A 72,089-nucleotide genomic window follows, 5' to 3' on the forward strand; every position below is an offset into this window, starting at 1 on the left:
TGTCAAAAAATTCGGCTCTTACTTTTGCATTCCGGATTTTCCCTATCCTAGTAAACAAATTTGGGTACAACTTACAGAAGTATGTATGCAATTCGTCATATTTCTCCTCCTCTTGACTGATCCCTTCCCCTGTGATTCCCATCACTTTCTTCCGTTGAACTAACTCGAGACCCAGGGTGCCCATAAGATCCCGCCCCAGGATGGACTGCTGGTTCCCGGATATAACCGACACTTGTGCTGGTGCCGCCCAGCCGTTTAATGACATCATCACTGTTATCTTCCCCAGTATGTTTATTCGATTGTTGTTATAATCCAGGAATTCGTCTTGTGACGGTTTTAGTTGGATATTTGCCTTACCCAACGTTGCTTTTAGGTCGTTAATGCTAAAAATGGTCACTGGGGATCCACTATCGATCCACAACCACATTTTCTTCCCTGCTACTTCAACTTGCACGCGGGCCCCAGGGAGCTTTAGTTCGGATTCATTCCTCTTCCTGTGTATTGACATTACCATGTAATCGTCCGATCCCGACGTCATGGATTCGTTTTCCCCGCACCCCTGCTGATTGACCCACGACACTGGATCTTCGTTCAAGTCAGTTACGTTTTGTGTACTTTGGTGATGCTCACTTTCCTCCCTAACCAGTCCGACTCGTCCTCGTCCCCTCCAATGGTTAGTACCTCTTCTAACTCCTCGGCATGTTCGTTCAAAGTGACCTAATTTTCGGCATGAATTACATGTTGCTCCTCTTGCAGGACAGCTCGCAATATGCTCCAGGGTAAAATTTGGTGCGTCGCAATTGTAACACCTACGATTATTTCCGCTTCCTCCACTACTACTCGGTCCTTGGGTGTATCCTCCACGTCCCCCGCGTCCGCGACTTCGAAAAAATCCTTGTCCCCTCCTTATGTTACTCACCGGTTCTTGTTTTATTGTAATAGCCGGAGCTGTTGAAGCTGGTCGTCCCGTATACGATTTGTATGCGCGCTCCCCGCGTTCGTATGACAATGCGATCCTGTAGACTTCTTCAGGTAATTTTGTTGATCGTGATAATTTTCGTTGGCAATCAGACTCCCGCATGTTCATAATGAAAATGTCACGAACGTTTTCGGCCGCATTTGCAAAATCACATCTACCTGCTAGGGCGCTTAGTTCCGCATGGAACTTTTCGAACGTTTCGTTCTCACGCTGTTTCCTTCCGTAGAAAAGACCCCGTTCATGTGTTACATTCCTCTCTCTTTGAAACACGTTTTGCATCTCATCTAGAACCCGTGGGTACCGTGCAGTTTTGATGTTAACCGTCGGTTTCCGAGCTTTGAAAATTCTTTGCGCCTCGTCTCCGATACATAGATATAGATTAGACTTTAACTTCTTTTCTGAATCGAGACGGTTTTTCCCATTTACTTCTTCAGGCAACGCCCCGACGGCCGCCGCATTTAGAGTGTCCGCAAAATAGAAGTCATCGGGATCAATATCGTACTTTGCGATCATCCCCCAGTGAAACTTGACTATCCACTCTTCCCAATAGACTGGAGGTTCTGGTGTTCGTACTTCCCAAAAGGCTACAATGTTCAATGGATTTTTCCCCCCTCCTTTTTTCTCTGCTGGCTGCGCCATGTTAAAGTCGAATGTTTGTAATATGAAAAGATAATAAATAAGTTGTATTTTTTAGTCCAACTGTAAAGCATTAAATCGAAATCTTACTGCGCTGTTGTATTTCAGATCGGAACAGACGTTAGAAATCACAAGGTCAAAGGAGCAGGTCTCTAGACAGAAAGAGAACAATTGATGGCATTTACATAAACTTAAAACTGGTCCCTATCTCAGTTTGCTACCAAGTGGCTAAATTAAAGAAACAGTATTTGCACATTAATGGGTCAAAAACAGACGATAGCAATAGTTCGGGATTCGGAGAAGTGTGAAACTAAGTTCCTCTCTAAGTCTGTTAATTAGTTCATCTCCTTTATTCGAACGCAAAGTATTGTATAGTATGGTTTAAATTTGGTAAATGAAATTTATTGCTGAAAGTTGATTGGTGCTAAAATATGGTGATGCTCATCAAATACTAGAAATTTTATAATATAACTTGTTCTGTACTCTTGTTTTAATGTCGAAGAATTGATGAGGTGTGTTTTAGCCCAGTCTAGTCATTTTATGCAAAGTGCAAGATAATGTACTTAATCTTTTTTCAAGGTCCTAACGTAAAAGTTGAGCCAATGAAAAATGCATGTTCAGTACTAAAAAGTTCCGATGTCGACAAGACTGGTTAACATTTATGCTGTTTCAATACCAAAGAGCCTCAAAATCATCACTTTCTGAGAAAATCATTATTTGAACGTTTTAAGTTAGAAAATGAAACAATGTTGTGCAAGTAAGTATTTCGAAGAGTTTATTTTTATAGACGAACAGTTTTTGGTTACCTTTGCTGCGTATCACCACCTGTACCATTTGACTTCAAATTAAATTTTTAGGGCAAAAATTAAGCTAATGAAAAAGTTGAACCAAGTTTGCTGTGTATTAAATGGACCCGAGTCAAGTTGCAGATAATTTGATCCAGGTTAGTTGACTTTTTACATCAGGTTTTAGAGCAGCAGCAGTAAGGCTGTTTCCTTTCTTGATGGTAAAAAAATAATTAGGAAAACACGAACCACACTTGCTTCGCTTCTGCGACGAGGCAAAAATATATAACAGTGCATCGGTTTAATAGGAAACTGACTATAGCATAATAGTTTTCCTTGTGGAACAGTTGCAAACTTGCCTTTACAATCATCAATCTATCGCGGTACCGTAAGACTGAAATAACCAGAAGAAAATTCATATTTCAATTGGGAGGTTAGCCTCTCATGAGTTTTCGTTTACTTTAGTCTGAAAAATGAAAAAATTCAGACCAGTTTTTCTCAAAACTGACTGAGTTTTTTTGAATTGAATAAGAAAACAAATAACAACTAAAAAAGCTGCAATACCACATTTGACCCCCTACAAGTTTCACTTCAAGTGGTCAAATTTAGCTGGAAAAGATAAGAAACAGAACCGGATCTAAAGTTTTTTCCACTCTTGCATCGAGTGGTCGCAACAGAAACTCTAAACAGTTATTCAAAAAAATGATACTTAGGAAATGTTTAGACGAGACTGAGTTTTACAAGCACAGCATTGAATATTCAAACTGCCATTTAAGGTCGATTGAAAAGTATTTTGATTGACAAAATGACGACAATCGTAAAAAAGAGAACAAGACTTTGTTTGTCTTCAATGTAACGCCCAGACGCTAATGTTAACTATAAAGGGATCTATTTAGCGTTTTGTGTGCAAATAATGCGACTAAGTGATTTGCCTCAATTCAATTTGGAACGCCTTAATATGCTTTTGACGCGTGTTATAAGAATTGTCCCAAATTGGCCAATAAGTATAAAACTTATCGTGTAACTTTCAAATAAAAAAATTTTTTCATTGAGATCAGGACATCAATATCTTTCAGATGGTAGAGAAAAACTATCAAAAATTAAATAATTAAGAAGTCGAAAATTGACTGAAAAAATTCCGCACCTATTTTGGTACACAGTTTGTTCAAGTATGAAATTTGAAGTTGAATTATCCATTTATGGAGAATAGATTGAGGCTCTAGTGCATTATCAACAGCGTTTTTTATCAACGAGTTATCACAGTTCTCCTAAATCAGTCCAAATGCCGCGACAGAAACATCAAACAGACACGGATATGCAAAATGGCAATATTTAAACCCCCGTAACTTTACGAATAATGATCACAGGTGAGATATCTTTTCAAATTTGAGCTCAAGACAACAATACCTTTCGAATGATATAAAAAAATTCCGTCAGAAATGGCTAGTTAAAAAGTCGAAATTTGTAAGAAGAAAAAAAAACCCACCCGAGCAGAAATATTCCTTTACTTTCGTATCGAAAGTCGGAACAACAAGACTGCTCGTATCAGGGCGAAGCCCTGATTGTTCCGACTGCTTTTTAAGGTTTATGGAGCAGTAATAACATTAAAAAAAATTGAAATGAAATAAAATAAAATGAACATTTTTTTTTCTAAAACTTGAATTTTTTTAAATGAAAATCATCCCCCCACACGCCATATAAAGCACAAAAGGATAAATTTTGTTCCTTGTTACAAATCAATTATGGCAAATAAGCTTCGTTCAACCAATTTGGAACGATTTCTAAGAAGGATTAAATCTCCGCTTACGCGTTAATAGCTCGAACTATATCGCGCGTTAATTGTCCCAAATTGGTCAAAATGGCAATCTTTAAAGCCTCATAACTTTACAAAAAATGATCACAGGTGAAATATTTTTTGAAATTTAAGCTCAGGACAACAATACCTTTTGAATGATATAAGAAATCCCGTCAAAAATGGCTAGTTAAAAAGTCGAAATTTGTCTGAAGAAAAAACAAAACCAACCCCGAGCAGAAATATTCCGTTACTTTCGTATCGAAAGTCGGAACAATAAACCACAAAAATAACAAATGACAAAATTAAAATGTAACAAAAACTTCACATTGTTTGTAAAAGATGTCGAAAGTGAAAAAAAAATATGAAAAACGAGTTTACAAAACACTGTAGAAAACTAACAACAAATATTATTGCAAAACAAATCGAAAGGATTTGTAATCAATTTGCACGTTTGGCTGTCATCATGTTACAAAAAATTGAAAGAGTGCTGAGGAAAATTTATGACACAAGATGCAAGATGCGTATAGATTAAAGCAGGAAAAATTTTTATAAATGAATCAAATTTTACTGAATATTTTCATAAGCCTAAAGAAATCAATGATATTGGTCTTGTTTATATTCGTTTTTTGCTGTGACCGCTGTAGTTACTGCAGTTATTGATTTATAAAAAAAATCTAAAATTATATCGAAACAAAGTTGAACATATAAGGACAAATACTGCAAGTATAAGGTCAAAGTTGCCCGTATAGGGTCTTAAAAAGCATAAACCTAAAATGTATGAATCATTATCTTAAGAAAAGACTAAATTGTTTACAGCGCAACAAACCAGTATTCAAAATTTTTTAACAATCGTTAGCGGGTCTTATGAAAAAAAATCCAAGTGAAAATTAGCATAAGGGACGGGAAAGTACCAAATTTACTTTTGATTTTACCAACTGATTAAGTTTTTTAAAAGGATACATTTTTTGTTTTTTTTTTCAAAGATATTTTGAAACTATGTATAATTGATGCAATTGTCATCTAGTAGCGCATTGAAAAAGCGAATAGCTTGTTTCAATTTATTTGGTAACGATTAATGAGTTGAACTGAACAGTCAGTAACACTTGAAGAGACAAAAATATGTCACTCGTTAAATACATGTGATTGGTCAAGTTAGCAATTATCAAATCGCAATAAAAAAACAAAAAACTGTGATTGAAAAAATGTTATTTTAGTTATAAAACTCGATAGCTCAGATGGTAAAAACTAAAATATTTTACTAGAAACGACTGGTTAAAAAACTGAATGTGTCTGAAGATAAGTGCAACCAAAAACAGAAATTGTTTGAAAAAGAAACGCTTTTTGTGACAACTTATACAGAATTTTTGTTCCGACTTTCGATACGAAAGTAATGGAATATTTGTGCTCGGGGTGGCGTTTTTTTTTCTTCAGACAAATTTCGACTTTTTAACTAGCCATTTTTGACGGAATTTTTTTTATATCATTCAAAAGGTATTGTTGTCCTGAGCTTAAATTTGAAAAGATATTTCACCTGTGATGATTTTTTGTAAAGTTATGAGGGTTTAAAGATTGCCATTTTGGCCATTTTGACCAATTTGGGACAATTAACGCGCAATATAATTCGCGCTATTAACGCGTAAGCGGAGATTTAATCCGTCTTAGAAATCGTTCCAAATTGGTTGAACGAAGCTCATACGTCATAATTGAGTTGTTACAAGATGCAAAATCTATGGTTTTGTACTTTATATGGAGTGTGGGGGGATGATTTTCATCGAAAAATTTCAAATTCAAAAAAAAAATTTCATTTTATTTTACTTCATTGAATTTTTGAATGTTATTACGGCTCCATAAACCTTAAAAGGCAGTTGGAACACTCAGGGCTTCGCCCTGATACGAGCAGTCTTGTTTAATTTTGTATCTCACTTCCACTTGGCGTAACTGTAAGCCAGAGTATTTCATAGCTGAAAATAAGGCATAGATATCAGTCCTTTCCTGAAATCACGGAAACAAAACTCAAAGCCACTTCACTAGTAGGGTGGACAAATATTAATTTTATAATTTTAACGTAGAAAATCTAGCTAGAAAAGACGGGGGCGTTCAACAGTGCCGAAGTACAACAGTGCCGAAAAAGGCGGGAAATTTTCAGAATAATTTACACGCATTTTCTAAAGAGCGGGAAATTACTGACGCTAATTATCAAAGAAAATCATTCCAATTTTGGCGCCAATATTTCTGCAACTGCAAATTAAACAATTATTTTGGCGCCAAAACGTCTAAATTGCAAATTTTCTCGCTCAAAATCCTAAAGTTTTACTTAAGATTGTAAACAATCGCTGTTTAATTTTTGATTGCCGCACTTAATATATTGAAATTTATTCAAATTTTCGGCACTGTTGAACAAAGTTTTCATTTTCGGCACTGTTAAACAAAGTTTTCATATTCGTTACTGTTGTACTTCGGCACTGTTGTACTGCCCCGAAAAGACACGTGTTTAACTGATTTAATTTATTGAATTTCATCTTGAAAACCAATCCCTGCATCTTATTATTACTTAAAAAGTTCCAGCTCTATAGTCAAGTTCAAACCTATTATTTCTCCAAGTCACTTTGCATCAAACGCTAATTCCTGTAACAAGGTCAAATGGTAGAAATTTGCATATTTCTTTTGACTTAATGTTACACAACAAGATTTTTCTTTCAATTTCAAACTTCGATAGTTCCAAAATTATTATCAGCGATTCGATTTACTCTTTTTATTTGGAGCTTTGACTCCAATTTTCTACACTGGATTGTTCTTTATATTATTCATCACTCATTGTTCCGACTTTCGATACGAAAGTAACGGAATATTTGTGCTCGGGGTGGGTTTTTTTTCTTCAGACAAATTTCGACTTTTTAACTAGCCATTTTTGACAGAAAATTTTTATATCATTCAAAAAGTATTGTTGTCCTGAGCTCAAATTTGAAAAGATATTTCACCTGTGATCATTTTTGGTAAAGTTACCGGGGTTTAAAGATTGCCATTTTGGCTAATTTGGGACAATTACCGCGCGATATATTTCGCGCTATTAACGCGTAAGCGGAGAGTTAATCCGTCTTAGAAATCGCTCCAAATTGGTTGAATGAAGCTTATTTGCCATAATTGATTTGTTACAAGGAGCGAAATCTATCCAATTGTACTTTGTATGGCGTGTGGGGGGATGATTTTCATAAAAAATTTCAAATTTTAGAAAAATTTTGTTTTCGTTTTGTTTTATTTCATTTAATTTTTTTGGTTATTACTGCTCCATAAACCTTAAAAAGCAGTCGGAACATTCAGGGCTTCGCCCTGATACGAGCAGGCTTGTTTTTTTTTCTTTTCTTTTTATCTGTACCTTCAATTTTTTTCTCCATTGGAGTGTAATATTTTGAACAGTGTAAATATAACTAGCAAAAAGTAATTCCCCTTGTTCTTCGGTATATCACTTTCTTCGCTGAAGAGAGTATGTCGCCTCAGCATTCTGCCCTAGCGAAGAAATACCGCGAGTCAAAAAAGTTACCAGAAAGACTTCTGGATGTTAACAGTTTTTCCATCAACAAATTTGTAGCAAACAATTTATGCGCTCGCAAAAACATGTTCCTCAATTCCGGAGCTCTACTTAAAAGACAGGAAGAAACAGAATTTATCTACAGAAAGTTTAAATCCCTTTTTCAGTTTTTGGCAAAATCAAAAATCAAATATAAATCACGCTTCTGCACGAGCAATTAAAACACTTTCCTTGACAAATGGGCGAATACACTTCTTTTATCACCGTCAGTAAATCAAGAACTCGGCAGACTAATCTCCAGAGAAACAGTCAAAGAGCTAAATACAAAACTGCAACGAAGATGGATTTATGGAGCAACTCAATAAGCATTGGACTCAAAGTTAATTAACTTAAAGATATTCAAAAGTAAAATCAGATTCAAATGTCCATCAGTTTGTATAGATAACCTAGAGTCTAAAGTTTCCTTTCTATGCAGCAAAGAAATCTGATATAGAAGTTTTTGATTAACAAAATGCATATAGTCTCGTACATGTGGATAATTTTACGAGCAATTTCATCAGTTTTAGTAAAATACGATGTAACAATACTGGCACATATCAATTGTGAACCCAATTTAATGCCAAAGAAGTTTCCACCAAGAGGTGAAGTGGAGTGTCACATCACTTGGATAAAACGGAAACGTGGCAATGCCAGCTAGTGATTGGAAAAAAAGACGGAAACAACTAAGTCAAAACAGGTTTAGGAAACTGAACATTTTGTTGGAATTGACAAACGCGTCAATTTAAAAAAAATCACTGAGCGGTCACAAAGCCAACAAAGATTTGGTAGACGCCTTTTGAGCCAATTCTTTAGAAAAGCATGAGAAATTGTTGTCATATAAACTCTTTAAGACTTTGATTTTTTACACCACAACCGACGTTTCCAAAATTCAATAAAAAACAAAAACCGATTGACAAAAAGTGCATCAAAAAACAGCGCAGAAAAATCCGTGATTTGGTAATTAGACCGGAAACAATATGAGTAGAGAAGCTTTCAGCCCAAATTGCACCTTTTCCCGGAAAATTTTTCAATTCCATACATACTAAAAGAAAAAGGAACGGCCGGGACTTCAATAACTGACATTACACTGCAAAGGTAATCAGCTTTCGCTCTAAGCTAAAGAGAAAAGAGAGTGGAAGCTGTTAAGGTTCAATGAAAAACTATGGTTTTTTGTAAACTAAGTTGAATAACCTATTTAAAAAAATTGAAAAAGTTAACCTTACGAAATTTTCAAACTTGTATCAAATGAAGTTAATAAACAGCAGTAAAAGTATTAGGAATTATTTACCAAGCGACCAATGAAGCGAAAAAAAAATTGGATTGACCAAGGTCGAAGGAAAGTTTCATTATTTTTCACGGCCCTCCGTTCTGAAACACGAAGAAGATCAAAATTTTTTCGAAATTAAGAAGCGAAAATACGCATTATGAAACGATTAAACCAATTTAGCATCAATCAAAATTGCTTGGTAAAAACAACAGAGAGAAAAAGTTTTTCTATATCAGTCTTGATAAGCTTACAGACTTATGAATTTTTGTTTAGCAAAAATGTTCAAATCTTTTTTTTGGAAAATACTCGGATAAAAGCTGTGTCAGATAAAAAATTTTAACAAACTAAATATGAATCGACGGAAACCAGCACTAAAATCAAAAATCCGAAAAAAACGATATTCACTAGATTCACCAATTGTTTAATTTTTCAAAAAATTTGAGCATGTTTGCAAAAGAGGGTGAAATTGACCATTCCTACTAATTGGACAATTCTGTGAACAAAACTATTTGCGGCAAAAAATTTTGGTTGTCGGTTGCAGCATTCTTGCTGACCGCAAAGATGAAGAGTAATTAAGTCAGTTACTGCAAGTATCCAACGGAGAAACCTGTTCTACAAGTCTTGATTTAAAAAAGCATGTATTCTAACCAGTTTTTGGGATTAGGTGATCTGCCAAATGGATATCAGCCAAGAAGCAAAGTGAAGTTTTGCATCTCTTGCGACAAAACGGAAGAGTAGCAATGCCAGCTAGTGAATAGAAAAAAGGGGCGGAAACCACCTAGTCGCAAAAAGTTTCTTACAGACTCAATCAACAAGTATTTTACTAATTATTGAAATATTATGTTCACTAACGTTTACTTAGAACGAAACTTTAAACGCATCCAAAGAAATTTGTAGTATCTTTCAAACTTGACAAAAAGTTTGTACGAATCTTCGATAGTCATAACATCCATGTTCTAAACTTATAATACTTCAAGGAAGAAACATAATTTTTTTGGTTCCAAATTTCCAAATCCTGAATAACTTTGTTGGAAGACAAACTAGCAATGAAAAATATCCCTATCTTCCGGAATCTTACAAAAGTCTGTAAAATTTTTCTGATCGATAGTTTTGTATCCACAAATCACCTACCGAATCTAGCATCCCTTGGAAGTCCTTAAGGGCATTCAAATTGAAGCAGAAATTTTGGCTTAAATTACATATATATTTCGACTAAAAACGAGAGTTATGAGTGAAAACCGTTGCTTTTTATGGCGGTCTGGGCGCGTCCTTCAAAAAATTCCATGGAAGTGATTGAAAAACATTTGCTTGTTACTTTAGCTTGCAGCTTTTTCAGCCAACTTGAAGCTAAGTACTCTACTAAGTAGTCACAAATTGTGAGCGTTGCTTGGGCTGTGTAATTTTATGGAGTTCTTTTATACCAATCACTTTTTGAAATGATAACGGACAAAAAGCCTTATTGTTAGCCCTTCATTCAACAACGGAAGCAAAATTTATGATAGCAGACTAACAATCGAATAAACTGTGGCAAACGCTAATTCGATAATTGAAATAAGATGTAGAGAAAGAGACAACTGTTCATAATATAGATCAAACGAGACAAATATTTTAGGTGAAATCCAAAGGTGTCAAACAATCCGAAGGCCAACCACCTGCCAAAGATGTCAATCGAAAAGATGAAATGAAATGATTGACCAGAGGAACTATCAAGAACTAAATGGACTTAGATAACTAATTTAGCACCATGACATACCTCTTGTAAAAAGTAAATAAACTGCACTGGTATTGATTTGTTAAATTTAAAGTACTAGAAGAAAAGTTTTTAAACCCAAATGATTAGCTCGGTCCAGCCGATTCTAGCACTAAGGTTAAGGCACTGATTGTTTATCGTACTAAGTTTTCCGATAGGTATAGCTGCGTTCATCTTCTAAAAGTTTTATATGTTCATCTGCTCCGTTTACTCATTTCCTTTGTCCTGAACTCCGCCTCGACATATATGGTCAATCATGACCCCACCCATTTTCGTCACCACCGTTCTCTTCCTGCTAGAATTTTTTGACCCCATATCACTTCCCTAATCTTGGCTCGAATAAGAAACTAGCCGTTGTTTCGTCGCTCGCTTTTTCTTTCCGCACTCCGTCGGTACTGTTTCCGGATTCGCCTCCGGTATGTCGTCTTCTTCGCCGACTATTGCTTCCATCCCGATCGCTTTTCCGCTCTTCTTCCTCGTCGCCGACGTACTCGCCTCCTCTTTCTGTTCCACCGCATTTTGCTCTAAAGTCGCTCGCCCCGTATCGTTGATTCTGCCTGTGTGTCAGGTAACGATACCAATGGCAGTTAGCTGCGGATTCTCCTTGTAGCCAGCGGTTGGCTATCGCTGTCAGACTATGACTCCTGTAGTGCTTGCTCGCTTATGGATCTTGCTCCGCCTCGTTTCGCTGTGATGCTCGATTTCTCCCGCTTTTTAGATTCCGCAATCGCTATTTTCTTGCGTAGTTCCGCCGGCGTTGGTGGCTTCGCAAGCCCTGAAGTTCTGCGACTCCGGATTTCCCAAGCAAGGTACCATTATTCATTTTATCGCCCCGTAAACACCTCGTAAGTTTCATTTCGTTCTTTTTTGAATTCTCCCTCCATTGCATTGAGTACCCTCGGCTAACGTGACTCTCCCAAATCCAAATGTGGTCTCCGTTTGTGAAACTCCTCCTGTCCCGTCTCCCCAAGGCAAAGGTATAAGTTCAAAATTAAGGTTCGTTCCGATGCTAACCTGTTCTGTTCCGTCTAATTCTTCCGGCAGCGCCGCGATCTGTGTAGCGTCCAGCGTATCCGCGAAATAATAATTTTTAGGATTTATTGAGTGCTTCGCAACCATTCCGTACTGGAAGCAATTTAACCAGAATTCCCATAAAATGGGGGTTCTGCATTTTTCGCCGGCGAAAATGATACTATTCTAAGTGGATTTTCACCCCACTTGGGCCTGCCGACTGCGCCATGTGGGAAACGCTGATTCGATAAAGTTAAGTTGTAAAGAAAGAGACAACTGTTTATAATACAGATCAAACGAGAGATGTTTTAGGTGAAATCCGAAGGTGTCAAACAATCCGAAGGCCAACCACCTGCCAAAGATGTCTATCGATAAGATGAAATGAAATGGTTCACAAGAGGAAATATCAAAAATTAAATGGACTTAGATAACTGATTTAGCACTATGACAAAACAGTCTTTTTTAATTTATCGTAAATTATCTAGTTGGGAAAAAAAACATTGGGTTGACTGATTTTGCTTCCTTAAATTTGAAAAGCCAAACCCCTTGATGAAATTTGACCCAGAAATTGCAGTGGTTACGAATTAAAAGAATATATCTAGTTTTTTTCTTTGAAATCTACATCAAACGTTCATTCTTGTAACCATTTGATTGGTCAAACTTTAAAAATTATCAATGACGTAAAATTACGCAAAAAGGTTTTTTGCTTCTATTTCAAACTTAGTTAGTTGCAGATTGAAAATCTGCGAACCTAATTGTAACCATTCTGAATGTTTTGTTCCAAAAAGTTTCCTTTATAATACTCTTCAATAAATCAATTCTTTGCTTATTTCTATTTCAAGTTTTATTTTTTTTCTATTTTTTATATGTAACTTCAACATTAGTAAAATTTCTAATGAAATCTGGCATTGTTTAAATATTAAATCTAGACAGCCTAATAAAACTCTTGACTAAACTGCCCGAGCGAAGAAAAACTGTGAGTCAAAAATGTTTTTCAGGCGTACAATTAAAAACCAACACCTCAAAAACTGCCCGAGCGAAGAAAAACTGTGAGTCAAAAATGTTTTTCAGGCATACAATTAAAAACCAACACCTCAACACCTTAAAAACCAACACAGTAATAAAAGGTTAGTTTTTCCTACTGAAAAAGGCAACATGTTAAAACCTCTTGTTAGGGCGCGAGAAAAAAGGTGTGCATTGCAAATTACCAAATGCGGCTTTAAATTTCATCAATTTTTTTAATAAAAACCTTTATTTTTTAAAAAGTTTTTATCTATGGAAAACAGATTGGGTCTCCTCTACATGCTGAGAGCAGCCGCATTGAACATGTAACATATTCGGGACATTTTGGTATGAAATTCTTTTCGGAAGGTTTTTTATGCTCGTGGAGTTATGCTCGTGGAGAAAATAGCTCAGATTGTCTCAAAGCAGATAAAAACCTTACCACCTTACTTTTCCCACCCAGTGATTTCATAATTTACTGAAATTGAAAATTGATGGTTAAAATTGATCTGATTTTTGCGGGGCAATTGAATTCAAGCTGAAGATCCTCAAAGTAAACTCATTTTTGTATTTAACAATTTTTCATGTTTCCTTTGGCTAAATTAACACGTCCACACGTAGAATTGTCAATTTGCTAATGATTACTTTAACTTGCATGTGAAATTCTATTAGAATGAATCACGCTTCATGTTTCAATGAAGCGAATATAAATTTTTTTGCACAATTAAGCTCAATTAAATTGAAAATTACTTTGAAAATTGAGAAATAAATCAAAAATTACTTTCATAAAGAGCTTAATACCCTTTGAACAAATTATGTCTGTCAAACAAAAAAAATATTTTTGACACCGGTAAATCAATCAAGTCCCAAGCAACGGCACACAATTGGGCCACAGATATCAGGATAGAAGACAGTCTTCTATGCCTTCCTATGGATAACCAAAATCAACAACCGGGAAAGAAAGAAAGAAAACGACTCCGAAGCCAATCCAGCATCTTCGGACAAACCCTCAGCATGAAAAAAGCTAAAAACAGCTGAGAATTTCTCAGGAACTAGCTTGATCCAGACTTACTAAATGAAAGGCAAGCGATCACAAACCTTTGAGAGAGAAATTCATTCTATCTTCCTAATTGACTATTAAACTATTCAATGGAAAAACTTTACGAAAAACCAATATGTGCAATCCTTTATATTACAAACAAGAAGACAAAGTTGTTATAGACAATGCTACCATTCCCGGTTTTAAAGTCAAACCTGAAGTACGGAATCGACAAACCCTGAAAAAACAAACCCTGGAATCAAGTTGGAAGTGACCATAGTTCCGTCGGAGAACTTGAAGAAAGTTAGATCCTCTGCAAAGACATCTAGGCCGGTGAAGCACAAAGGAGTAAAGACCAGACATCAACCGAAGAGATTGAAGTGACGAAAACTTACCCAGGTTCATTAAATTTCTTGAGATTAAGACGAAATGTTGGTCCGCCTAAGTTCTACGGTTCTCGTATTTGTATTTTGGGTGTTGTAGGTTGCACAGTCTTCACAGGTTTGGGAGGCGCCGGCAGACAACTCAATACTCTTGAGCAGCAAAGACACCACTGGAGACTCAATTAAGGAAAAGAATAGAGCGTGGTTACAATTTCTTGTGGAACAGACAACCAGTACAGCCTCAGAAAACATTATTCGGTCTCCAATCTTTTGGGGATATCCAGGAAAAAAAAAACAATTTTCATCCAATTAGAAGTCCTGGTTCTACTAACAATAACTCTACCATCTTCAGACACCAAAGCTAATGCAAGTTTCGAAATCGATTCGAATATCGATAATATTTCGTTAGGGTAAGTGGATGGATTCTCAAATGAACATTTACCCTTAACCCAAAGTTTAACTGAGCCGTCTTTCTTCTAAAGTCACTCGCTTCGTGGCATAAACTGCAGTCTGTCAGTTAACAGCAGTTATTCAATTATTTAAATAAACTGCTCCTAAATAATTAGAAAAAAAATCATGAATTCTTTCTTTGTAAGTTAATTTCTTGTTAATATACATTGTTGTGTTTCATACAATTTGTTTCGATTCTTAAACCTCCCTCTGGAAAAGAAAAGGTATAACTGTGTAGTTTTAGCCTAGAAATTGATCAAAATTTTTCCTGGTAAGAAAAAATGTTGTGATTGTGATATTATATTGCTTTTAAATATAATTAAAAGCAATAGAATATCGCAATATTTACTTTAACTGGTAATGTCTGACCATCAGCTTAATTTAACGAACTCCGTTAGAGCGAGAAGCTGCAGTTGTACTCAATTGTTAGATTTAACTTACGTTTAATTCAGTTTTTGTCTTGCCTCTTACTCATTTTAACACTAGTTTAGATAAGTCAGCAGAAAATTTTATTAGGTTGTGCCCCCCCCCCCCTCCCTCTTAATACTTTCCTGATAGCACACTTTAATTATTTTTATCGTTCCAATAATTCAATCACTTCTCAACATACAATTTTAGACCAAGTAAGTGAATCATCGTCTTTTTTTGAAAGTATAAACTACCACACATGCAGATAACTTCAGTTACCATACATGCTATTCAGACTTCGAACACACATAATAAAACACCTGCTTAGACTAACAATAATAACTTTTCATATCACATTAATGTGAATTCGTTTTAGAGATGTGACGTTTTACACAAAAAGTTACTGATGCAAAAAAAGCACACCTAACCTTTCGATATGCTACACCACCGCACCACAAACGTAAACGACTATTAAGGTCTAATTTCGATCAGTTAAATTGATCAAAATTTTAAATTTCCACTAAGATTTGTTATCAGAAAAGTCTAAAAAGGAAATTATTTTGACATCTCAACATGGAAGAGCTGAAGCTTCGGGCGGTGGAGTTGGAAAACAAATTGACAGCAATTGAGTACTCAGTAATTCATTTCCAACTGGGAAATTCGAACACTGCGAACCAGAATCAAAGTCAAGTCGAACAACGCGATCTACAGGTCATTGCCAAATTCAAGGTGAGTTCATTGGTTTCCTGACTTTTGTGAGCTAAAAACTTTCATTTAGATTCGCAAGACGTCTAATTAAAACCATCGTGTCATATAATCTTGTTTGGACCAAACAAATCATCATAGCCAGTCTCACAGAAGGAAGTTTCGGCCCCTGCCGCTCCTCCTACGTTTGGTATTTGGCCCCCTTCCCCCACCCTGCCTGACCATTCAAGGATTCCTCCTTTAACCTAATTTTATGACATGAAATTTTTTGAAAAGCAAACCTTACACCTGCCCGCGCAAATGCAGTTTTAGGATATAAACTTACTGTAACAGAAACTTTCTCTATAGGCGAGTCTCGGAAGTAAAGCCTGACAGTCGTAAAGATAGTGGGTTATGTATCAACTCACTACATTTTAGACTGAATTTTTTGATGCGTCACGCTCATTTTTTTTGTTAATGAGCGCCAATTTGGAGTCTAAAACTTGCACATGGCACCAGGGGCGGATCTAGGATTTTCTCGAGGGGGTGGGGGCGGATTTTCAAAAAAAATTTCGAAAATTTTGTCGAGCTTTTTTTTAGGCCAACCGAATTGATTTTTCGAGCTCTCCCTGAGCACAGTTTAGTCCCTGTTTTGGGCAAATTTTCTGTGCCGCAGCCAAAATTTTGTAAAAAAAAAACAGTCCAAAAATGCGTTTTGAGGCACTTTTTAGAAAATTTTGACCAAAAAACCGCGTTTTTGGCGCGCACTCCCCCATTAAAATAAGTATATTTTGGCGCCCAAGGCGCCATTAGAAAATTTTTAGGGCTGGTCGGCCAAAAATGGGTTTCTTAAAAAGTACCAAAGGGGGGAACCTTTGGGTCGGCTGGGGGTCGAATCCTTGAGGTGGGGCGTCCGCCCCGCCCCCCTAAATCCGCCCCTGCATGGCACCACTGTTGAAGCAACCGAAATTATTTAAGCTGTAGCAGACTAGAAGCTAATCTTCAAATGAGCGCATTTTTTTGTTGAGACTTGTACATTTGAATAAAGTGAAGAATATATACGCTCAGGGTGTTTTTTAGACCAATTTTCAAAATAATTATTCTCTCAGAGATCGATCCCTGAATCTTCGTAAGTCCTGCTGGGATCGCACAGCACTGCATTAATTTGACATCGGTCCAGCTAAACTGCTCGTTTTATTGTTTGGTGCTCCAAGTGTAACGCACAATCTTTACGCATGGTGAATCATTCCGCTCTACTCATTGTTCCAAAATGAATTGACGAAAGCTAATTAGTTTTATTAACTCTATAGGCGACTCAAATTGTAAAAAATTAAAATTTGTTGTTATCAGCCTGAATTTCATAGTTTGTCAATATTTCACACGGAGGTGGAGCGGGACCGAAACACTTGGTTACAACAAAAGGGTAGCACTGCAAGCTACCAAACAGAAAGTGAGATGAAAATATTAGGGGCGAAAAAAAAATGGAAAAAATCAAGGTTTCTTGGAAAAACGAAATATTCAATTTCAGAAAAGCAGACAGGCCATTAGCATTAAACAAGCTTTTAGTGTTTTCAGAGCGTTAACTGAGCCAAAAAATAAACGTATATAGATGCCTATTAATCCAAGAACAAAAATTACAGAACAAAGTATTGTCACAAAAAGTTTTTGTGCAATTAATTTTTTGAATTTCAATTTTTCTACTTCAACTGACCTGTTTTATTCAAATTATTTAAACTAACTTGATTCCGTTGAGCCGATGCAAAATAATTTTTTTAAACAAAAAAACATAAGCCGAAATCTTCTAGCCCGATTAAAATTTCGAAGCGATAAAAAATACAAAAAAAAAACGGAAAATATATCAGTCAGGGTTAGTTAACTTAAAAACTACAGGAGGTAATAAACGACATTCGAAACTTCAATGAAAGTTGCTTAAAGCGCAGTAATAATCCGTGGTGTGGTGTGGCAACTAAGCTGACAAAAAAGCCGAAAAACTATAGTCAGACTATTCAATTTTTCCCGGAAAAAAATCACTTTCAGACACTGAAAATATAACAAAGTCCGACTGGGACTCAAGCTCAGACCATAGAGTGCAAAGCAACCGCATTACCTCCATACCAAAGAGGAAGGGGCCTGGAAGTTACTAAGATTTGATAATATAGGAACATCAATTTCTTAAATTTGTAAAAATGTTGTTTAAAGGCAAAAAAGTTTAGTTCCTGATTACAAGACATTTGCTGTAACAAGTAGATCTTACCAAAAATATTCGAATTTAGTAATTGGGCAGTCAGAATGTTCAGGGTCTTAGTATTTAGGAATTTTTTAGGCATCAACTTGTAAACTTCAAAGTTTGAATATCAATTATTTACAGGAAACTGTATAGTAAGCATGAATAGATTTCTTTATTCAAGCTTATAATTTTGTTTGCTTCGAAACCAATAACTCTGAAAAAAATCAACCTTTTGACAGAGTTTTTGCATTTTAAGTGTTGCCAATAGCTACAAGCCAGCTATAAAATGAACTAAATTTGCAAAAATATGAAAATTTTAACCATTTTTTTCCTAATAATCCTACCCTCATTTTAACTGTCATTTTTAAAGATAATTTTAGCGTATATTATTGCAAAAAAAAACGTGTATAAAGTCAAAATGAAATGGTTTTTGAGAGGTGTTAATTTGCCCCTTACACGTTCAAATAACAAAGATAATGCGTGTTAACTATCCAAGTTGATCAAAATAGCAAACTTAAGACATTTTTCCAATACAAAACAATCATAGATAATTTTTTTTCTAATTTTGAGTTAATGCGTCAAAAACCTTCAGTTTGTTTAAAAATCCATCAAAAAATTCCATTTGAAATGTCGAAAATTGTCCGCAGTAAAAAACCAACCCGAGCACAAACTGTATGTCACTTTTTTCGGATTTTAAAACTTTTTTGATTTTGAAATAAAAAAACATTAAAAACATTAAAAACATTTTTTCAGAAAGAGTTTCCAATCTTGAGTTAAACAAATTTCTTATGCGTGCTTTTATCAATATAGTCATCCATACAATTCCAATGGTAAAAAAATTGCGCAACTTGTATTTTCCACAAAATTTGTATTTGAAACAATAGTCTGGCAAATCAGCTATAAATTTGCAACTCTACCAAGGTCTTTAAAACTTGTAGTAATTAAGTATTAGACTTCTTTAAGTGGAAAAATTTAAAACGAAACGTTGCTTCAATTGTTGTTTGATGAGTAGTGTATTAACTGCCTTCTATCAGAAATAACAGAACTTTTATAATAGCACCATCGTTGAATGAAGACTTAAGAGTTAATAAAAAGTCAAACACAACGTCAAACTAGTCAGCAATGTTTTTTATCGAAATTTTTTATACAATTTTTCGAATACGTTTCTATAGTATATTTGTAAAAGAGTTTAAATAGCCCCATCAGTAACCAACAAAAATTGACAAGATAAAAGAACAAAAAAAAGATGAAAGCTTTGGACAGCCAAACTCATAAGCTGAATTTTGTTTTGAAAGAATCAAAAATGATCAAAAAATGTTTTCAGTCCCTTCAAAGCCATGTCATGTCTCTACGTGTGCAGTACACCAATTTCACCCGCACATCAACTTCATTGCAGCACTTTCAAAGTGCGGATAGTAAGTGGAATGATGTGATTGGTGGGATGCGGACGAAGGCGGAGCAGAGGTGGAATCGACTGATGGATCTGGTGGTGTCTTTGGAGGACTCTCTTTGGGACAGAATTGCATATTACGGAAAGGTAAGTGGTTAAGGTCGCCGCCTCACAATCGAAAGGTCGCTGGTTCGAGACCCACCATGATCAACTTTCACTTTGAGAGCCAGGAGTGATTGAAAAATTTTTGGGCCTTTGTCTATTACCTCTGGAATAAATTTGGTCTCATCAAATCTGTACTTATTCCAATTTTCCTCAAAGCAGCAGTTTTATCAAATTTTTTCGGGTTGTCCACCTCTTTTGGACTACTTTTTGTTTTAAAACACGTACTACATAGAGTTCGTTTATTGTCGAATATTTACTTCCAATTTTTGTTGGTAGTTGTTTCAATTTTACAGAAAGAAGGGTCCAGCGTCAAGCGTCTCTCATTTCTGGTTCACTTCTGGCGAAAAGAGGACGAGGCATCTAATCAACTCGATATTTCTTCCATCTCACATTGTTCGACTTCTAAAAATAGCAACCAAATGGGGGTGCGACTGGATTTCGCAAAAGAGTTCGAACTGGCTTTGGAACAGGAGAAAGAAAAAGAGGAGAAAATCAAACAAGCTGACAGGGAACAATCAGAATTGATTAAGATCAAAGAAACAAGGGTAAACATTTTTTTTTATTATTGTTCATTAGGTGGGGAAAATTTAAACCTACTCCAACTTATTTTTGCCATTTTACCCTAAAATCAGGAGCTGGGGCAATCTTTTCCACAGCAATTCGATCCCGCTCCGATACACCATTTTAGTACATCCCTTTTCTACAAATCGCGCAAAAAGTAATTTCTAAAGTTACTTTTGGATCCAATTTTGACTTTTTGAGAGGGGGGTTTGAGTGTGCGACAAAAATGGAGAATGTTTGACAGGTTTTCCATTGAAAAAATCACATTTTTTGTCGCACACTCAAACCCCCCCCCTCTCAAAAAGTCAAAATTGGATCCAAAAGTAACTATAGAAATGGAAAGCTTGTCAAACATTCTCCAAAATTAGCGAAAAATTATTAAGAAATTCGAAATTACTCTATGCAGGCTACGCCAAATGAGCCTATATAGGATAGATACTTTCTGCTGATGTATGTCTAGCATTGTTGATTTCAGATCTACACATCCCAAATTGTGCCAAACCTTCCCAACCCCACAACACAGTCAAAACCAATAGACCAAAACAATAGCTACCCTGCCTCCAATACCACTGCCAATTCCCACCAATGGAACAATAGTCATTTTGAACATGATAGAAACGTCAGTCAACGTTCAAATTACAAAGAAAAGGGAGGAGAAATTGACCTTTTGACCCCTCCAAAGATTGACAAATGTCTACAAGTGAACTTCACAGTGCCTGCACATTCTGCATACCTGTCCCAATCAGGATGTGTTAATATTACTTGCAGTCATTGCAAATGTGTGACCGAGTTACCCGAAGAGTTTATTGTAAATTTAGAGCACGCCAGAAATGCAACTAAGATTACGAATCCGAAAGGTGAAAACCGACCAAACTTCACAACCGAAAGCAAGTTGAACGAATCAAATATTTCAAGAGTTTCAACTGCCCATCAAAATCAATTAAAAAACGCGACGTTTACAAAGCTCTATGACTCATATTCGGTTTCGGGAGAAAACGTAGTCGAACAATCAAATTCTAAACTGCCAGTTAAATACGAGAAAACTTTAGACGAAGTGAAAGAAAAAAGTCAAAACGAATCAATTCCATCAAACAACACCTTAAATGATAGTACCAACACAACAAAGAGCCAAAATTTAGACGTGTCTGAAGCCTCAAATAGCCAGGAAAAACAGCGCACTAAGTTGTATAAGGATTACTTGAAGCAAATTAAAGGTCGCGAGTACAAAAGCATCCATGAAATCATGAAAGAAATTGATTCGAAGGTCAAGGAAGAGCAACACAATATGTCAGTTTTGTCAACTAGACGCAACAAGTCAACAAAAACTGAGGACGCTCAAAATCAAACTGCACCAAAACTGGACCTGAATAAAAATCAAACCCAGGCTATTGATTCTGAAGTACAGAAAGCAGAGAACCTAAAATCTGGAATGGATCGCGGTGCCGGAAATTTTAATGAACAAAATGAAAATTTTGGCGAAAATAAGACTATTTCACATAGCAACTCATTGCAAAAACAATCTCTTGTGTTCACCCATAGTCATGTATTGAACAATTTTCCAATTCCAAAAACTGTGCCGAGCATGGAAAATTGCGAGAACAAAGAAAACTCGGCACAAAAAACGTCCAACACAGAAAACCAGACGCAAAAATTGGAGCCAGAAAAGTGGAATGCATCTGATTACGTCAATGTTAACAAAGTTAAGAATTCGTCAGATATCATCTGTGCGCCAACTGTCAATTCGGAGGTCAATTTAACGCGGAAAAAATTAGATGAAGACTATATCTATTCTAATGACGTGACGGCACCGCCCATTGAAGTAAATAAAAGTCAATTCCATCAAAGTGAAACCCAAATTCCAAGAATTAAGCAAAACGGTCCTTATGTAGAAAATGCAGCGCACTTAGAAATCGATAATCAGAATCAGGAAAATTGGAATAAAAAATATCGGAATCATGAAAAACGAAATCAGGAAAATGGAACACAAGGAAACCAAAATTTCAATCCAGATAATCAGAATCAAGGCTATCAAATTTATGAAAATTGTAATCAGGAAAATCGGAATCATGAAAATCGGGATCAGGAAAATCAGAATCAGGAAAATCAGAATCAGGAAAATCGGAAACAAGAAATTTCGGTTGAGGACTCTGAAACTACTCAACCAATAGACTGCTTGAATGATGAAGAAGTCACAAGACTGACCATCAACGGTTTCATAACTTCCACGCCCAGATTAGGAAACAACGACAATCAAAATGACGACACACTCGTGAAAACAAATGACTGCAATCCTCAAACTGCACAGAATGGAAATGTGTCAATTTTGGAATTGGAGAAGCTAGCCCCCCAAGAAGTGTACGTCTCCAGTTTTCGACTGAAGATGCAGCAAACTAATCGAAAACCACTGCCAGAAAACTCTCAACACATAAATGAATCTAACGATTGAGGCACATAGCACGAATTAGGACAGTTAAAATACAAGTGTTACTAAACTCGGATAAAAGTAAAAAGCTTACTAATTTTCTGAAAGGTGCTCTGAACAATAATCTGCTTAGCCGGAATAAGTGTCACAAACCTAGTCAGTAACACTTAGTAATAAAGTTAATACTCCTGCCAAAATACTTGTTTCCTAATAAAATTATAATTATAATTTGAACTGCCAAAATTTAGTGTTTTCATCAAACTTAGTTTTAAAAGCAAAGCTAACAAAATGAAGGCAAACTACACACAGAGGCGAAGCTCATTCTAGGCTAACATCCGGAAAAAAAAATTTTTTTTCCAAAAATTATTTGAAAACAAACTAACAAAGAAAATGGAATACACCTATTTACTACCTAAATGAAGGTAGTTTTAATTAAATTTTCAAGACATCGAGCATGTCTGAAATTTACCATTCCTACAGATTTGACTATTCTACAATAGTACCCTGCGGAAATTGAGGTCTACGCTTTTTATTGCTAAACGCCCTTTTTGAGTTTAAGACTTTTCGTAAAATCACTTGTGCAGCCGAAAGCGGTCAGGCTGCGGTAGACTTGAAGCTAGAAGTCAATTCAGTGATCGTTTTCACACCATATGGCGAGGAAAGTGTTCTCTAGCTGTAGGTCTACCACATCCTGACCAATTTCGGCTGCAATAGTGGCACCACGTGAAATGCTACACCCAAAAAAAGCTTGTGCGAAAAAAAGCGTTGGCTCTAACTCCCTCGGATATATTGTTGATCACATTTTAGATTATCGAATGAGTAAGGTAATTTTCTTAAGTTTATAAGCTTTGCTTTCAACAGAAATTTGACTGAAACAACCCGAGAAAATTCTAGACGCAAAAATGGCTTCGAGTCACAGGATAGCTTCACTCAACAAAAAAAACTCAGTCCCAAATGAGGAGAAAACGGACTAGCTTAGACAGTTCTGGTAACATTTTTAGATCCTCGGCGAATCCCAGAAGTCAAAAAATAATTGTATATATTGTTCCGAATCAATAGCATTATAGCAACACGAGTATTCAAATATTTTTTTTTCAAACTATTTTTACAACTAATTTATGAAAAATTGTTTATAAAAAACGGTACATATTTAAAAACTGAGCAACTTTCATTTTTTCTAAAATCAGTTTGAACAAAAAATTTTAAAATCCCAGCTTTGAAAATGAACCGCTTTAAAAGCTTATTAGAAAATTTAATTTGAATCGAAAAAAAAAATCGGAAAACCATCCGACAGAAATTAAGATGGCGGAAAAACGACAAAATCAAAAGAAAACATTCATTCAAAAAATATGTTTCAAAAGCTCTTTACTTCCTTGCATGAACAGTAAAGTAGTTTTATTTGATTTTTAAAGAAATTGATCAAGTCAGCCTTCCATTATGTCAGATTGAGCAGTTCGGCAGTTCACAGGGAAAATACTAGTTCCCGATAAGAAGAAATAAATTTGCACTTGCAAGTGAAATAAAAAACAATAGAGAAAAGTCAAATTCAATGAGTAATCTTTGAAGAGTAGAAAAAAAACAAAGTTTTTTAAATATAATGATACCCAAAAAATTTTTTTATCTTGATTAGTATTGAGATGTTTGTTTAACATAGTTATTTCAATTCATTATCACTAACGAGTATCGTTTGCTGCTTTTTGTCATGCATTTCAGTTTACAAAGACCACTTTTACAAAAACAACATTTTTCTCTTCATCATTTCTCCTCATCATTTGAGAACATTGAAAAAACTTCATGCCTCGCAAACTCAGAGGATTCGTACGAAAACTTCTAGAGGCTAGATTCATGAATCCCTGGAAAAATCATGGGAGCGTCTCAGCATATGGTTGAGAGTTTCTCTTATAAGTGAGACGAAAAACTAACGTAGAAATTTATTTTTAAGTCAAAAATTCCTAGTGTACAAGTGTTTCTGAACTTATGTAGAAATACCTTTGGGATAACTAACGCGCCATATAATTTAGCCTTTTGAAGCCTAAATCTTTTAGGCGAATTAAATGTCGCCAAGCTGAAAATGGGCAAGCAATTTAGTGTTATCTTTATGTTACCAGACACAAAAAAAATTTATTTTTTTTTCGCATAGCGTAATAAAGTAAAGAAACCATTGGGATTTTTTATCGTTTTTGAAAAAAAATATTAACATTTAAATCTTAGCATTGATATTGGTTGACTTGCTCATGTTACTGCTTGATAGCTACCTAGTCCCAAACCGCTGAAAAACTGTCAGATGTTCTATGCCGTTTTTGCGAATAAAAATTTAAAAAAAAATTGAAACCTAACGGAAATACTAAACATAAATCTACAACTTCGATATTTACTTATAGACGAATCAAGCAAAAGAAAAACGAGACAAATCTAATTAATCTGGCAAAAAGTTTTAAAAAATTTTTAACAATAAATTTAAAAAACAGAAGCAAAGCAGAGCTTCGAACTACTTGCGACACAGCACAAACCAAACAAAAAAAGAGAAATCGAAAAACGCAAAACTATTGAGCATATCTAGAACTACCTAAACTTTCTCATATTTCAAAATAAGTTTGTTAAAAAAAACATGCCAAACAAGACAATTGGATAAAAATTAGCAGCGAAATTAAACCGACAACTTAAGAGCAGGCACAAGTTGAGCCAAAAAATCCGTTTTTAAAAAAACTGTTAGGAAATTTCAAACCGATTTTGAAACTACAAAATACGAACATAAACAACGATAATGAATTTAGCTTATGGCACAAAAAAGACCGTTAAATGGCAACTAAGCCAACAAAACATAAGCAAAAAAGCGAAAATTTGACGTTTTTAACAATTTACCGGACAAAAAATCAGTTTCATACATGCTTAAAAGCAAGGCCAGACCAGGCCTCGAATTCTAGACGGTAAGATGTTGACTGCTTTACCTCTAGGTTAAGTGAGATGGAACCTGGAAATTCGTATGGCTCCAAAATTAAGCAAATTCATTTTAAGACAAGTTGTATACGGTAAAAATTCTGGTACTTTTCAGTACTTTTGCTCCCGCATGAGTAAAAAGAAAATTCAAACTGTCGAGAAACGCAACAAATTTAAATCTGCTATCTTTTGCTGAGCGGCTGCTAATATGACAATAACTGTATACGCTATTGCAGAAGCTCGCCACGAGAGGGCGCAGTTAATTTATGCACAAAATTGGACCAATCGAACAATCGTTATCAGAGACGCTCGCCGCGAGGGGGCGTGATTAATTTATGCACAGATTTGAACCAATCAGAACCAAGGAATCTATATAAAACAAAATCTCCCCCGAGAGGGCGCAAATAAAATATGCACAATCAGCGACCAATCAGATATCGTATTCATTGCTCCGGCAAAAGTCTCAACCATTCTATCACGTCCTGTAACACAACCCAGTCTCCTCCTGTATCTATCTGTAAAATATCAAAACAGTCTGTGCAAATTTGTAAATTTATTCCGGTCACTAGTGGATCACCGAGTCGCAAAAATCTTTCAATTTTAGATATGTCGAAAGCTATAGATGATCCCATCATGGAAGAAAGTTTCCGAAGGTTACTGAACGAATTCGTACAGCCAGGCAGATTCCCTTTTGGTCGCTCAAGGCCGGTTCGCAGACAACAAGCGAAGAAACCGAGAAGAATGTCGTCGGCGGAGGCAGGTGACCGCCGGAAAAACAAATATGCTACCATAATCGCGAACTTTAGAAAACAGAGGATGATGGAAACTAAGCCGCTAAGTTTTAAGCCGACAAATATTAAGAAGCGGTTACACAACGACACAGCTTCTTACGAGCATAAGTTTTACATGCGGAATAGTTTAGTGCACATTGAACGGCGAGGCAAAAAATTTGAAAATTTTTGAAATGCAAAAAGTTTGACGCAAAGAATAAAAATCAATTAATGCCTCTAGTAGCAGTCAAAATGTTGCTGAGTCTTACAAAAAAAACGCAGAAAGTGCCTAATCCAAAAAGAAACAAGTTCCGAACAAGCTCAAAATCCAAGCCTTTGTCGTCTCAAGCATGTGGTACACCTAAGCCATATGCACTGGATAATTGATTGACATTGAGTTTATTATGAGGCAAGTTGAAACACGCGTAAAATTTTCATATTCGAAAACTTGTGAACAGCTTTCTGTACCGAAAAAAAATCTAGTACCCTGTTTTAACACCCCTGCTCATCGCACGGTTAACAATACTAGTTGCTGCAAAAAGTAACAGTTCAAAACACTTTGGGTCTAAAAACTCAAACTCAGAAGCGAAAGATTCGTTGACAACTTTGATATTCGTGAGGTCCATACGACGCCTTGCCTTTTCATGAGAACCCGCAAGTTTTCTATGATGTCAGATATAAACTAAATGGGGGCCTTTCGATAGTTTTGATTTCGACACTCTTCTCAGCCAAGTATGTTTAATGAGCTGCGGGACTATGCAAAAAAACTTTTTTAGTGAGCTGCTAAATATCTGAATGAGCTGCGGAGCCATTCAAAAATCTATTACTCTGAAAAATACGCCTTTTGGTCATCACTGAGATAGTTTTGGTTCTATGAGAACTGTTTTTTTTCATCCTGTGATCTGACTGCTTTCTTCTAATCTCCCTTCTTCATGTTTCTGAGCAGCAGTTTTTTCTTTTTTTTATATATCGTTTTTGACTTCATTCGCATTTTGATAACCCACCGTTTGTGATAACTTTCAAGTGAGCCTGATAACCGCTGGAGAGAGATTGTATGTTTGTTCGCTCCCAGCTTTTTGCCAATTTTTCCGAAAACTAAACCTTGGCTTTGATAAAAAAAAAGTTTTGAATTTTGTTTCTACTTGTTACGTTTACTTTTTCTGCAAACAGTATAAAGAAAAACTGAAAATGTGACTACAATAGAGGCAAAAACATCTAAATTTCCATTGAACAAACTTTTAAGTGCCGCCTAAGTAAAAGAAACGTTTTTCGGAAAGCAACATTGATTTAAGAAACTTTTAATTTGAAATCTTGAAAAATTCAATCTCTCAAACTTGAAATTTTGAAAAATTCAATCTCTTTAACTTGAAATTTTGAAAAATTCAATCTCTCAAACGTTCTGGCCAAATAGTGTATCATAAACTTTTTGAACGATTGAGTCTTAAGCACTCCGCCCCTCGGAAAAACTCAATTGATGTTTAAAATTTGCAAAATAAAATGAAAGTCAATAAACATTGATTGGAATCATTTATTTGAAAAACACTATTTAACACACAGGCAAAGCTGCACTTGGCTAACACTAGCTAGAACACAAAAAAGCAGCTCTGTAAAGTGCAATGAGAAAAGTTGAAATAAGCTGCGAATTATTCGACGTCTCGGCTTCGATCTGTGACCTAGAGATTATGAGTCTCTAACCACAAAACCCGGCTCAACAATCATTCAACATATAATTGAGGCGCACTACTCAATCTAAATAAAATGTCCTTGGATATTAATTGCCTCACTCTATGAATTTACATTAGGCAATATTAATTTTTTTTTGAAATTTTATCAATATTTGGAAAAGTTACCTGAAAGTTAAAACTGATAATTCAGCAGTTTGCTCTAATACAAGGAGTCTTATTTCGACTTTAGAACAATTGAAATGTTCATGAAGCTCAGAGATAGACATATTAGTCCATTCTAAGCTTCTTTCTAAATAAATTTGAGCTAAGCTTCTACTAACAACTGTTTATTAAACTGTTTATTAACAACAAGGCATGCAGGTTGAGCAATATAAAAACTTTTTCATTTCATGAAAAAAGTTTCATTTATTCAAAAAAAAACATTTTTTTTCCGCAGCAGAACCACAATTGTTCTTGTAAAAAGCACTGACCCCACTCAAACTCAGCCGTCAGTAAGCCCAAAACTATAAAAGACGGTTGAAAAACCCTATGATGCAAATGACTTTGAACAAAGAAAAAATTGAAAAAGGAGCTAAAATTTTTTTGAATCAAATCATAATAATTATTTACTTCTTTAAAAGAGGTCCTTGAGAAGTTGATTTTGGCCATTCAGAAACGTGGTGCCAATCGTAAAAAAGCAGACAGAAATTAAGTAGAAACGCGGACAGAAATAAAACTGACAGCCAATCAGCAGAAAATAATGTATGTAGAGAATGCGAGGTGGTATAGCCGATTCGGAAACTAAACCGGCAAAGTTTTAGCCGACAAACAAAAAAGTAGAAAACTGTGCACGACAACTAGCAGACAGAAAAAGCGACGGAAGCCATTATATCGAAAAAAATTGTAAAAAAATGAGTGCCAAAAAAACTGAATTCTGAGAAAATTGAATCTGTGTCACTTTTCTATCCCGCTGGTAATTCTTAATAATAACTCCACTCTCGAAGCTAGAAAAAACCACGTTTTTTGCAACATTTTTACTTTGTTAGAAAATAGCGTTTAAGTTTCTTTCAAAACTGGAAATGCACTGAACTTTAAAAAAAATCGCCAGTCAAACAGCGAAAAATCGAGACTAAGCGTGAAAAAGTTTAAATTTTGCTAAAAACGCCAAGTCTTATATAAGCGTATTCACTACTTTCATAACTTAAAAATTCCAAGCTATAAAAAGACACCAAATTGTTACGTCTCCGGAAGCACAAGAGTTCATCTTAACACATTTTCGCCTTTAAACGACCTTCTGTGAGGCGACTAACACACTTTTTTGAGCTACTCACGTAACTTAAAATTATTTTTTTTATCGTGAAAACCTGCTTCGAAATTTAAGCGAGCAAGTGCGGTGAAAAATTTGTTGGCACTGATATTGGTGTGCTGGTACTGATATGGCCTTTACAAATCAGGCTTCGCACTGATACTGTGGCCACCCCGTAAGTCCACTTCGTTTTAAACCACTTAGAAACCTATTAACACTTTTTCATTAATTCTGAAGGCGGAATAGCAGTTTGAAATGAATTTGGAAAGCTATCTTCCAATCCTTGGTTCAAGATCTTTTTGCTACTCGTATATCCAATTAGTAACCTTGCAAGCAATTAATCTGCTGGCAAGCACTACAAAACTCGGGTTTTACAACAGATCAATTCAGCTTTCAACAATAGTAACGAAATTATCAAACCGAATTTATCATGATCCAAAAAATAACTCTGAGCCAACTGTACTGCATTTTTACACCCGTAAAGCACGCCATAAATCAATCAAAGTAGTACTGAAGCTTCTACGCTTTCATAACATGTAAAGTATAAAGAAAAAATCGCCTGAATGAAAACACGAAAATCAAGCAAAAGCGTAACATCAAAAATCACTACAATAAATGAGTTTCCTCAGTCTTTTCTTGCATGAATTGATCTTTCTGGCGTTTTTAAGATACACTTGTAAAAGTTGTTCAGAAGTTGGAAAACGATCATCACGAGCTATCAGAAGATCAGCAGTAGACGTGACAACTATAAGAGTTATGAGGTGGTTTCGGCAGCAGCGGGGGTCGCGTCGCCGGTGGCTTCTTCCGCAGCGGGCTTCGGAGTCTCTTCCGTTTTGGGTGCTCCTCCGGATGTGGCGTCCTCGAGGTCTGGCATGTCGTCTTCATCGTCGGAGTCCGGCTCCTCGTCATCATCCATACCCATGCCCATCCCGTCCATTCCCATTCCTCCCATTCCACCCATTCCATCCCCCATGCCTGCCATCATGCTCGACATCTAATCACAACACAACAAAATCGTAAACAACAACTCATCTAAGACATTTCGTAAAAAAACTTGCAAATCCTCATTTCGTACAAAACATGGCAATATTTTTAGTCTCCTTCGACACTGTGAGGTCCAACAATCATTTTGAAAGTAAGAATTCCTAAACTTTGTTGGATTGCACATAGCGAACTCCATACTTTCGTTTGTTTAAAGAAAGCTCGAAAAAGGTGTAGAAAATAGCGGGAAAAATACCCTGGTATATATCAGTTATGTTAACAATAATAAATAAAAAGCTTACGTCATTGTCAAAATTGAAGTCGTCTCCGTATTCGTCATCGCTTTCGTCCTTCCATCGCCCAAAGTCCACTTTGATGGTGCTGTCCTGTAATTTAGAGAGAAATAAAATACTAATAGCTCTTTTGTTTTAGTGGCAGAAAAAGGTTTTCATCAAAATGAGCATTTATAGAAAGAGAAGACTCGACGTTCGTTTAACGGAACCGATTACCTAATTTCGGTCAAGTCAGCATTTTATAACTACATTGCGACAGAGGCGCAGCAGCGCTTCATAAACAAGCAAAAAAACGGCCAATTAGCACTAAAGACAGACAAATAAAAGAAAATTAAAAAATCTCGGTGAATTGGCAGACTCAAAACAAAACTGCTCCTATCAAGGCTTTCACATATTTTTCCAATTTTATTGAAAAACCTTCCCCCACACGCTATGTAGAACAGCCTGAGATATTTCGCCTCTAGAAACGAATTAATCAGACTAAACAGCTTATTTGAACTCAATTTGGCATGGTTTCTGGGGCGATCAAATTGCTGCACAAAGCACAAAATATATCGCACGGTAATTGCCCTATATTAGCCAAATTGGCTTTTTTTCAAACAGCTATAACTAAACTTCGGTTTTTGCACGTTTATTGTTGGAGAGCGTAATATTTTTTTGATAAATAAATCAATTTAAATTAGGAAAACAGAAGCCAAGGAAAAAAATGAGCGTGAACAAATCTGAAACTTAGGACGTGTCAAATAGCTGGAAATTCACGAGTAACTCATTGCAGCTGATCATCGTCAGCACAAGCAAAAACATCACTGATCTTCACAAAAAAAATCATAAGACGGTAAGTATAAGGCCCATGAACTTCAGTAGATCGTCAAATACAGTCGACAGAAAGTTGGTTAAGTGTCAATGAGCACAAGAAAGCTGACAGAGGACGACTTTTCTGAAACTTTCGAATATCGAAGAAAAAAGATTTCACGTTACATCTCTTCAATCTTCAAACGTCGAGAACTTTTTGTGATTAAATGCTTTTTTCATACACCTACCCTAATTAGAGAAACTGGATCTAAGTTGATTTTTATATTCCGCTAGGAATTTTTTTTCTAATGTAGTGAAATCTAAATGAAAAAGATTTCCTAGCGGAATATAAAACTCAACATAGATCCAGTTTCTCTAATTCAACATTAACTTGCAGTGAAATCTTAAGTTCTTCATACTGCATTCCTGGTAGATCAACTACCAATGCCGCTTTTCTTATTTAGACAATTGAGGAAACTATTTGCAGAAAATAAAAACCTTGAATATATTTGTTGAGCTCGAAAAAGCTTTCGACCGTTCCCAGGAAACTGATCCCATGGGCTCTGAGACAAAAAAGAGTTCCCAAAAATCTGGTACGACTGATAATGTGTTTGTACACCGAGTAAAAACCAGAGTTAGCCGGCCCCAGGGATACAGTGATTACTTCGAAATTAAAGTAGGCGTGCATCAAGGATCGGCACTTAGCCCATTGTTTTTTATAATGAGACACGGTATATGCAGATGACCTAAAGATATCAGCTGAAACGGAATCCCAGTGTACTGATAAGTTTAATACTCGGAATAAGGCTTTACAAAAACGAGGTATATATGCTAACTTGGATAAGACAAAGCAATTGGTTTCAGGCCAAAACTGCAATCCTGGAAAAATCACGAAACTTCCATGCGCTTGTTGTTTGAAGGGAGTCGGTGCCAATTTAATACGCTGAAATTATTGAAATCAAGGGTTGCATAAATATGCAGTGGTCTGGGGGAAATACCTCAACATAATTTAAATAAGTTTGTCCAATAACATCCAATAATCCTTCCAATTGTCGCTCAAATCAGAATGTTGCTCTACGGACCAATCAATCTGAAACTATGAAAACTGTCAAAGAGTTGTTCTATCTTGATGACATGACTTCCGGTCAAAGCAACGCAATACTTGCGGTATCGGTCAGAATAGCAGCTTTCTGGACGAAATGGCGGCAAGTTTCGCCTCTGCTGCTGAACAAAAAAATTGACATGATAACAAAGTGTCATATCTACGGAGCTTGTCTCCAGCTAAGTCTGATATACTGCTCCAAAACTTGGCCGCAGAACATATCGATTTCCAGCTCTCTTATGAGTGCTGATATGGAGCTCTGCAGAGGATTACAGGAACCTTTTATAAAGACAGAGTTACCAAACGAAGCTGTAATTAAAATGACAGGTCTTCTTGATCCGGACAAGCTACAACTGCAGTAACTGTTACGATAAGTTTGCCATGTTCACCGAAAAGAAAATAACCATGCGCTAAAATCAACAGACCGTATTTCAGTCCCAGGTATAGACCAGCAGGAACACCCAAAAACGCTGGATTGATTCTGTTAAAGAAGACCTGAAAACTATTAGCCTCAAACCAACAGCATAACTTAATCAATGGCTTTTAAAAACGTATCAATTCCGTTAAATAGCTTGAATTCTATTCAGAAAGCCCTCATCTGAATACTGCAACTTGTTATCTAGATATATTATTGCGTACGCAATTTCCGAATGTCCAACCCCGCCACAATCGGAAATGGACAAAAAACGCAGAAGTAGTAGTAGGGTAGCGAAATCTGAAATTGAAACATTTTTTGTGTTATTTGCAACTTAGTCATAAGAGAGTGGAATTCTCTCATAAAGAAATAGATTTGAACTTGAAAAAAATCTTGAATCAAACTGCCCATATTCATATTTGAGCGCCATCAAATAAATCACAAAACGACTAATAATGTGTTCGTACACCGAGTGGAAAGCCAGAGTTCGCCGACCCCAGCGATGACTTCAAAATTAGAGTAGGCGTGCATCAAGAATCGGCACTAAGCCCATTGTTATTTATACTGGGATATGCTATATGCAGATGACCTTGTGATATCAGCTGAAACGGAATCCCAGTATACTGATATAATTAATACTTAGAATAAGGCTTTATAAAACGAAGTATGTAAGTTAACTGGGATAAGACAAAGCAATTGGTTTCAGGCCAAAACTGCAATCCTGAAAAAAATCACGAAACATCCATGCGCTTGTTGTTTGAAGGGAGTCGGTGCCAATTTAATATGCCGAAATTATTGAAAACAAGAGTTGCATAAAAATGTAGTGGTCTGAGGGAAATACCTCGACATAAATTAAATAACTTTGTCCAATAACATCTAACAATCCTTCCAATTATCGCTGAAATCAGAATGTTGCTCTACGGATCAATCAATCTGAAACTTTGGACACTGTCAAAGAGTTCTGCTATCTTGGTGACAAGATTTCCGGTGAAAACAACGCAGTACTTGCAGCATCGGTCAGAATAGCAGCTTTCTGGAAGAAATGGCCGCGAACTTCGCTTCTGCTGCTGGATATATTTATTGACTTCATTGCAAGGTGTCATATCTACGGACCTTGTCTCCAGCTAGTTCTGACATACTGCTCCAAAACTTGGGAGACCATAGCGACAATCAGCTCTCTTAAGTGTGCTGATAAGAAAGCACTGCGTAGGATTACAGGAGTCACTTATAAAGACAGAGTTACCAACGAAGCAGTAATTAAAATGACAGGTCTTCCTGATCTGAACAAGCTACAACTGCGGTCACTGTTACGATATTTTTGCCATGTTCGCCGATAAAAAAATATAACCATGCGCTTAAATCAACAGTCCGTATTTCAGTCTCAAGGAAAAGACCAGCAGGAAGACGTAAAAAAAGTTGGATCGATTCTGTTTAATAGGACTTGAACACTATAAGCCTCAAACCAACAGACTGCCTTAATCGAATGGCCTGGAAAAGCGTATCATATTCCATATAAAGCTTGAATGCTACTCAGAATGCCCTCATATGCTATTGCTTACGCACTTTCCGAATGTCCAACCCCGCCACAATGGGAAAATGGACAATAAAAGATTTAGTAGTAGTGTAGCGAAATCTGAAATTAGAATTCAATGTCAAAACAAAAATGACAAACGTTTTTTGTGTTATTTGCAGTTTTGTAATAAGAGTGGAATTATCTCCGAAAGAACTAGATTTGAACTTGATTAAAAATCTTAAATCAAACTGCTTAACTTCAGATTTGAGCGTGATCAAATAAATCTTTTTTTTTCTGGGACAGAAATGCATTGAAAAAATCAACGCATCTATCCAAAGCGGATTAAAATTATCCGGACAAAACCATTCAAGCTTAAAACTTAGAACAAAATGAGTTCAATTAAGAAAAAATATGAAGATTAAACTAAGATTAATAATAGGGCGCAAATTATTTTGCGAAATTCGGTCCAAAAATCCTAGCCCAAAAAAGGAGTGAATGTTGGATTTTGTAATAAATCCAGAATTACGCTTCGACTACCGCTGACAAAAGTATATCAAAAAAGGCTTCTGTTGACAATTTTAGTGTAGCCAATTAATTCCAATTTTCGAGCTTTAAACACTTTTCGCTGAACAACGATCTGCCATACAATTTTTTCGAGTAGAAAAAAGCATAAAACACCGTCAAAAAGGCAATCGCATAACTATTTTGAATTAGTTTCAGCTTTTAGGCCAGATTTCTTCATAGCTTTAAAACGTTGTCCAATAAATTTGTTGAAAACTATAAACATTTTTTAGAAGGCTTGAAAAAACTCACAAAAGAGTCACTTAAAAAGTGAACATGCAAAAAAAAAGACTTTAAAGGACGGTTTCCTTGGAAGGGACTAAGTGGCCATCCTCCCCCACATAACCGAAGTGGCATTGAACGGAAGCGGTCATCTAATTGCTAATGCCGCCCGCAGCGTTTCAAATATTGATCGGTACGCATTATAACCGCTACGCCCCCAAAAGGATGAAACAATTTTTACTATGAAAAATCATGACCTTCCATGACTCATCTAACTATAATCCATTTAGATGGCCATGATCTTTAGCAACCCTTTCCGATATAACAGTTTCTGTCTGAAATTTCGAAATAGCAGCTGCACAGAGAAAACAAAGTGTACATGAATTTGGTTGGTAAACAGTGACCTTGGCGAACATTCTTAAACAGTGAACATAAAACACAATTTTCGACTGTGTATTGATAATCATAAGCGGGGCAGTACAACAGTACCGAAAATAAAAAAGTGTTCAACAGTGCCGAAAACTGATGATTTTCGGCACTGTTGAACAATTTTTATTTTCGGCACTGTTGTACTCCGGCACTGTTGAAGGCCCCCGTATAAGCAAACACGTATGTACTGCTGTGCCTTCCTGTCCTTTCAGTACTCACTTTGACTTTGTGTTTGGTGAGTCTGGGCCAGAAGGAGTGGTCGTCAGAGGAGGCTTTCTTCAAAGTACACAGAATGTCTCTGTCCGAGTGTCTCACTTTCACATCCTACACAACAAGAACAACATAAACAAATCTAATATCCTTATCAAACCAACAAGTCAATCAATAATTGCAAATAAATCTATCTATTAATCAGTTAAATAATTACAGATCACTATCATTCAACTGATAGTAGCCAAATTAAATTAATTGCTGCAATTAACTCCCAATCGATCGAACTCTAACATCGCTCTTTTTGAACCCTATTCCTATTGCAAATAAATTACCAAACTATTGGCCAAAATGTCCTTTTTTTCGGATACTTTCCATTAAATCATACAGCTATTTCATCAAACCTAAACCCAAACGACTATTAGCTATTTTGAGGGTCTAAATTTGGTACTTTCAGGCCGAAAATTTACTGGAGGGTCTAAAATGAGAAATATTTTCTTATTGTTACGAGTTATTTAACAAATTATATCGAAGTAAATTCACATCACTAATGTATAATCACGCTACTTATATCAGCGAAACACCACCCATATCTTCAAAAAAAAAAGCCCAAAAGAGTTCTAAAGCAAATATGCAGATCAAACATCAACTGCTGTGGTCACTTACACTTTTTACTTCTTTGAACAGTTCGATTTCTTTAACTAGCTCAGTCCCTCCCTTCTTCGTGCAGCTAAAACAATAAAAAAAAACATTACCATTTGGAGCAAAAAAATTTCACTTGATTGCGAGCAGACGTAGCTTTGATTCAATAGCACTTTGTTCGTTAAAATCACAAAATTCAATTTGAGTAGCACGATTGCCTGCTCTCTACGATGGCCCAAAAACTGTAATCTCGCCGTGTAAATGTCTTCAAATGATGCATCCAGTAATAATTTAAGAAGCCAGTTGAATAACCGAGAAAGTCAACAACCCACTCTACCCTAACAAACTCAGGACGCAGACCATTTTTGCAGACGGTTCCAATTCGAGCTCGTGTAAAAATCACCCCGCCCCTCCAATTACATCCGGCAAAGCGTACCTTTTGACGATTTAAACACCTCACTTATTTTCACGATCACTTTTATTGGTACCATTTCTGTTTATACAATTTAGCTCCATTAAAAACACAGAGGCGAAGCGGAGCTACACAAAACAAGAAGGCATCTAAACTGGAGAAAATCGAGAAAAAAAAACCGAAAATGTCGAAAAAACTAAATCAATCAAAATGCATAAAACTAGTTTTGAAACAAAAACATGCCAAGATAACACAATGTTAAAATATCAAAATATCATCGCAAGAACGTATCAAGCAGTAATAAAGCCAAAAAGACCGTAGCAAAAACCCTATTAACTGAAAAAGTAATCAAAACAAAAACACACAAAAACTTATTTCGTTCGTCAAGTGACGCAATATGAGGCCACTAAGCCAAGATGTTATGAGCCGAAACTAATCGAACTGGAAAAAAAAACAAAAACTTGAAAAAAACATCGCCATTAAAGCACACACACATACACATAGAAACTTTTTTTTTTCAAATTACAACCAACATACACAAAAAGCAAATTTCTAAAAGAACAGATATTTTAAATGCTAACATGCACAGCAAGTCTGTTTCAGATTTGTTGCTAAGAGAGGCTTCCATGTCATGTGAACAAAGCTATTTACATGAAAAAAATCTAGTACCCAGTTGCAATTCACTATCGCAAATGTAACAAGTCTAAGCAGCTATAGTCCAGTATTTTTTGCCATAAACTATGCACATGATTGGCAACTAAAATAATATTGAAATCGCCTTGTGTAATTGCGGAAAACAAAAAAAAGTTCAGATGATATATTTCTGGACTCGATCAAGTGAAAGATTTGAGAACATATTCAATCTGGAACTTTGAACTTGAAAACTGTGATAATTTCAATGTCTCGATTGATTCTATTTTTTCTATTCCGGTTGTATAAAAATTACTCACTTTTTGAAGAAACGCCAAAAAAAACTTCCAGATCTTTCAAGTCCCTTTTCTTTTGAGGAACCCTCCGAAGAAGAAGACTTGAACTTTTTACAAAGAGGCTAAGTTACACTTCGCAACCTAGCGACGAAACGTCAAAAACAGCTCTTGAAGGCAAAAAATACAAGCAAAAATAAGTCTTCAAAAAACTTTCTCCGATCCGAAAACAAACCGCCGACCTAGAGTCCTACGTTCTGTGCTCTGATAAATAAAAAGACACAAGTCACTAAGAAAGTGGACATCGAACACATACTATACAGCAAAAGTGAACACTTTGTTGCGACTTGGGTTAGCGGAAAAAAGGATTCCGAGTAAAACACTAAGCTCGCTACATCGTTTGAGTGAATAGCTGCGCTTTATACCTCAGTTAAGACAATTACAATATGACTACTCTCACTCAGTCAACTCCTAACTTAGTCAACCCAAAGGAAAATCTTTGCCAGCTGAATAATGAAACATGCATTTCGCAATTTAGGGCAATTTTCAAAGAGCAATACCATGGTTTTCTTCTTCATTGCGGATTGGATCACTTTTTGACCCCCAACATCGGATACACAAAAAAGTAACACTAGCGTTTTCTTGCAAGTTTTTCTGTTGCTTTATGTCAGTTCTGACATACCAACCATGAGGTATGATTTTTTGTGTGGTACTGTTTTTAGACTGATGATGGCGTGAAAGCCGAAAACGTTTTTGAATAGATTATTTATATTGATCCCTATTTTTTTCTACCAAAAAGTAGCTAATTCGTACATCTGCCGGCCGAAAAAACAACAACTGTATAGTGTCTCACTTGTTAGAAGATGTTACCGTCCTGACATTTTACAGAGCAAAATGGCCTTGTTTTGAAAAGTCTATTTAAACTGTTTTAAAACACCTTGTTTTAAAACGTGCCATCCCTGACTCACTTATCTTTTACATTCGTCGGGTACAGTCAATGCCATTACCTTCCTAAAGCTGAATGAACCAACTAACAAGTAGGCCAGTTGAACTTGCTCTTGGCCCATTTTACTCATGAAACTATTACGAAAATAAACATCCTCCTGAATCCTCATTAATAAAGCAACATATAGATTATTCCCAAAAGATTACTTAGCCAAATATAAACTACCAACTTTCGTCAAAACCAACCCATACCCCCTTCCCTCTATAAAGACCGGAAATCGATGCTATTGTAAATGCTTGTAAAAGAATTATTGGTAAACTACACGGATAATTTATTACCGGAAGAAAACTTATCCTGGGCACGTGCCCCTCCGCTATGTTCAACAGCTGCCTCAATAAATAGAGCCACTCTCAAGACATTTCAACAGCCAAAAAAGAGCTCATGAAAAATCATAATTATTCGAATAATTCGTCAACGAGAACGACACTTACACTTCCGACAATAGTTGTTGAAGAAACAAGATACTTTGACTTTCAATGGTCTTGTGGATGAAAGAATTTCTACGTCGCTCAAATTATTTTGTAGTTGTTTTCGAGAGTTTCAAGTTCGAAATTACGCTCAATCATGCAATTTTAATCCATAAGATATTTTACTCAACGGTTGGGGTCTATACAACATAGATTCAAATCTGACGAACAAAGAAGGATCAGCATTTACTTTGTTGCAATTTCTTACCGAAAAGTAAGTTTATTTTCTTTGGCTTCCACGGTAGGGTTCGATGTATCTGTAACTTCAAACGTGATAACGACCTGTTCTTTACTTTGAGCCCACATACACGGTACAGCAGCCATTTTAACACACCTGCAAAAATAACACAGCTAAATTAGACTATAAGCACCGCCTCTAACACATTTTTATGGCCGTGGACAGCGTCTACATCAGCTTTTTCTATTATAGTCTCCCGATATATTTTTAAAACAGACGAAAAAGAGCCGATCAAATGGAGGAATTACATGGTGTTTAATACTGGTCAACATTGAAAACGCATCAAAGACTTGAAAATTTTTAAAATGTTTGTGAAATCGGTTGAAAATTTTTTTTCGGGTTACGTTTCTTCAAAACGAACACGTAACTCGACATGAGAAAAACTATAAGTTATGTATTACAAGTTTCGTTGTTTTGGTTAGTTGTATTTGTCAGTTTGTGACATTCGACCAGAATGGCCTGAATGAATAGCAGAAACGAATTTTCTTTTGGAGCAGTTTTGTGGGAGAATTGGCTGTTTCGAGGACTTAACAGTAATCGTTCAAATGAGCGAATTGGGAGATGTCGGTTTTGATTGAAATGTGAAAATTTAAAAATTCGTTCGTTTGTTTGTGAAGACACGTGACAATTTTTTTTTCGCGAACACTGAAAAACCGCGAAAATTAGAACAACGGTTTTCGCTGATATAACACAGAAGTGCGACTAACGAGAGAAACGACAGAAATTATAGTCGAAGATATTAGCGGAAGAGCATTCCGAATTGTAACGATTGTACAGCTACAATCGTTACGGAGCAATGCCCGAGAATCAGGAGGGCTATTGGGAGGATTCTGCTACCCTTCCTAGTGGTCATGAAGTTGACTCAAAGAAATACAAGAAACCAAAGAAAAAGAAGAATAGAACCTAAGAAAAAGCCAAAAATAACTTAAAACATTCACCAAAAAACCAAAAACAGTGAAAGTAAAAAAACAGTAGAAATCATCCCACCAAAAAAAAATGTAATCCCATTCTCCCGTTTGTTGTTGACAGACGTATTTTTGCTACAGACATTTATATCAAACAGAATCGTTACGATCAAAATTTTGGCCTGTTTCTGGTGCCTGTACTGTAGGGTTGTTTCAGTATTTAAGCACACTAATGCAAAGTTGCGCTCAATGCGGAAGTGTCACGGTATTAGAGTGGAAGACTGATCCGGCAAGCAAGTCAAGGAGCAGTAGGAAGGGTCTCAAGGACAACGACATTCGACTGCTTGGTAATTTTAACTTATTGTGTATCCCTTTTGGTACGATACCAACCTGTGGGGTACTCGACAGTGCTTGCACTGTAGTGACCCTCCATGGGATTGCAAATTTCCGAGTTAAGCACCTGAATTCGGATATTGAACTGCCCCGTAGGGTTTTTATAATATAATAACTACTATCTATACTACTCGCACTAATATTCTTATACCGTTTTTTAGTCAAATAGTCCGTAAACAGACCAAACTTTAAGAACAAAATAGTGTTAATTTTTGACCAACACAAATCGCAATTTTTGAGATATCGATACTTTTTGAAATGGAAAAAAGTTAGTGAGTTACAGCGTAATTTGACTGGTATAACTAAAAGTACTGGTTGAATTAAGTGCGGACGTGGTTGGAACTAATTGGGTCAGAAATCCAATTTTTCGTGATTTTAAAAAAAAAACGCCACAAAACAAAATCTTTTCTCGAGTTCTTTGAGTTTGTTATTCGGACAACAGAAAATAGTGAATCGACCGGTTTTAAAACCCGTTCGCCAATTATCTTCCTGACCCCGGTGAAATCGAATTTAACGAGTTTGATTTAGTGGACTCATCAATCCGGAGGGCTTCAAATAGCATTATTTTTTGCAAATTTTTTCAACTGAAACGTTTTGGATCGGGTTTTTGGCATTGAACTAGAAGAGTATAGACCTTCTGAATCGGATCAAAAAATTTCAGTCAAAAAAACAAGAATTGTGGAAAAAGAGAGGTGGAACCTATATTTTTGAAATTTTTTTGAGTTTGGAAGGGTTAAGGAACCTAGAAAACGACAGTCGAGTCGGAAATAGGCTCATAGAAAGACCCCTCGCAGTTTGGAGAAATTGTTAAATAAGCAGCTTAGCTTCATGCCGGAGGGGTCTTAATCCAGAAATAAATCTTCCTAATTAGTTCATTTTGTATAAAAGGCTCTGAACTGTGTTGGGTTCTGCATAACAGTCTCGGGTTAACCCTTTTGCCAATTTGGAGAGTTCCTGTTTTTTGGCAATCCGGAGGGGTCCCAGTTCGGAGGAGTCATGTATTTTGCAAATCCCGAGGGCTCCCAATTCGGAGATGTCATGTTTTTGCCAATCAGGAGGTGTCCCACTTCTGAGGGGTCCTGTTTTTTTCCAATCCAGAGGGGTCCCAGAACGCCGATCCGTCGACTAAAAAAAGTTCTTTTACGAACGCAATCATAAAAATCCTAATGCGTACAAAAATGAAAATAAGAAGTTTCGTGAATAGAATGAAGATATAAGGACAAATAGGCAGACCAAACAAGACAGGAAGCCAGTGACTGCACTGAATCAGTAACTTGCATTTGAAGAAAAACTGAAAATACCGTAGTAAAACCAAACCCGGAGATTCGCGATTTTAGAGCTAATCAAAAACAGAGTTGGACACTGATTCATTTGGATTCGAATCTAAAACAGTTTCTTGGAAGAGTGGTTGAATTGAGAGTTGCGGAAAACAAAAAAAAGTTCAGATGATATATTTCTGGACTCGATCAAGTGAAAGATTTGAGAACATATTCAATCTGGAACTTTGAACTTGAAAACTGTGATAATTTCAATGTCTCGATTGATTCTATTTTTTCTATTCCGGTTGTATAAAAATTACTCACTTTTTGAAGAAACGCCAAAAAAAACTTCCAGATCTTTCAAGTCCCTTTTCTTTTGAGGAACCCTCCGAAGAAGAAGACTTGAACTTTTTACAAAGAGGCTAAGTTACACTTCGCAACCTAGCGACGAAACGTCAAAAACAGCTCTTGAAGGCAAAAAATACAAGCAAAAATAAGTCTTCAAAAAACTTTCTCCGATCCGAAAACAAACCGCCGACCTAGAGTCCTACGTTCTGTGCTCTGATAAATAAAAAGACACAAGTCACTAAGAAAGTGGACATCGAACACATACTATACAGCAAAAGTGAACACTTTGTTGCGACTTGGGTTAGCGGAAAAAAGGATTCCGAGTAAAACACTAAGCTCGCTACATCGTTTGAGTGAATAGCTGCGCTTTATACCTCAGTTAAGACAATTACAATATGACTACTCTCACTCAGTCAACTCCTAACTTAGTCAACCCAAAGGAAAATCTTTGCCAGCTGAATAATGAAACATGCATTTCGCAATTTAGGGCAATTTTCAAAGAGCAATACCATGGTTTTCTTCTTCATTGCGGATTGGATCACTTTTTGACCCCCAACATCGGATACACAAAAAAGTAACACTAGCGTTTTCTTGCAAGTTTTTCTGTTGCTTTATGTCAGTTCTGACATACCAACCATGAGGTATGATTTTTTGTGTGGTACTGTTTTTAGACTGATGATGGCGTGAAAGCCGAAAACGTTTTTGAATAGATTATTTATATTGATCCCTATTTTTTTCTACCAAAAAGTAGCTAATTCGTACATCTGCCGGCCGAAAAAACAACAACTGTATAGTGTCTCACTTGTTAGAAGATGTTACCGTCCTGACATTTTACAGAGCAAAATGGCCTTGTTTTGAAAAGTCTATTTAAACTGTTTTAAAACACCTTGTTTTAAAACGTGCCATCCCTGACTCACTTATCTTTTACATTCGTCGGGTACAGTCAATGCCATTACCTTCCTAAAGCTGAATGAACCAACTAACAAGTAGGCCAGTTGAACTTGCTCTTGGCCCATTTTACTCATGAAACTATTACGAAAATAAACATCCTCCTGAATCCTCATTAATAAAGCAACATATAGATTATTCCCAAAAGATTACTTAGCCAAATATAAACTACCAACTTTCGTCAAAACCAACCCATACCCCCTTCCCTCTATAAAGACCGGAAATCGATGCTATTGTAAATGCTTGTAAAAGAATTATTGGTAAACTACACGGATAATTTATTACCGGGAGAAAACTTATCCTGGGCACGTGCCCCTCCGCTATGTTCAACAGCTGCCTCAATAAATAGAGCCACTCTCAAGACATTTCAACAGCCAAAAAAGAGCTCATGAAAAATCATAATTATTCGAATAATTCGTCAACGAGAACGACACTTACACTTCCGACAATAGTTGTTGAAGAAACAAGATACTTTGACTTTCAATGGTCTTGTGGATGAAAGAATTTCTACGTCGCTCAAATTATTTTGTAGTTGTTTTCGAGAGTTTCAAGTTCGAAATTACGCTCAATCATGCAATTTTAATCCATAAGATATTTTACTCAACGGTTGGGGTCTATACAACATAGATTCAAATCTGACGAACAAAGAAGGATCAGCATTTACTTTGTTGCAATTTCTTACCGAAAAGTAAGTTTATTTTCTTTGGCTTCCACGGTAGGGTTCGATGTATCTGTAACTTCAAACGTGATAACGACCTGTTCTTTACTTTGAGCCCACATACACGGTACAGCAGCCATTTTAACACACCTGCAAAAATAACACAGCTAAATTAGACTATAAGCACCGCCTCTAACACATTTTTATGGCCGTGGACAGCGTCTACATCAGCTTTTTCTATTATAGTCTCCCGATATATTTTTAAAACAGACAAAAAAGAGCCGATCAAATGGAGGAATTACATGGTGTTTAATACTGGTCAACATTGAAAACGCATCAAAGACTTGAAAATTTTTAAAATGTTTGTGAAATCGGTTGAAAATTTTTTTTCGGGTTACGTTTCTTCAAAACGAACACGTAACTCGACATGAGAAAAACTATAAGTTATGTATTACAAGTTTCGTTGTTTTGGTTAGTTGTATTTGTCAGTTTGTGACATTCGACCAGAATGGCCTGAATGAATAGCAGAAACGAATTTTCTTTTGGAGCAGTTTTGTGGGAGAATTGGCTGTTTCGAGGACTTAACAGTAATCGTTCAAATGAGCGAATTGGGAGATGTCGGTTTTGATTGAAATGTGAAAATTTAAAAATTCGTTCGTTTGTTTGTGAAGACACGTGACAATTTTTTTTTCGCGAACACTGAAAAACCGCGAAAATTAGAACAACGGTTTTCGCTGATATAACACAGAAGTGCGACTAACGAGAGAAACGACAGAAATTATAGTCGAAGATATTAGCGGAAGAGCATTCCGAATTGTAACGATTGTACAGCTACAATCGTTACGGAGCAATGCCCGAGAATCAGGAGGGCTATTGGGAGGATTCTGCTACCCTTCCTAGTGGTCATGAAGTTGACTCAAAGAAATACAAGAAACCAAAGAAAAAGAAGAATAGAACCTAAGAAAAAGCCAAAAATAACTTAAAACATTCACCAAAAAACCAAAAACAGTGAAAGTAAAAAAACAGTAGAAATCATCCCACCAAAAAAAAATGTAATCCCATTCTCCCGTTTGTTGTTGACAGACGTATTTTTGCTACAGACATTTATATCAAACAGAATCGTTACGATCAAAATTTTGGCCTGTTTCTGGTGCCTGTACTGTAGGGTTGTTTCAGTATTTAAGCACACTAATGCAAAGTTGCGCTCAATGCGGAAGTGTCACGGTATTAGAGTGGAAGACTGATCCGGCAAGCAAGTCAAGGAGCAGTAGGAAGGGTCTCAAGGACAACGACATTCGACTGCTTGGTAATTTTAACTTATTGTGTATCCCTTTTGGTACGATACCAACCTGTGGGGTACTCGACAGTGCTTGCACTGTAGTGACCCTCCATGGGATTGCAAATTTCCGAGTTAAGCACCTGAATTCGGATATTGAACTGCCCCGTAGGGTTTTTATAATATAATAACTACTATCTATACTACTCGCACTAATATTCTTATACCGTTTTTTAGTCAAATAGTCCGTAAACAGACCAAACTTTAAGAACAAAATAGTGTTAATTTTTGACCAACACAAATCGCAATTTTTGAGATATCGATACTTTTTGAAATGGAAAAAAGTTAGTGAGTTACAGCGTAATTTGACTGGTATAACTAAAAGTACTGGTTGAATTAAGTGCGGACGTGGTTGGAACTAATTGGGTCAGAAATCCAATTTTTCGTGATTTTAAAAAAAAAACGCCACAAAACAAAATCTTTTCTCGAGTTCTTTGAGTTTGTTATTCGGACAACAGAAAATAGTGAATCGACCGGTTTTAAAACCCGTTCGCCAATTATCTTCCTGACCCCGGTGAAATCGAATTTAACGAGTTTGATTTAGTGGACTCATCAATCCGGAGGGCTTCAAATAGCATTATTTTTTGCAAATTTTTTCAACTGAAACGTTTTGGATCGGGTTTTTGGCATTGAACTAGAAGAGTATAGACCTTCTGAATCGGATCAAAAAATTTCAGTCAAAAAAACAAGAATTGTGGAAAAAGAGAGGTGGAACCTATATTTTTGAAATTTTTTTGAGTTTGGAAGGGTTAAGGAACCTAGAAAACGACAGTCGAGTCGGAAATAGGCTCATAGAAAGACCCCTCGCAGTTTGGAGAAATTGTTAAATAAGCAGCTTAGCTTCATGCCGGAGGGGTCTTAATCCAGAAATAAATCTTCCTAATTAGTTCATTTTGTATAAAAGGCTCTGAACTGTGTTGGGTTCTGCATAACAGTCTCGGGTTAACCCTTTTGCCAATTTGGAGAGTTCCTGTTTTTTGGCAATCCGGAGGGGTCCCAGTTCGGAGGAGTCATGTATTTTGCAAATCCCGAGGGCTCCCAATTCGGAGATGTCATGTTTTTGCCAATCAGGAGGTGTCCCACTTCTGAGGGGTCCTGTTTTTTTCCAATCCAGAGGGGTCCCAGAACGCCGATCCGTCGACTAAAAAAAGTTCTTTTACGAACGCAATCATAAAAATCCTAATGCGTACAAAAATGAAAACAAGAAGTTTCGTGAATAGAATGAAGATATAAGGACAAATAGGCAGACCAAACAAGACAGGAAGCCAGTGACTGCACTGAATCAGTAACTTGCATTTGAAGAAAAACTGAAAATACCGTAGTAAAACCAAACCCGGAGATTCGCGATTTTAGAGCTAATCAAAAACAGAGTTGGACACTGATTCATTTGGATTCGAATCTAAAACAGTTTCTTGGAAGAGTGGTTGAATTGAGAGTTTTAGTAGGTCTAGCTCGGGCAATCCGATGGCATATAAGAAACACAGAACTTGATGGGTGCAATAAACGCCCACTTGAGAAAGATACTACCTTCTAGTTTTGACTTTTTAGTGCGGCAATAAACAGAGAAAGCTTTTTCTTTTGAAATTAATTTGACTAATAAATTGTACGGCACACCAATTGTACTACACATGCATTTTTTGAATATTTTTTTAAATTCAAATTTGAACAAGTTTCGCTTACAATTCCTTATTGGGTGTTCCCGATTGGGTATTGACTGCAGTATTTTTTAAGGACATTTTCTTTATCAGACTGTGCTAGATTTTTATCCATTAATCAAGAAAAAATTGCTGTGCTTTAATTTTCAAAGACGCTGTACTGTGATAACTTAATGAGATTCTTGGTCACTTGTTAGTTAAAACTTTGGAAAAATTTTGTGTTGTGTTAAAATTTTTAGCTGTCAGACAACAAATTAGCTGAGATAGCAAGCCAATCGAGTGTGTGAGCAGTAACAAGCGATAGATTAAGATGAGTTTAGACAAATCAAAGAGACCTAAGCTAAGTGATAGCTCTAGGAAATTCATACCGAAGCAAAAAAAAATCAACGAATGATCCTTTTCTGGAAACGACCGGAAGACTCGGAACATGAAAGGCTTTAAATTTTCAGACAGTTTGTGATTGATATTTTAATGCCTGGATTCAAGAGGCCCCCGAAGAGGAAAGGGCAAAGTTGGTTGTAGAGATCCATCCGAACCCGCTCTGGATGAGAATAAGGCGGGACGTGGAACGGAAGGAAATGATAATAGGAAGTTAACAAGTGAATTTACTTCCGTATAACAAGATTTCGCTACATCGACGAGGACTCTTGATCGAGAGGACTGTCCGACATTTCGACTGAGACTCACCTACTGACAATACCATGATGCACAGGGTGAGAGAGAAAGCAGCAACCTCCTCCGAGTTTTCGAAAGGAGTCAAGAAAGCTTCGAGAAATTTTTTCCGTTTAATATGGGAACGGGAACAGGTGATGAAGTAGACAACCAAAAAGAGGAAGACAACACTGAAAAAATTGACGACTTTGAGTCTTAAGTGAGCCTGAACAGTTTGACTCTTGAAAACGAGGCATCCACAAACATGAGGACTGGCTATTCGGATCAGTTTGATACTGTCAGAACCATGAACAAGACTATTGATGTATTACAAAAGTCAAGAGAGTTCACGACAATGACCAACTCGGACACGCAGTCGGGAACAACTAGAGTCATCGCGTCAGGGGCCATACTAGTTGAACGAGAGGCACATTAAGAAGAAAAATCGAGACAGAGAGCAGCAGCACCAAACTGCCAGAAACGAACAAGGTGACGGCACCACTAGTGACTCTACTCTTGGACAACGAATCATCAAATGAAAGGATGAAAGCAGAAATGGATATTGGTACATTCGCCATCTAAGGTGAGCCAATGCTGAATTGACGGAACAAACTTGTACAGCTGATACTGACATAATGAAACGTGAACTTTTATTGTTGAATCTAAGTGCAAGCTCTTTCATTAAAAACTCATAACCGTAACAAGTTTTGTTACAAAATGGACCACATTGTTTTGAAATGAACAGACCCATGCGGACACGGCTTGAAAGATAGCTGAAAGACAGCTCTCCCTACAAAAAAAAGAAATTGAAATCTGTTTTGCAAAACCTTGTGTCGATGTAAATATTATCAAAATTATGAGCAGCAGCTTCTTGTAAATTGTCGAAAAGATGATTGATTCGCTTCGTATGACCAACTTGCCATCTGAAATTGCCAGTAAAAAGGACACATTTTTCTTTTGAAATCAGTAGGAACGTTACTGAACCTGGACAGTGACCTGCAGGAATAAGAGTGACAGTTAGTGTATGAGTCTCGTCCCCTTCCAACGAAATTTTCAAGGTTGTTTCATTATCTGAATCCAGAGGTACTTTATATGGAGTCAAATGAACATAAATCGACAATGCACTTAACAAAGCAGCCGAAACCGTATGACAATAAATTTTCAAGTTATAACGTTTTAACCTTTCGAAGAGCTCAGGCTCATTAAGGTTCACCATGTGATCTGCATGACAGTGCGAAAGAAAATAAACCGTAGATTTGAGGTTCTCACTATTGAAGCAATCAATCGAAACCCCAGGAAAATTTTATATTGGACCGGCAAAATATGACATAATTATAGAAGGCAAAAGAGGTATGGACAGTGAGTTAATGAGATGAGGATTGAAAATTTTTTTTCTATATTTTTTAAGAAAGGAGAGGACCACCACATTTGGATCATCATGAGCCCGTTTTGAGCGTAAGAATTCTTCCTTGGTTAATTTCTACAGCCAAACTTTTTATCATTTGGGCGCATGTTTAAGATAGCACGAGTGGATCCGAAAAACAATATTAGCTTCAGTAGAGCCGAATTTCTCGAGTCAAAAAGAAATACTTGGGAATTTTATTTCCTTAAGTATCATGAAAAATTTATCTAACTTAAGCTACCAAGTAGCACAAAAAAAACAAGCAGTAAAATTCATCAGATGAGGCAATAGAGATAACCATGAGGCAATAAAGTAAAAGATAACTAAATCTACAGTTTTAGAAGAGAGAAACAAAGAGACGTAGATTGACTGTAACGGCTTTTGAATTGAGACGGCGATTTGAAATTTGAGTCAGCACGATTTGCAATTTGAGTCAGCACCTTTTGAGACGGCGATTTGCACTAAAAACATTTTTCTAATAAAAATCTAAAGTAGATTGGTAAAAGTAATTTCAAAAGTAATTTCTAAAGTCATAAAGGTCAAAAACTATTTGTAGTGGAAAACTCTACACACACTCTTGTGGCTGCTGAGTTGAATTCAAACTTTGGGCGATTGTGTGTACTAAAAACAGTTTTCAAAAAAAACTAGTCCTAAAAAATTTTAGTAATATTCTTTGAGATTTGAGATTTTGAAACTTACTGATAGCTTTGGCGACATTTGCACTAAAAAACTCTGGCTGTTAGCATGGTGACATGTTGACTGTTTTGAGTGACGGCTAAAAGTGACTACAAGGTGACTGTTTTTAGTGATGGCTAAAAAAACAGTTTTCTAATAAATTACTCAAAAACCAGTTTATTAAGATATTTTTAGATTTGAGATTTTGAAACTTACTGATAAGTGAGGGTACTAATACATGATCACTGTTTGTCTACGGCAAAAACTATGGTAGCATGTTCGCATGTTGATATGTTGACTGTTTTTTGTGGCGGCTAGAAGTGACGACAAGGTGATTGTTTTTAGTGACGGCTAAAAAGAATAGTTTTCTATTAAACTAGTCCAAAACCATTTTACTGTTATGTTTTGAGATTTGAGATTTTGAAACTTACTTAAAAGTGAGTATACTAATACATGATAACTGTTTATCTACGGCAAAAACGATGGTGGCATGTTCACTGTTTTTAGTGACGGCTAAAAATAAGCAAGGTGACTGTTTTTAGTGACGGCTAAAAAGAACAGTTTTCTAATAAACTAGTCATAAATCATTTTTGTATTATATTTTGAGATTTGAGATTTTGAAACCTACTGATAAGTAAGGGTCTGTGTGAAAGATACTGTGGGTAGACATATACGGACTGCATGTAGGCATATACGGCACAATGCGAGGGCATTCGCACTAAAAAACAGTTTTCTAACAAACAGTTTTCACAAAAAAAATATATTTTTCTAGTAAGCTAGTCATGATGAGGGTCCGAAACCAAGCTGGGATGACCCAGCGGTTCTGGCGCGTCCTCGGACTCGGGCCCGGCCTGCCAGGTTTGCAGTCACGATTACTGAGGCGCTGCTCGTCCGCGACTGAGCCCACGGGCGTTTGCCGAATTATAGGGCATGTCGTCATCACTCGAGGAGACCTCGTCGACTCGCCTATCCCAGACCACAGCGACCGCAACCCCGCAGGTAGGAGAACGCAAGAGCGTCCAGGGCAGTGCTCTCTTCCTCATCACTGCGCGAGAGCAGTTCAAAGTCGGAGACACTCATCAGTTGCTGCGGTTCCGACTCCGAGTCGAAGTCACGGTAGGGCACCACTGTCTCGACTTCAACCTGGTCTCCTCCTTCCTCATCGTCATCCTCGTCAAGTTTTCCTTGTCTGTGTCAGAGGAAATAAACAAAGGTAAACATGATCCATATGGAGGAAGAGTTGGATGTTCTTTGGTCGTTTACATTGGGAAGATTGAATCAAGTGGTCAAAGGTGGAAAGAAGAGGTTGTTCACATGGCACCTGACTTTGTTAGTTTAACAATAAACAAGGTCAAAAGAAATAGCTACATGTGCATGAACGAGGTGAAAGGCGGCAATTCCCGCCGACAGAAGGGGCCCATTGGTTCAGGCTCATCCTGTGTTTTGATCCAGCATCTCAAACACAACTTGTGTGCCACATCGCCATCCTGTATTTTATAGAGCTCCCGTCCATCGTCGCAGCATATAGGGCACATTTCAGCGTGGTCATCAGTAGCTTTCATCACGTTTTCTGAAATTCAGTAATTCAGTGTCTCAGACTGCGTTCTAAAAATTAGAATCTTTTTTCATTTTATAGAAAAAAAAATTGTTTTTAAAATTTCAATTTATAAAAACTGTCCAAATTATATATTTTATTGTGGTATTAGAAAGTCTTTAGGCCCTTTTGACTGATATTTGGGCAGACAATGCCCTCACTAGCAATTCTCCGCATGAACCACGAGTGTGTTGGAAGATGCTGTCCATCTCTTCTTTATTCGCCAGCCTTTCCTTAGTTGTTGGCTTAGAATACAAAATCATCAAAAGTTAGCATGAGAAAATAAACTGAGTTTTTGGGAGGAATTAAGCATTTCAGTGACGAAACTCAATTTTGGGATCAATTGTGTTTTTCAGTATATGCGATTAAACTTGGGTGCAGTTTTTGGGATACGGAAGTAAGTATTTCAGTATTTGGGATGAAATTCGACCAGAAGTACTTACGTGAAGTATTCTGGTAAGGTGGCTATCTAAGGCTTTGTCGTGCGCCTCCAGAATTCTCCAGACCTTCTCCAGACCTTCTCCAGATCTTCTAATTCTTAAGGCGGGATCGCGTCTCTGGTGCTAAAAAAATATCTTTCTCTATTTTCATTTGTTTCGACAAAAATGTATCAGTTTAATCTTTGATACTAACCACAGATGCACTATAAGCTCATTCAGAGCCAACATCGGAAAAGCTGGGTAGCAGCTGCTGAAGGGCTCTTCGTCTTTCGACTCTTGTCGAAAACCGCCGGCAGCCGGCGATGAATGAAATTAACATCCAGAGCAACTGACTCTGAATGCGTTTCAACCATATGTATCATGCCAGCTGGCATAGCAATGGCCTGGCGCTCCGTCAGAAAAACTTTCTGACACCCTCCAGCATCGCAGCGAGGGTCATCTCCGGGAAAAATCGGTTTCCAACCCAGAGATTGCTGCATCAGATATTCCTGGAATAACTGCTTTTTCTTGACCGACGGGGCCATCAAATAAAATGTTTTGCAGCCTAAAAGAGAAAATATTTAAATGGAACATATTTATTTATTTCGCTAAAAAAATTTTGCACCAAACTTTTTTAACCTTTCACTAAAAACTGCATCATAGATGTACCGGAGAAATTTTGGTGAAATGGTGTTATTGCACCAGGCTGCGATAACAGCAGGTAGCTTGACTCCTTCGTCGGTACTTCTTTTTCTCCAATTTCCTTTTGTGTATGTGTCCCAACGACACATCCTTGACTGCTTTTGGGACAGAGAATTTTGTGGCGGCCGACTAGGAAGCGTCAGCATCAATGATATTCCAGAACATTGGCGACATTGATTGGAACAAAGTTTGAACATCTGCTGGCTTAATTGATCCTATATATTCCTACGACTGAACACAAATGTGAGGTTAAACTTATTTAAAAATTGGAGTCTTATTAGGAATCTAAATACTTTGCAAACTGATTACCTTTTCGTTTAAGATATACCGTCTAGCTCTGAGTTCCTTGGGGTTTTCCTTCAAAATTTCGTCAATGAAATTGTCCCCATACATTCGGCTGTCAAACTGGAAACTATCCGCTAGTTGGCTTTTGAACCCTTCGATGGATTTAGCCGATGGAACTAACAAAGCTCCTTGTTGGCCAATAAACCAGTCTGACTGGATCCAATTGACAAAATCAACCGCAGGCACGCATTGTATTAGACTTGAGGCAGGCATGATCTAACAAAACACCCAAAAAAGATGATCGAAATGTAATTATAACGACTTTGAGCTAGTTTTAGGTTCAGATGCCTACTTGCGAAAGTCTCCCTCTTAGTTTGGCAAGGCCAATGGGAGGTAACATGTCAATCTGACTGGCACTCGTGCTACAATAGCTGCCTGAAACCACGGCAAAACTCTGCGGTTTTTCCGCTTTCTGTATCCGCACCAGAGGAGGTCATTCATCTGTTCTCAAATCTGCTTCAACCAGATAAAGTGGCAAAATGGAGCCTGGTAGAGGAAAGTGCGAAACAAACTCTGGCCGCAGAGACGGTCTAATTGGTACCTCGGGAAGTGGTACCATCCTAATTGGCGCAGCTGGCGCACCGATGGGCAACTTGGCGGACCGATGGGTGACTTCCGAGGTATGTTCATCGATAGTACTTGTCACTTCTGGAGCGGTAACAGTAATATCAACAGTACCTGGAGTAGTGCCCTTGGAGATTTCACCGTCTTTCAGTGAAATAGAGGGCTAAAACAGTGATGTTGATTAATTTGCAGACTATATAATATAAAAGAAAAACGGTGTTTTGTTACAAAGCATTTGAATCGTCAAAATGGGTTTAATCATCCTCCGGCTCCATTTTGCACCAAAACCTCGCCAATTGTTCCGGCTTGTACCCGATTGTCGCATCTGGCTCGTTTGGTTCCTGCTTGCAGCAGGTAGTCGTCATATCAAGCCGATTTCTGCCTTCCTCATGTTTGTTCCAAGAGGTCGTCCTGCCCGTCGTCTTGGTCTTGGTCACCTTTCTGCTGGTTCCCAACCCATTTCTTACGGTAGTCCGTCTCGTCGTCTGCCTCTTTGTCGTTGTCGTGATAGAGTCTAGTTGCGCAGACGTGGACTGAATTGTTTGGCTTAGTGCTCAAACGGTTTGAATATGAAGTCATTAAAACATATCTTATTTTATAACTTTTTTCAAAAGTACACGTCTTCACTCACTCTGATCATCGCCCATTTCATCCTCGCAGATCAAATTTTCCCACCTCTGCTTCGCTCTGAATGGTAATTGGCACCACTCCTAAGTGTCCCGCACAAAGTTTTAAATTTCCTTGTGGGAGAAAGCAGCTTTCGTTTGAGCCCAGATCTTCGATTGGCTCTTATTCTCTCCCAGCTTGACGGCGACAACACATGCACTGCATTTCTGTAGCAGTCGCTGAAACCCTTCGTGCCACAGAACTTGAATGTCAGTTTCTGCAGTTTCGCATCACTCTTATGGCATCGCTTTTCAGCAAAATAGCAGACCATGTTATTTTTTTTTGCAAAAGCTGTAGGTCGTACTCTGGAAACGAAAATAAAAATGAAATCAGTCCAAGAAATGATTCGGAGCAAAGCCTCCATACAATAAAAAATTGATTCTTATGTGAGGTGTTGGAAAAGGAAATATATCCAATGATTTTAGTGGAATCCCAAAATTCCTAACCACTATCTATATCATTTTTTTGGAAAACCAGGATCAAAGATTGTAGAGTTTTTGCCACATTAAATTTGTAATACCATTTAGGATGTGAAACCGCTATCTCAATTGTGAAAAGCGAGCCTTAAATTTTGTTATGATATGCATTTTTTTGAAAAAAAAACGTCTTTTAGTCCACAATAATTGTGATTCACGTTGACTTTAAAAACATCCTGCAGAGGCGCGGATTCGATCCCTTAACCTCTTGTTTGGGAGCCATATTCCTAACCTCCGGTCTATTAGACCTGTTGTTATCCTAGGATAAACGTTTAGAATCATGATAACTTACTTTTGCACTCGAAGCCAGTCATATATCGGGTTAATCGGTAAAGAAAAAAAGAAATCAAATCGAAAACAAAACCGAATCAGATCTGGAACAAATTTTAAATTAAATTGATAGAATCAACCGCGGTTTTTCAATTCTAAGAAACTAATTTTCGAGAAATTGAAAATTGTATTAAATTTTTTGATGGCATATTTGTTACAAGGTACCATAAAGGAGAGAAAATAACAGGATCCGAAACCGCGGTTTTGGATATTGTTACTTTCTCCCATCTGCGGTACCTTTGTAGCGACCCGGGATGAGGCGCAAAGTGGGTAATATCACCCTATAAAGATATATCCCGCTAAATTGTCCCCACGACTTTTTTACCCTGTTAACTACCCCCCCCCCCCCCCATTTTAAAATCCCAAATACTGATTATAGTTCGTTGCAGTTCTGCAAAATCCTAAATACTGATTATAGTTCGTTGCAGTTGTGCTAAATCCCAAATACTGACAAAATCTTAATTACGGACAAAAAGTTCTGCAATTGCAGCACTTTTTGTCAGTAATTGGGATTTTGTCAATATTTGGGACTTTGTCAGTGTTTGGGATTTTGTCGGTAATTGGGATTTTTTCAGTTTTGAGATTTTGTCAGTAATTGGGGTTTTGTCAATATTTCGGATTTTGTCAGCATATGGGAGTTTGTCAGTAATTAGGATTTTGTCAGTATTTGGGATTTTATCAAAATTTGGGATTTTGTCAGTATTGGGATTTTGTCAGTATTTGGAATTTTGTCAAAATTTGGGATTTTGTCAGTATTGGGATTTTGTCAGTATTTGGGATTTTGTCAGTATTGGGACTTTGTCAGTGTTTGAGATTTTGTCGGTAATTGGGATTTTTTCAGTTTTGAGATTTTGTCAGTAATTGGGGTTTTGTCAATATTTCGGATTTTGTCAGCATTTGGGAGTTTGTCAGTAATTAGGATTTTGTCAGTATTTGGGATTTTATCAAAATTTGGGATTTTGTTAGAATTGGGATTTTGTCAGTATTTGGAATTTTGTCAAAATTGGGATTTTGTCAGTATTGGGATTTTGTCAGTATTTGGGTTTTTGTCAGTATTTGGGATTTTGTCAGTAGTTGAGATTTTGTCAGTATTGGTGGTTTTTTTGTCGTTCATTGGGAGTTTGTCAGTATTTGGGATTTTGTCAGTATTGGGATTTTGTCAGTATTTGGGATTTTGCGACTGCAAAAAATTTGTCAGTGTATATTGAGATTTTCTCATTGAGTTAAAATTTGTAATGATAATTGGAACGAAATTGGAACGAAATTGGAACGAAATTAGAACAAAATTGGAATGAACTGATCAGTATTTGAGGTTGATTTGAACTGCAACAAGAACTATTGAGATTTTGCAAAACTAGAAGAAATTCTTTCAGTTTTTAGGATGTGCAATAGACTGCGCGGCGCCATCACGCATTCCCTTCGGTCAAATTTTGAGATTTTCAGTATTTGGGATAGACTGCATGGCGCCATTACACATTCCTCTCCGTCAAGATTTGAGACTTTACAAACCTCGAGCGGCTACTCCAGTAATTGGGATGAGAAATAGACTGAACGGCGACATTAACTCCAGTCAGTTTTGAGTTTTGCAAAACTGAACGGACTATTTCCGTCTTTGGGGTGGGTTAATAAACTGAACGGCTACACATACAGTTCAGAAACGATTATACAATTAGTGTTTTGTTTACTGGAAAAAAAATACTTTTGAAGGTAAAACATTTTTTTCAAGAAAACATATAACAGGAAAAATGAGGAGCGTAAATGTGGAGCGTATGGTATCACAATTTATGAAATCTAACACTTGAAAATCCAATTAATCAAACTCAAGAACAACTAATTAGTGACTCTTTTAGTTGACGGCATAAAAAGAATTACACGGTATAGTTAAACGGGTTATTTCAAGAATTATTGGTCTCCTCCGATTACCATAACCATTTTGTTTATCTCCTCCGATTGCCATAACCATTTGGATTATAAAATATAAACACTTGAAAATTCAATTAATCAAACTCAAGAAACAATAAGTGACTATTTTAGTTAAAGGCTTAAAAAACATCCAAATAGTTATGACGCTTTGAAGCTTGTTAATTGTTTCGATAAGTTTGGCCAAGCCGGTTAGGCCAAGTTAAAAATCACACCAGAATTCACAATTAGTTTTCCAATTAAGCAAATTGGTAACTCGACGGATATGGATAACTTAAGTAACACCCTCTATTCATTCATCACTGCACCTCTTTCAAATTTAGTTAAAAATCTTCTAAATTCTTTCGTTACTGCACCTGAAACAAATTCGACAAACAAAACCGACACGAATATTGACAAAAACCGATACAACACTCGACGTACCGACAAAGAAACCGACATAAGAATCGACAGTCAAGTAACCGAGATACGAATCGGGACGCACAAACCAACGCGTACGAAACGACATACGAATGAACGACTCGCCGGATACGAAAAACGATTCTTCGATGACCGAGAAAAGTATGATCAAGAATTGTGGAATCGCTATTCAATAGCATCAGATAAGGATCCGAAATTCTTGACGAAATAGCAGGAAAAGAGTTGGCAAACAAATATCGAACAGTGAAAAAAAAAATTTCAGAAATGGTCGAGGGAACTACATTAGAAGTTGACAATATTGTACAAAAATGGTAATACCACGGCAACGCAGTCATTCGATTGCAGTAGCAACAGGAAGCATGCAGATGTTAAGTCTACGGTGCTTCAAGGAAATACCGTGGAACGAAAAACGGAGGAACCTGGTCAAGTTTCTCTTTTCAGAAACAATGCTACCCGGATACTCACGTTTTAGTGTTATAAACCAACAAAACAGATCGACACCGCCCTTAGAGCAGTTAGGAAATTCATCAAGAGCCCCATCAGCAGAGTCAGCAATCTCACAACCATTAGCTCTTCCATCACCCTCAGAACGTTTAAGAAGTTCAGCAACCGCATGCTTATACAGGCACCATCATATTCAATTTTCAAAGCATGTGATTCCTCGCAAGACTTCTCGGAAGAGAGCACTGGAGAAACTACAAGAATGGCGCACTCCAAAAGAGTCTGAAAGATTTTGGCGCCGAGTTCTGTTTTATGTTCGATGTCATAGAATTAGTCTACAAGGACTAATGGAAGTAGCTGAAAAAGACTCCCAGAGAATAAAACGCGGTAAAGGTGGTCGCAAAAAAAGTAGATTTACTTTTTCGACCCGTTTTATAATTACTCGCTTATTTAAGAAACCGGGATCTTCGAAAGATTTCAAGTACGATTTGGATTAGGCGACAAAAACCAGAAACGTTGACAATATTATCATTACTATTCGATCTCGGCTTGAAATTACAGGCTTCAAATCCTTCGTTCCTTCTCCTAGACACTTTTGTGGAGCAACCGCCGAAATAATGATTCACTTTACAAACTTCTGTAAGCCCGTGAAAACATTTTCTGAATTTCGAAGTAACCTAGTTTCTTGCCTCAAAGCAGTTGCGTTTCTTTCACTGAAAACCACGGAGCTTCAGGGATTACGCGGGGATATCTAAGGAGACAGCTGTGAAACTGGTGGTGTGGAGGTTACCAGGTTCGCATTCAGGCTTACCGATATCAACAATAGTGTACAGTTGACTAGCAGCCTTTTCTGTTTCGCAGTTTAGTCATTTTGTTCTGGAGAAATATCTCTCATCATTATTAGTCTCGGCATTGTTTATATGTTATATATAGTTAGTATGGTTTCTAATTACAGTCAGTATGGATCCTAACTAACTAAATTAGGTATTTTGGCAGTACTATCTTCCAAAAAAAATGTCAAATGGAGCAGAGCGCAAAGTATTTCTGTGCACGGACAAAAACCAGTGCGGAATTTAAAAGCAAATAGTTAATCATTGTTAATGTAAAAGCTTAAAACCTTGAGAACTCAAATTTATGAATGTCCGTACCCCTTTGATTACTTTTATCATTAAATTCAGCGTACTGTGGAAAAGACAGCAGATAGGCTATGGAGCAGAACGTTGGTCCCACCACAGCAGGCCACCAGGAATTGGGTTGATTGTACAGCCAAACAAATTCCCTAAGACATTTAGGATTAAAGCTGACCTATAGCGGCTATTCACCCTTTTGTTGCGGCTGGTTATTGGTGTCTCTAATGAGCAGTCATCCGATACAGTCTCGTGGCTCTCACTGTACGTGTCGAACGACACTACAGACTTCCACCTACTAACTTGCCAGCCAGAGACTAGTAAAAGAACTGAACTCAATGTGTTATTTCGAAAAAAGTTACCCAAGACGTCACTGGTCAGCATCGAAGACATTCGATGCGTTTGTCAGATGCCACCCACATGATTACTTGATGTGTGGAAACAGATCTTCGTAAAATTGCACAAAAATTATCGATGATATGCATCCTCACAAAAAGTTTGCCATTCAGCACTCTGAGGAAAATTTGACCAGACGGGGGTCCGAAAAGCCATTTTTTCATTTCACCATTGTCTCGATAGGAGAAACAGACAAAGCTGGCAAAGTGGGTGCAGTCTCTTTTTCTGGAATCTGTGCGCTGACTGTCATCGCTGACAAACAGAAATGAAAGAGGCTAGCACATAAATTGAAGATCTCCATGATGGAGTATGGAGGAATTTGAAATTGCTGTTCGCCCCAAAAAAAATACGGATACGTACGTTACGTCTGTAAAAAGGCTACAAGCCATCTACCCGAGTCTTGTCTCAAAAGCTCCTGGAAAACCCTCGGGTGCATCACCACTAAAGATGCCAGTGAAATTTTGACAAAGAAATTGAATGAATGCACGTAATTACTAAGAACACGATGTGATTTTAACGCTATAGAGTACAAAAAGTGGGCTGAAATTTACTATCAAATTTCAGTGATTATCTTTGGAGAACAAGGATTGACTCCCTACAAAATAAATATGCTCCTAATTCCACAGCTTGTGGTTAACAATTTTATACGAAGTCCCTGGGAACATTTGCGCCAAGCTCTCGAAAAGTCCAACCACCATGCGAACAAGGATTTTCAAAGTCGGACAATACGAGGCAGAGGAAGATTGCATAACCAAGACCTATTATTCCTCGAAGTGTTTTTTTTTTTCATTCTGCAAGCTCATCAAATCTGGCAAGTGCACATGTAGTTTTCTAAGCAATGCGGGAGACGTCTTGGGAGGAACCAAGCCTATCCTGTCGTATTTACAAATATGTCAAAAAAATCTAGAATTTCCGAAAGTTGCCGTCGGTGAAAAGCGTCCATTTAGTCTGCTGCTTTCTGGTTTGCAAGTTTATGTGTTGGGTACTTTCGGATGTACAGCGGCAGCAGTTGCGGGAAATAAAGCAAAACCGAATCTAGCACCACACGCTATGGTGAAAAAACGGATTCTTGAGTAAGGAGGTACTGTCCTAGCCAAAGACAATGCTCAAACCATTCTTCGGGGACATTCCAAGACACCTAACTGCTTTCTTCTGCTGAAAGATGACATAGACTTGGTCAACGGAACGATGACTGTAGAGGAGCGGTTGCAAAATGGACTAGCTAAAAACGAGTCAACAACTGATTTGGAACCTAGTGATACTGAGCAAAAACCAAACGAAAGAGCTGGCAAAAAAAAGTCACCTGCTGCCATCCAGTGCCGTAAATTTGCGGGTAAGGATTTCAAGTTTTTGAAGCTAGAATACTTAGTTGACTATCTTTTACTCTGAATACTGAGCCTCAAGTACCCCTTTTACTGAACCTCAAGTACAAACTCAGCCCACAATGTCTCAGATCACAACAGCACAACCAAACGAAGGTTCAATTTCAAGTACGTTCAAGTAAACCACGCTAGTGTTATGCCCTACATATCCCGTCGGGGGCCTTTCTTGGGGTGCTTTCGTGGGGTCTAGGAGAAGAAACCGACGTGATTTCAAGCCGAGGGGACTTCAGGCCGAAATTGAAACTTTACAAGCACCTCAAATTGCTCTTTTTTCATTGGCATCCATTAATAATATCATACTTGTACAACTTTTGGCGACAATGAGCCTGGGTGGCTCCCAGATGATACCCTCAATGCCGGTTAATTCTCACCTCCGGAAAAGGCGAGGGGGACCCGAGTAGCTGTTTTATATGATCTCACGTTAAATAAATTTGTATTAGAGCGCGACAGTTTGTTTTTATTGATTCCACAAACTTTTAGCGGATTCCGCAGATTGTAAATGAGATATCCAGCAATAATTAGCTTGAACAATGGCTAGCTAGAACAACGAATGCTTAAACTACGAAAAAAATTTCAACAATTGTCTGTGGAATCCACGAACAAATCTTAAGTCCTTACTTAATTAAGTTCCTGGATATAATCTTTTAAAAATCAAAAATAAAAATAAAAAAACTGAATGAAATGGACATTTTGATTTGTAAATCCGTAATTTGATAACCCAGCAGCATTGAGCAATGAATATAACTGGAACAAAGGAAGCGGAATTTACCAACAAAGACTTAACCATTGTCTGTGGAATCCATGAACAAATTTTAAATCAATACTCAACCTTTTGGTATTTAAAATCTCTGTAGCCGTGTAAAAACAGTCATGCGTTTGGCTTAACGCTACCAATTGAAGAACTGATTCCACTTGCATTATAAGATGATTAACAGTATCAAAGAATCGTAATTTCAAATTTATAACTATGGCATACCCCGAATTAATTCGTAAAAGCCCTAGAATGTAAGATCAAATTAATTCGTAGCAGCCATAGATTCAAATATGAAGCTATTAAAATCAACTCTTAAATCATTAGTTAACTAAACATGTGTATATACCCTTTTACAAAACTACGAATTGGTCGCGAACGACCTAAAATGTTAATTCAATTTGATTTGTAGCCTCCATAAGTTCAAATTTGAGGCTATTAAAGTAAGGTTTAATGTCAATTTTATAGGGATCAAACGTCAAAAACATAGCCTAAGCCGAAGTTCAATGTCAAATTGCACAGTCCTCCCCATGGAGTTTGACATTCAACCTTGTGGTAGATTCTAGTTGAGGTTATGGTTTTCACAATTGTAGTCATCGCAACTATTTTCACAATCCAGCTCTTCAAATCTATTTTCTATTAACTAACACGGTCGAAAAAAAACGAGACTTCGCAAAACTAGACCGACCGTCGGTCGCTGTAAACTCAATTGTATATTTTTTTCTCCCGTCGGGAACGATTAATTCAAGCGATGTGATTGGTCAAATTCGAATCGATAGCTCTTACACTTCATTTAATCATAGAATTATTGCTGCTATTATTTACCGCTAGATAATTCGATTTTCAACTACAAAATCAGTTCGTTTTTTTGGCCCTACCATATTTCATAATGCTTAACGATAGTTTGCTACCAAAAACATTGGATACCACGGGAATTTGATCATCAAAACTTTCTGACTCTTTAAAAATCGTCCCAGACTGGTCTGCTAAACGATCGGTCCCCGTACCAGTGAAACACAGTATTGCTTTGAATTTTAAGCCTACTTAACAATGACCACCTTAACTTATTGAAACGCTACAAAGCTAACTTATCTCTACCTTCTTTCTCAATTATACCAGAAAGTTATTGCTCCAAGAATTTACTACAAATAATGACCAAGGATGACAAACAAAGTTTTATGGGATCTAATCACCACACTGAAGACAGGACGCCCACTGGAAGTTCATGGATTCTACATGAAAAGCTATGAGAAGGACCTGCACACCAGAGATGATCTATTTTTCTTGGACAACAAATTAGTAATACCAGCTGCGGCCGAGGCGCAATCAGTTCGATGTTACTCGATTCCCATCCAGGCCAGTTTGCCATGAAGTTTCTGACTGAATTTATCTGGTGGCCACATTTTTATAGGGAAATATATCACCACGGCAAATCTTGCAAACAATGCTCAAAAGGCGGTAAGAACCTTAAGGTGTTGTTGGGATTGGAGATTACGAGCAAATACCGGAACTTTCATTAACGATAAAAGAGTAATTTAGACGTCGCCGTCCCTTTGGACGCTTTCTGAGCTATATTGATAATCATTTAGATCAAGGAAAGTCAATCATATCAGACCGCCGGGCAAAGAGTTGGGAGCCACACGATGGAGCAGAGGACGGATACGAAGACGCGGTGATGGACTCCTCCTCGGACTCGGACATCCCACTGGCAAAGACTGTCCAAGGAAGTCGAGTAACGCCAATCTTCTCCTCAGACTCGGACATCCCACTGGCAAAGATTACCCATGGAAGTCGAGCAACCCCAATCTTCTCCTAAGACTCGGACATCCCACTGGCAAAGATTACCCATGGTAGTCGAGCAACCCCAATCCCAATCTCTAATCGGAAACTGGCGAAATTGGCCACTGCTGGAGGTAACATTTTCAATCTATTGGAGAATCGTATTTTAATCCATTTCTTCGAACCACACGGCCACTTTGGAAAATGGACTCATTTTAGCCGGAAAGAGGAAATCATCGCCTCCCCAGATGTCAACCAGAGCCAACGCTCAGAAAAAGATGACCAGTGGGAAGTTGACTGACGGAAACCCGACGCTCATACAAACGACCACAAATTCGTTTTAAGAAGTTATCGTCATTCCAGATTCCCCTCAGAAATTGTCTCAAAACAGTAGTCTTCCTGGACCATCATCCTTCGGATCCGTTCTAGACACATACTTGTGGGACAGCACACCAAAGGAAACACATCCTGTTGCCACCCACACCAGATCTACAATCAGACCGCCTGCTTTCTTGTGCTGGTCACCTTCTGATTTCCTCATTCCCCTCTCGAAATCGGGGTACCTTCAGACATCGCGGAAGTCTTTTACCCCGAAATCACCCATCATCATCGCAGAGCAAGATTCTGGGAGCGAATTTCCGTCGACGATAGATCAGGACGTACAACCAGCTTTAGAAGAATTTGACTCCGAATACATTTAAAACTCATTGAACCCAATTAAACTCTATTTTCCAGTTTCTTCATTTCACAATTTGTAGACTTTGTAGACTTAGTTTTAGCTAAATTAGCACTAATTAGATACGTGCTAAGTATGTTTCATACCGACCATTGGTCGATCATTCACTTTTCAATGTTGCTTTAGATTAAGACATTCGTAATTCATTCTTAATCATGTTATTCTCTTAATGTCTTAGTCGATCAATTTGAAGCGTTGAAGCGTCGATCAATCGCCTTGTACCATTTTCGGGCGACAATGATTTTTTATGATCTCATGTAAAATTTACTAACAAATTTGTATTAGAGCTTGACAGTATGTTTTTATTGATTCCACAAACTGTTAGCGGATTCCGCAGATTGTAAGTGATATATCCAGCGCGAACCAACTTGAACAATGGCTAGCTAGAACAATTATTGATGAAATTACGAAAAATACTTAAACATTGTCTGTGGAATCTACGAACAAATCTTAAACCATTACCTGACTAATTTCGTGGTTATACCTTTTTAGATTTTAAACATTTGATTTTAAAACAGCATTTTTGATTTTTCAGTTAATGTTCGATCCTTCACGTTTTAATTTTAATTCATTTCTATTCACATTTTTTCCCTCAATTTCTTAATAAACGCACATAATTGTATATATTCAGTGTTTATTATTAAAAAATTTGATTAGTAAAATTGAATATAAATTAGAACAGGTCTAAAATATAAAATCAAGAACACAAACGCACTCTTATAAATTGGAAATTGATTCGAAAACTGATTAAACGTTCCCCGGAAAGAAGCGAGTTTAAAGTTTTGTAGAATATCGAAAACGCATTTAAATGCTGTCGTCAAACAACGCTTGAGCAATTTTGTCTCCATAGTCACAGAGCAGTTGCTCGAAAGACTTCTAGGATGACTATTCTTTCACCTATGCTGGAAAGTACAGCTTCCACCATCTTCAAATTGGCCTCGTTTTTCTTCTGGGTGGCGTGGTTCGCTAGACAACCCAGGCAAAGGTTCCAATTGTGTATCGGGCACTCCTCATTAGAAGCGTCGATCAATCGCCTAGCAGCAGCCGCAATTTGCAATACCTATTCACTTTGAACTCCTGGTTGGAGACAGTACTGGTCGACATTGATGTCGGTGACAATTTTGCCGTGGCAATCCATCAACACGTCACCTTTTTTGAACAATTGCAAAGCAATAAAACCTAATAAAAAAGAAACCACTGATTGAAAAACGAACTGATTCAAAAATGATATTTTATTAGTAAGATATATTTATCGAGTAATTAAAATTATAAAGTACCTCTTCCAAAGACGGGAATTATTACATCGCATATTCTGACCCAGCTCTTGGTCAATGCACGACTCTGCAACTCTTCCTGAGCCTCATATGGAAAGCTCTCGGAAAACCCGCTGAACAACATAGCTCATCTTGCTCCTCTTTAAATGGGTTCTGGCCTCCGTATAGTACAATTTCAAACTCTGTACTAGCCAGGCTGCAATTCTGTGGGAGACGCGAGAAGTTGACATTATAAAAATGAGTCATCAAATCGATTCATCAGTGTTTTTTTTTTCAAATCAATGTTTTAGATTTAAAATGATACTTACAGGCTGCTGGTTCTATGCTCAGCTCCACGGTATCGTCTTCGTTTTTTTCCTCTATGTTGACAATCGCCTGCACTACAGCATGTACCATGGTGTTGATGATCATTTTCTCGAGCATCCCTGTGCACGTGAACAGAAACGTGACAATGGCCCTGAACAAGGTCAGTTGTTCTTTGTGGGTCAAGGTTCCGTTTCTTTTGTCGGCGCAGTCATTCAACTTCCGGACATTCTGTAAAATGACTTCTTTGAGAGTCTTCTTTACTATCATGTTTTCGGCTCGGGAGGTTTTTCCAGGTTGCTAAAACTGAATATGATTTAGTTTCAAAACTTGATTTACCAAAACCTTTAGGTTTGTGTAATGTGAAGTTATTTCTTCAACTTACAGTTTCGCCTTCATTATCTAGCTCTGCATGATCCCTTGTGCGGCTTTCTGTGGGCTCGTCGTTCATGTTGTCTTGTAATTTTGTGGGACCATGGGCTCGGGGTTCCGTGGGAGTGTAGGTTCGCCTCTCATGGCCATGCGGTTGTCTTTCAACTTCTCGATAGTGGGGAAAAGCCGATGGCCATGGAGAATTCGGATACAGTGATGCCGACATGTAGGAAATCAGGTAGGCTGGATATGGCTGATACTGCTGAGGCAGGCACTGATGTACCATCGAGGGGCCTGAATGGACATGTCGCAGAGGGGTATGAGGTTGCCCATATGTCGGCGGAATTAGCAAGACAAAAGGTCGAGGGGGTGCTCGCAAAGGAGTTACCAATGTCGGAGTAGCAAGTGATGTCGTCTCTGGTGCTGCGAAAGGTGACGGAGGCACAAGGATTTTAGAAGGCACTAGAAATGGCGATGGAAAACTGGAAGGCTATGAACATGAGTTTTCGGGGTTGGACATTTACTTTGAGTCCGTAAGTTTATACTAGATTGGGATGAAAAATGAGAGATGCAACTAATATTGAGCACAAGATGAGGATGAGCTGACTCCAATTTAGCGGCAAAGCTCCCATCGCTTATCGGCACCAATTTAATCGAAACAACAGGATATCTAGATAAGAGTCCCCCAGGGAATAGCATCGACCCTTTCCACTCTTTCTAGCACACCGGATGACAGTAGCATCTATGCAAAAATTACTGCCTAAAGATAAGACGGCTAATTGACAATGAACTGACAAGTGGAACTAGACAGTGCAGTTCTTATCAGTAAAGCCGTCATTATCGGGGAAAACTGTCATTAGTCAATTCTTGGACCAAGGCACATTTCGTTTCAATCATTCAATCGCTCATCAATTCAGCCATAAATTAGAGTCTTTCATCCGTGCCATTATGCTAAGTAGAACTTTTCGGGTAAAGGAAAAAATACAATTCATCGATGCCGTAATTTCCATCCGGGAAAGTGCTGTAATTTTATCATTAATCAGCGATTGGTGCGTAAAGATTAAATGGTCTGATTGGCCGTGAAGAACCATTTTTAGTGTCCCAGAAGACAAAAAAGAAAACGCAATGGCATGGAATATAAGAAAAATCCACGAACACAATGATACTTGTGTCATCAGCAGGAGGCGGAAGTTGAGAAAAGATAAAATATCGTTCAACCCCAGACGGCTGCACAGGAACTCTATGGTCCTTTTGAACATGCTGGGAGTGTCAGAAAAGGGATTGTCATCATCAACGACCCTTTCGCGTCCCAGTGCACAGTTCGTTTGGTCGACAAACTTCAGGATATTGCGGGGAATGGACCATCATGCAGTGGCACTTTTACGTTAGATACTCCTAGTTGAGAAACTAGTCACAAGGCGAGTCAAGGAAACGAGTCGTCGGAGAAAAATTCATGATCACGGATGCTGAGAAATTTAGACCCGAAAAAAACCTTCTGAGCCCAAGGCCAAAGAAACAAAAAAGGAGGAAAAACCGCAGGCAGATGTTTTGAGTCGGCTTGATTTATTTGAGTTGCCAGAAAGTGACATTCCATTGAAGTTTGCTCCATGCATCAACGGTGTAATACAGGTGAAATTATCTTGTAACTAATCAAATGTTTAACAAATCTACTAATTAATCACATCCAACTATCTTTTTTTTCTGTATGATCCACGACTTCATCTGGTATCTTGAAAATTGTATTTACGGATGCAACTTATTCTTATTTTTATCGGTATTTAATTTATCCTATTCTATTTATATACCGTATTCTATTTTGTGATTTTAGCTGAGATCGACTATCTTGCAAGCCGGAGAAAAATTTTGTGTTGATTATTTGAAATTCGATTATTCAAAGAAACGAGCTTTTAATGAATTCCATCGAAAATGCGGATGTCACCCTGAGAATGCCTTCTGCATTGGCGGAGCTTGCTGAGGAGGATTTTTTTGTATGTGGCTCTTTATTTCATTTTTGTTGTTTTTCCAAAAACAAATATGATTTGTTTTTTATTCTCTTGTGCTTCGCTTTAGAACGATGAGTTTAGCTGCAATCTGAATGATATTACTCACCCAATTGGCCGAATTTTTGCGACATTTTTGGCAATAAAAAGATGCGTTTGCTTGATGAGGAAAAAAACAGGGCAAACTTTTAGATTGGTTCCAGCTACAACAGTAACCAGAAAGGCCATTGGTTTATCATCCACACAGTGTGCTGCAAAATGTTTGGGCAGTAGAACCTCAGGACTTTTTGGATGCCATCAATGTTAGGGTTCTGTGCTGGGGGAAAAATGGGATTTGTTGCCAGCAAGAAACGAAAGTGAGCTAGGCACTCTGATCAAATCTCTCAAGTTCAACGAACACATAGATTTCCTCATAAGCACAATCCAATGCCATATAAATGCATGCCGTGGTAGATATGCGATCGAGGATAAATACCGAGATGTAATTAGACATAATACGGCCGAGTCCACCCAGGATTTTTTTATGACTTGGAATGAACAACTTGAACTGTTTATACTGTTTGTTGTCATGATGTTTTCTCACGACTCTTTGTTGTTATTTGATCTTTTTAAATTAACCATATTTTGTTGTATTGTTTTTACTGTTTGCAGTATGTGTTATGGTCTGAAAAGTATGCCGGCCCGTCAAAGTTGCACATACAGAGTAAACTATCTATTTGATGTAACTTGCTCATAGAAAGTAAATTATCTATTAAGAAAAACTAATTTGAGTAAATCCGTTTCAGATAAAAAAAGTAACAAAACTTACAGCTAAACTAAGTGGTTAATTGCAAAAACAAAAATATGTTCCCGAAAATTTTGCCTTATCAAACTATAAATGAAAACACCTTAATTATTGAAAACACCTTAACTACATTTGAAAACACCTGATTAATCTAAATGCGAGTTTGTTTCATAAGTTTGTTCAATTTGTTCCTTTGCAGGAACTGAGATTGATGGCAGGAATTGGGATCGAAGTTGGGTTATAGAAATTGGGATTGAAGTGTGGTTACAGGAATTGGGATCAAAGCTTGGTTACAGGAACCGGGATCGAAATTGGGTTACAGGAATTGTGATCGAAATTGGGTTACAGGAATTGGGATCGAAGTTGGTGACGAAGTTGGTCAGATCAAAGTTGAGATCGAATTGAGACTTGTAGACGTCATGTATTGTTGGTGAAGCGTTGTTGGTGAACACTTGTAGCAAATAAAAGATATAAAATGAAACGTTACCACATATAAACATATATGTCAAATGAAATCCTCAAACAAAATGCGGGTTCTACTTACAGTTTGCGGATTCCACTTATAATTTTCGGATTCCACTTAAAATTTGCGGATTCCACTTACAGTTGCGGGTTCCGCAACAGCTCAATTTAACGAAACAAATGTTTCATCATTTGTTTGTGGATTCCACAAACTGTTCTGAATTCCACAAATACTGTTGCGGATTCCGCAGTTTCGCATATTTTTGGAGCGATTTTGAGCGGTACAATGATTTAGGTATTTGTTTGTGGAATCCAAAACAGCATAGAAGATCAAAGAAAAGTAGCAATGTTGCGGATTCCGCGACAAAACTGATTTTGGCCTTTTGCGGATTCCGCTTACAATGCAGAGAATGCATAGTTTGGCCTCGTAATGTTCTGTCGTCAGTATGAATAATTGCTCAGCGCAATTGTCAGTTGCTTTAATGGTACCTGAAGTTCGTGAAAAAAATCACAACGAATCAAAAAGTCTTTTTTTTTTCAAGTAACTCGGCAAAAAAGCTCAGCTAAATGCGCACTGAAAGTCTCTTATAACTTATTTTGATGAGCAAAATCTTAAATTGCTATCCACATGAAAGGACGTATTATTGCCGGGGCAAGAAATGATCGCAAAGCTGGCTCCTAAAAGAAATGTAAAAACAAATTAAAATAGCTGTCTAAGAATGTGTAAGACTGAACCTTTCAAAAAACCAATCATGTGCGTAAGTTGAATGAAGAAAAGCAGTTTAAAACACTCTAATCGCAAAACCTCAATTCTGGGTACAAAAATCAATTTTAAACAAAGCTTATTTTCAGCACACGAATTGGTTCAACATTATCTACGCAATTCTTAATTCATAATTTTGTTGATTCTAGAGTCGAAATCGGGAACTCCGGTGGTCTGGAGATATAGTTTGTTCAGTTTGCATATCAGTTTATCAGCCATATATTCCAAATTATTATAGAACTATTCTGCGACAATGGTTCTGGTAGTTTCATTTTTGTCGGTAAATCGAAATATCTTCGTCGAAAGCATCATTTGATTTTGAAAATACCACTGGTCTTGAAATAAATCATCTGAAACTGGCAATAAGTATAAATGCGGTTCGAAAATAAGATCAAGAGAAAATACAGGCAAAAGAATTTGGCGTAAGGGGCTGAACAGCCTGTAAGTTTGCAGCAGCATGTTATTTGTCGCCGCAACGAGAGACTGCATATCGATCATTCGAGTCTTGATTCTGGAAATATTAGTTCCACAAAAAATTGAGTTTAGAACAGGGCTTAGATAAAGTCATTTTTCTAATTACACAGAATTCAATACACCAGTAAGCGTATCATTATATGGAGAGTTCTCTGAAATACTCTTCAAATCTAAATTTGGGATCTCAGTTCTCAGTTTTCCTTGGAACAGGTAAAATCTTGTCCGGGTACACAATGCAATCATCTTAGGTAAAACAATAAAAAGAAGTGTGAAAAGATATAAAGTGATATATGTGACAGTTTTTTCTAACGGATTCGACCAACTGAAAACGACTATTTTGCCATTGGTAAAAGTTCATCAGAAATCACTCAATTTGGAAGAAATTTGCCATTCTCTGAACCAAGCTGCAGCTCTGTAAATGAACATTTAACTCGAATAGTTTTTGGTAGATGAAAATTACGAATCGAGTCAAATAATAAAAATAGGAAAATAAGAAACCGGTAAAGTTTAGCGTAAAGAATATTCAATTTTTTGAGAAGTTTTTAAAGGAGATATCGCATCACTAAGTAGAAGTGCACCAACAAGCAGTGACTCTCGGTCTGATTTCGTTTGGCTTCGAGTCTTTATTAGATTTACAAAAAATGAGAGGTCAATCTTGCGGAAAGGACGTATACATTATTTGTGTCGTTGCTTTTTTAAACTTTTCACAAAAGTTGTCGGACTCGTCTTCGATACTTGCTTTTTCGAGCGAGGGACATATGCATATTTAGGGTTAATCGGTGGAATCATAAAGATCTCTTGACCTTTCAAAGAGGTGAGCCTGGTGATGTTTTTATCTGATACACCAATAATGTAAAATCCCATCCGAAGCGATTTGTTTTCAACTGAGATAGAGCCAATGATAAGTGTAAATTCAACAGAAGTAACAACGAGCGGAAGGCAAAAGTACTGTTTTAGTATAATATAAACTAATATAATCTAGTTTTGGTATAAATACGTCTCAAAGCAAAAAATTGTTGTCTCAAGTAATCGCATAACTAAAATTGGTTCAATGAAAAGAACACGAAAAATGGCGTCAAAATCATTGTCAAATGAGCAAATTACGTCAAACTATGGAGCTGTTTGGTAGTTTAAGTGAAGCAGAGAAACATTTTTGCATATATTCATTGCAAAAAGTGTTTCGCCATCGATACGGCATAAAAGTACTGTGTTTTCTAAGGGTGCAATATTAGACATTGAGTGAAGTGTAATTTCATTTTTTGTTTCTGACTGGGACAGATTGTTCTTAATATCCAGTTCATACACACGGGATGTATAAGTGTGTCTCTCTGTCACCCACAAGTGTCCAGCTAACAAGTATGCTGGTGAATGGATTCTGTCTGATGGCATCCAAACGAAAGTATAAGCCGCCATTACTTCGGACAAGATTATATAGATCACAGACTGTGGCTTTAATGTTGTAGTTGTTGACGTTCTTGCTTTGGTTTTATCTGCTAGGGAATTTTTTGGTGATGATGGTTTTGCTTTTGTTTGTGATTTTGAGCCACCTGTTGAATCTGATGATAGTGGTTGGAGCGAGACCACTGCTACTCTGTTGGTTTTGATGCCACAAGAGAGCAGCAGAGAAATTTCGTTTGCCAAGATAGAACTAGCGTAATACACATCACCGACAACTGCAATATCAAGCGATACAGTGTGCTGTCTTTGCTGGTTATTAAACACAGTCACGCTTGTCCATTTCCTGTCTGAATTGCTACGATCAAATACAGCTACAACCACAGTCTGACCCAAAGCAGTTACCGCCCAACCAATTTCTCTTCCGTTTTCAATTCCATCTGTGTCTAGTTGTCCTTTCTTCTCAAATGTATTCTGGTCCAATATCTCCACTCGATTCACTCTGTCACTCTCCCGCACTATCCACCCGTACAGTACTTTGTTACTGTCCATTGCAATCGACAATAATTGATCTTCTTCTCC

The 72,089-nt window shown here is 37.2% G+C and overlaps 3 protein-coding genes across 3 annotated transcripts in view; 1 reads left to right on the forward strand and 2 right to left on the reverse strand.

Annotated features, from left to right (window-relative positions):
• The first annotated feature begins 15,281 nt into the window (after positions 1-15,281).
• On the forward strand, positions 15,282-22,780 carry LOC134851094 (GATA zinc finger domain-containing protein 14-like). The gene is made up of 4 exons (XM_063867022.1): positions 15,282-15,799; positions 19,306-19,518; positions 19,830-20,081; positions 20,573-22,780. The coding sequence occupies exons 1-4, from the start codon at positions 15,644-15,646 to the stop codon at positions 22,541-22,543; spliced, it is 2,592 nt and encodes an 863-aa protein (XP_063723092.1). The 5' UTR covers positions 15,282-15,643; the 3' UTR covers positions 22,544-22,780.
• A 6,785-nt stretch (positions 22,781-29,565) lies between these two features.
• On the reverse strand, positions 29,566-39,534 carry LOC134851095 (prostaglandin E synthase 3-like). The gene is made up of 5 exons (XM_063867023.1): positions 39,373-39,534; positions 36,381-36,444; positions 35,724-35,828; positions 30,480-30,563; positions 29,566-30,190 (listed from the first exon to the last, which is right to left on the reverse strand). The coding sequence occupies exons 1-5, from the start codon at positions 39,486-39,488 to the stop codon at positions 29,951-29,953; spliced, it is 609 nt and encodes a 202-aa protein (XP_063723093.1). The 5' UTR covers positions 39,489-39,534; the 3' UTR covers positions 29,566-29,950.
• A 30,132-nt stretch (positions 39,535-69,666) lies between these two features.
• LOC134851687 (tripartite motif-containing protein 3-like) overlaps positions 69,667-72,089 on the reverse strand; it is a 40,579-nt gene continuing 38,156 nt past the window's right edge. The window contains exon 4 of the mRNA XM_063867877.1: positions 69,667-72,089. This exon is cut by the window's right edge and continues 938 nt beyond it. Within this exon, the coding sequence (XP_063723947.1) occupies positions 71,223-72,089 (867 nt within the window). The 3' untranslated portion in view covers positions 69,667-71,222.

Source organism: Symsagittifera roscoffensis, chromosome 7 (assembly GCF_963678635.1).
Source record: "Symsagittifera roscoffensis chromosome 7, txSymRosc1.1, whole genome shotgun sequence".
Lineage (NCBI taxonomy): Eukaryota > Metazoa > Xenacoelomorpha > Acoela > Convolutidae > Symsagittifera > Symsagittifera roscoffensis.

What these genes read in the sequence shown, in the direction of transcription:
- LOC134851095 (XM_063867023.1), bottom strand. Translation starts at nt 39,488, where the DNA reads ATGGCTGCTGTACCGTGTATGTGGGCTCAAAGTAAAGAACAGGTCGTT. An exon ending in GAAAATAAACTTACTTTTCG is followed by an intron (nt 36,445 to 39,372) that starts GTAAGAAATTGC and finishes TTATTGTTTTAG; the next exon opens with CTGCACGAAGAAGGGAGGGA. An exon ending in TGTTCAAAGAAGTAAAAAGT is followed by an intron (nt 35,829 to 36,380) that starts GTAAGTGACCAC and finishes CTTGTTGTGTAG; the next exon opens with GATGTGAAAGTGAGACACTC.
- LOC134851094 (XM_063867022.1), top strand. Translation starts at nt 15,644, where the DNA reads ATGGAAGAGCTGAAGCTTCGGGCGGTGGAGTTGGAAAACAAATTGACA. An exon ending in AGGTCATTGCCAAATTCAAG is followed by an intron (nt 15,800 to 19,305) that starts GTGAGTTCATTG and finishes AAATGTTTTCAG; the next exon opens with TCCCTTCAAAGCCATGTCAT. An exon ending in GAATTGCATATTACGGAAAG is followed by an intron (nt 19,519 to 19,829) that starts GTAAGTGGTTAA and finishes TCAATTTTACAG; the next exon opens with AAAGAAGGGTCCAGCGTCAA.